Here is a 69,376-nt window from a genome sequence, read left to right as displayed (position 1 = left end):
AACCTTTGACTCCTCAGGCTCCTTGCAAATTGATTTCTGAAAACAGTAAAAAAAGAAATATAGAAAAGTTGTAAGAATATGTACCGCTCACGTTCATGACCACACATCAAGAAATAAAAGTTGATCATGGAAAACAAGCACAAAATAAGTCCGAGAAAAATAAGATGTCACTTGCAGAAAACACAACTTTAAAATAGCCATATATTCAATATTTTATTTACAAAAAAGACAAGAATCCTTTCAAATGACAAACATAATATAATTTAAGTTAAGCATCCCTATGCAATGCTGCAACTAAGACTGGTGAAAAAAATTTCATGAAATTATGTAGAAGAGGAATACATACACTGCAAATCAATTTACAACTCACGTATTAGATGGAAGCATTATCACATACTTGACACTCAGGTTGAAGCATTTGTATCTTATCACATAATGCATAGGCATCGACACATATCAAGTTATTTAATAAAACTTCAAATGATCTACTATACCAATGGATGCACAGGTTGCGGCTCTGAATGGTATTGGACTCAGAACATACATGCAGAACATAAATTAGCCTAAGACTGTTTGACATTGAATAAGTCAAAGTAAGGGATCAAAACCCCATACCAGCTCGGCAGCTCCAGCCAAACTGAGGAACTTTTGAATGCAAATAGGAATCTTCAAAAAAATGACTGCAAAACTCTCTTCCATATTTTCAGAACCTTAGATGAAGGATTTGGTTCTATACCTTCTTATGAACAAATGACAATAATGAAGTCAGCGTCTGTCGGTATCAACTCTCAACTTGTTTATTCATATTTAGTACATAAGACCTAATAACTAGTTTGCCCAAAGTTCTACCTTATGCCTCAGGGGTGGGTCCAAGCACATTCATCCCATCGGTAGGCAACCCAATAAACACACCAAGAAATAAATAAGGAAAAATGCATACATATCACATTTTATATAGCATCTTAATTTTTTAAGTTCTGTTTCTTTCTCTTATTTTGTTATATTTTTAACATATGTTTTCGCTAACCAAAAAAAAAAAAAAAAAGCATCAGTGCATGAACTATTTGTATCAATAATACCTACGCCATGAATACTAGAAAGTTATTCAAATGCAATTGCAGTCAAGATTTCTTTCCTTTCTTTTTTCTTTTTTTTTTTTCAAATTTTCCTACCGACTTTATAAGCACGAACATGTAACGAAACAAAAATCTAAAGGAAGGAGAAACCAAAGAGCGATTGAACCCAGAAACACAAAGCTCACAAGATGAATTGCTACAAAAACACAAAGCCAAAAGCAACAAAGTAGGAAGTAAACAAGAGAGAACATACCAAGCTGGACTTGACTTTCTCCACAAACTCATTGTTCTTAAACCCACCGAGAAATTCGCGCTTCTCGAACTCTTTCAATCTCGTCTTCAACGCCCGAATTGGCTCCCAGTCCCGACTAGACCGTCTTTCCTCGTCCTCAACCTCACCCTCTCCTTTCCACTCACCCCAAAACTCACTAATCTTCAGACTCCTCCCCCTCCGAACTCTATCAAACTCCGTCATACCCTCACCGTCCTCAACCTCCGCCACCAGAGCGTTTTTTATCGCCGACAAATCGATCCGAATCCTCGACCGCGGGGCCCACTTATCCAGCACCTTCTTGCTGAAATCCGGCGACGAGTACACCCGCCGGAACGCGGAGATCTTCGGCTGCAGCTTCTTCACGAAGTCTATCTCCGCCGGCGGCGCCGACGACCGGATTGCCGAGGACTTGAACAGGTTCTCGAGCTCGCGGTCGAACGACGTCGCGAGGTTCTTGAACGAGTTCGCTCGGTGCTTCATCAGCTGGAGATCCGCGTCCGCCGAGTCCTTCACTTCCCTCCACCCCTTAGATATGAACGAGAAGGCGGAGGTCGAAGCTTGACTTTCGCTGCCGGCCATGGCGGAGAAGCTAGGGTTTTGACTGAGTAACAATTTTTGCTTCCACGTGTGAATTAGGGTTCTCTGATTCGTGTATCTTCTTCCTACAGAATGGCGAGCGAAGCTAAAAGAGAAACAGAGAAAGAGGTGTGGGGGGCTCAGAATTTAACGGTTGGAAATTCGGGGATTTCTGTTTCTGGAACCCGCTAGTACACGTGGGATGCCACGTAGGACTTGCGCGTGATGATGGGATCTGCGGGTGATGACGTGGAGAGGTCGATGAGGTGGCGGGTTGCGATTCGCTGGGTTTGGTTCGCGATGAGGATATTCTGGAGGGAAGAATATGCTAGAGACTGGAGGCTGAGGGAGGACCGGAGCTCCAGGGCTGGGATTGCGTGCGAGGTGATTCGGCTACTAATGTGATTAGATCCACGTGGTAATAGGTGATTGGTCAAACTTGCTACGGTGGCCTAATCCCAGTTTTTTGGTCATTAGCAACCTAATTTGTTGTCCCGCCATGCAACTAGTGCCGATTGCCTATAAGGCTAAAATTATAAAGAAGTGTAGAAATATCTAAGCACAGGGGGCCAGGGGCGGATGTATGGTGGGTTCAATGGGGTCAATTGACCCCATAAACTCAGAAATATTTGGCTTGAGGAAAATTTTTGATTCCATGAAGTTTGGGTCTTAGTGGCAGGCGCAAAGGCAAGAATGCATTCAATGTGTTTGTGTAAATGTCTAAACAAGAAAATAAGAATTAGACTATAGAGACAGAGGAAGAAAGGCTGAAAGGGTGACTGACAGAGCAGAGCCAGACCAGACCCAAGGGTCAAGGCAGAAACGAAGGGCTGAAATGCTGAAGGCAACTCTCCCTGCTCAGTTGCACGCCTGCGCTCGCTTACGACGTCAGACCCAGAAACGTCATCGCCCCCTGCGCGGCTGCTCCCTCGCAACTGCCTGGGTTAATTTTACCCCCATAATAGTTGATTTCTGGATCCGCCACTGTCTAAGCACATACCTAAAATTATAAATGGAAACATAAAAACACCATTTTTGGTTGAAGCAAGGGAACCAAATTTTTGGATTCTTGATTAATTAAGAGTATAATTTTAGACACGACACAATAAAATGATTTAAATTTGGTACAAAATTATAATTCGGATAACAATTCAATTCAGATAATACTTGCTCCTTTTCCGTTAGAGGAACTCCTCCTTACCAATAAATGTAGTTCCTAGTTACATTAACACATTATTTTCATTGCATCGTTTCGTGTCACTTGAACTAAGAAGCCTAAAAAGAACAAGAACATAGAAGGAAAGAGAGAATTGTTCTATACAAAATAGGCGTGCAATCATCTAATATTGTGGCTTTTAAGTGGTTTACGAAATGTACAAGCTGCAATTTGATTGCTGTACGTCTAAAGCAACAGCAAACAGCAAACGAACAAACACCAGCCATTAAATAATTTCGTGTTGTTTTGGGTGCATGTGCCTTGACTCTTCCAAATATGGTAATTTTCAGACAAAATTTCTATGTACACAAGTTTGAGTCATCTGGGATTTAGTTAGGTATGGTAGTCCTCTTGCAATTTCGCTCGATCACCATGCAATTGCAAGTCATCATCTATACACGCGATCTTGTTTCATCGCTAGTGGACCTGATCAATATTGGTGGGCCTCAGGCCCAGCTTCAACTCATCTGCTCATTAGCTGCTAGTCCTACCTTTCTGAGAATACAGGAGAAAATTCTACAACGTACACATGGATTCGTGCACTTAATTTCATTTTCTGTTTTGGCTTGCTAGTTCGTGGAAAACTCTCCAATGCCGACATGGCATATTATGCGGACGATAATTTGATTTTTAAATATTGATGGATTAACATTTTTATTACTAGAGATATAAATTTTCTACTGTTAAATAGGTTTGTGATATATAGTATCGCACTTTAGATGCTTTCTTAATTTAGTAAAATTTAGAAATTCGGTTTTTAAAAAGAGTTAGGTTATTTGAACAGTCAAATTTACTCAATTAATCTAATAAATTTTTATTATTGATTAATTAAATTACCTTTTTTATTGTTAATTTTTTATCCTACATGCATGAACATTTTTAGTGATGAGGAACAGGTGGAACTACACCACAAAACTTCTCAATTGTCCGGAACCAGGACAAGAGAAACCTCCAAGAATTGCTTAAATAGTCATGACATTGACATTTGCTCTCACATCTTATTATTAAATAACTTTCTCATAAGTGGTGAAAAAAAAAAAGAACTTTCTCATAAGGTGCTAACAAATTTGGGAACAAAGGAATAGTCAAATCTTTCAATGATACTATTCTCACAATCCAATCCGAAAAATTTGCACCTATCTACTTGAATTTTTGGCCAGACAACTTAACTGTCTAGATCTCGACATAAGAAACGATTGGTCTTCTTCACCAGTTCAACTAATTCCAAAAGCGCGCCTCCATTCCTTTTGACCAACATTTAAAATACAAATTACTTGAGTTGAGTATATAGTAGTATAGTACAAGACTTGACCTTTCTTCTGAAACACTAGTCAAATCCATTCAAACTGTTTTGCATATCCCTTGCCCTTGGCCCAATCTAATGATCTACAAGAGTCTAATGATTTTGGGCTGGACATGAAAGCCCAAAAATCAGTAGCCCACCAAATGACCTTCCTAACCAACAAAGGCCTTTTTGTGGGCCTCAGTTGGGCCTTTAAGCTTAACCATCCATCCCTGTCTGCCACGTGGAAATCCTGCCACAGCTGTCCGAACTCTAGACGTTCCTTAAGGAGGAAGGTTTAGTGAGTAAAACAAAAACTTTCCCCATTTCGAAAGCATTTCGTCGTTTTATTCCTTCTCTCTATTTCCATTTTCCCGTTAACTGCCAAAGTGCCAATCGCTTCGAGGAACTTGCTTTTCCGAGAGAAGAGAAGAAAACAGGGATGGGGCTGCTCTCCAACAGGTATGGGATGTTCATTATCCATCGTTATTTTTTCAAGCAGAGATTTTGATCTTCTGGGTACTCAGAATTCGTGGGAAATGTAAGTGAGATGCTTCTTTCCTACGTTTTCTCGGGAGCCAAACGGCAAAAATGCATCTGGGTTTTTGTGGGTATTATGATTTGTAAAAGATATTGATGAAAGGAAATGAATGCAGAGTGGCTAAGGGGAGCCTGAAACCAGGGGATCACATCTACTCTTGGAGGACTGCTTACATCTATGCCCATCATGGTTATCTCTCTTTTTCTACTTTCCCATTTCCTTTATTTATTTTATGCTTCAATTTCATTTTTTTTGTTATGATAATTAATGTCTTTCCACTTGTAATGCTATGTTTGTGGATTGGTGGATTAAGATGATCCAAGATTTTTGCATTATTAAAAGGCAAAGGTAATTATGAAATGCTGGAATGGAAGATGTGGTGGTTAGGGCTAATGTAACTGAAGCATGGGAAAGATGGGAACTTTTAGCTCAATACCAGGGTTCTATAAGATTTTTGGAAAATAGATGGTTTGATAATGTGACTTTTGAGTTTAACCATATTGGTATTGTTTATTTTGCCAAGCAATCTCCTTCTTCTCTATTTTGAGCTATATAATATCTTTGAAGTTATTTGTTCAATAGGCTGCAGAGTTTATGACTTTATGGGGTAGTTTATTTGTTCAGCAATTGTTTAACAAGGGAGCTAGGAGCTTCTTAGTGACAAAGTTGAACTTAAGTCATCCACTAGCTGATGGTCATTGGGTCCAATGGCACCTCTTCATCTGTAAGATCAAGGGTGGCCGGTGAGGCTCCTGGTTCTTTCCTCGTGAATGACTAAGTGCATGTGTAATTTACCCAGGGGGAAAAACATTTATGAATAAGATCTTCACTAGAGACTAGAGCTGCAGTGCCTTAACAATATTTCTCTTACTATCTTTCACCTTGGACCTGATTGTTATCTCCGCTTCATCTTCTATTAGGACTGTTTATCCTACATTTAGATTTTGAGTGACGTTGTTGTCACCCGCAAACTACTCACCCCAGACACATGTTTTTCCATCCCCCAAACTTCTTTTTTTTTTTTTTTTCTGTATTTCCCTTCTTTGAATGGCTGCGGCTATGACCGCCGCCATGGGCACTTCCATGGGATTGCTTGCCCCCAACCAAAGGAAGTGCTCCTTGGCTACGGGGTGCTGCCCATGGAGACGACACCTAGTTAGGAGGATATCTCAGGATAAAATTATAAATTAAATTTATTAAGGGGCTGGGATGGGCAAGCATTTTGGGTGGTAATATACACATTCTAGATTTTCTCCTGATTGAGGGTGACCACCGCAATTTCTCCTGGTTGGACTGTATCTCTAGGTCATCATCATAAACATTGACTTGGGGACTAACAGGTTGGTTAATTAATTGAGTTCAAGAAACATCATGAATTGGTTTGTGCATGGAGGACTACTACTTTTATTTTGCGTTCTGCAACAATGATATATTTGCTCAGTATCTTCCTTGTGTGTGTTTAGAAGTAAAGTAACATTTTCAACCTATCCTAAAGAGGGCAGGCAAAACTCATTTGGAGCCAAATGCTTCTATTCATGAAATTGTTTATTACCTCTACTTTTTCTATATCACTCAGGTACAATAAGAACAACTTTGCTCAGTTTCTTGTTCTTCATATCTATTTGTTGATAAATATCCTTTCTGGTGCATGGACAACGAACAGGCATCTATGTTGGGGATGACAAAGTCATTCATTTTACCAGACATGGCCAAGAAGTTGGAACAGGAACAGTGCTAGATGTTCTCTTGGTTAGCTCAGGACCACATCGAGCTCAACAGCCCTGCGAAACTTGCACTCGAGGGGAAGAGGACAGTGGGGTTGTCTCCTCGTGCCTGAACTGCTTTCTTGCAGGTGGTGTCTTGTATCGTTTTGAATATGCTGTCAGCCCTGCTCTGTTTCTTGCAAAAGCACGAGGCGGAACTTGCACTCTTGCAGTCTCGGACCCAGATGACGTTGTGGTCCATCGAGCAAAATTCCTGCTTGAAAATGGCTTTGGTTGCTATAACGTATTTAAGAACAACTGTGAAGACTTCACTATTTACTGCAAAACGGGGCTGCTTGTGGTGGATCAAGGAACAATCGGGCAAAGTGGCCAAGCAGTATCTATAATAGGGGGACCTCTTGCAGCTGTTTTATCCACACCATTGCGGCTTGTTACCACCAACGTTTATGGGATGGCAGCGACAGCCATTGGAGTTTACTGTGCTAGTAGGTATGCTGCTGACATTGGCATGAGGAGGGATGTAATGAAGGTGTCTCCGGAGGATATGACAAGAAGACTGGCTGCTGGCTTGCTCCAGGTGGCCGATACCCAAATCTCTGTGGCCCCTGTAAGAGCGTCTTCCAACCTTGTCACTCACTAGTTGTTTTGCCAGAAGTTTTTATTGGATTGAGTTCTTATGTTGCAAATTATGTCATCTCCTATATTTATAAACTATGAACTAACTTGTTATTTGTGTGTCTGAATTCTGAAATCTTAAAACAGAGCATGTGTTTATTTTCTGTAAGAGCACTCGTGCCCACCAGTATTTATAGGTTTATGCTTGTTTGGTGGCATGTGCTTACTCTATCAAAACCCTGTTTCTCCATATGAATGTGAACAACTATTACGAACTTATAAAAATTCAGAAGAAAATAAAATGCTATGGGTGGGCTTAAAGCCTATGATAGACATTACTGATCCATTTATATGCAGCCCCCAATCCATAGAGTTAAGAAGATATTGTTCTCAAGGGCTTGGAAGTGGATGTAAACAGCGTTTTCTATGATAGTTGATGGCCTTTAACGGCCCGAAACACAGAATGTAAGGGCCCAAGGATCCCTGTTTTGTAAGCATGTTCTGTGTTTAAAACTTGAAAGCAATTGGAAAACAATCATCTCCCAAACAAATAAACTCAGCAAAGGAAGCTTATTATATAGTAAAATAGAATTATCAAATAGTCCCTTGTTTGAAATAACCATTGCTAAAACTGTTAGAGCTAGCTGAAATTTAAGTAGACATGAGGAGGAAAAAGACCAAACTGAGGTGCTGTATTAGGCAACTTGTTATTGGTAGGGGCATTAGCATTGGACCACTAAACCACCCAAGTGAGAATAGTATTTTGTGGCTGAAAAGGAACCTCAAAGAAATAAGTTTCATGTTTCATTAGTAAATATATGGGCAAAAAATGGTAGCATTAAAGGCTACCAGGTGGGCAGGTATGTATGTAGATGCTGTGCGTCCATGGTGATCGATGATTACTATGGTAGTAGTATTAGTAGCAATGGTGGTAGCAATTAAACATTCGCGGGAGTAGCTAGCATTGCTGTGTGCTGGTCCTAGCAATGGTGGTAGTAGATAGTAATTATGGTGATACTTATGACAGTGTTAATGTTGGTGATGTAGCTGTCTAACTCTATTGGTGGTGATGACATTATGTTGTATATCGATGTTAATTAAGATATGATGGTAGCAATAATGTGAAAAATTGTACGTTGTTGGAACCGATGATCAATATTCAACAAACGATCACTTATTTAATTGGGTTTCATCATACTTACTGTTTTGTTTTTTGTTTTTCACATAAATTATTAAACGTGCTAAAAAATCGAGTGCCAAATTTGAATGTTATCAAACACATTTAACTTTAGTTTGTCTTAGTATGAGAAACTTTTACTTTAAGCCTAAGACCGAGAGAAATGAGGAGATGATGAGAGTCAAAACTCTTATTATAGGTGAAGAGGTAAGTGTTTCATCATTAAAATTACACATTATGTGTGTATTCGTATAAGAAATTTACATGATCACTCTGAAAAAAATTATAAGTAATATATCTCATTATGTATGTTTTCCCGATATTTGGGGATTATGGGATTAGAATAGCCTCAAAGATTTTGAAGAAAGATGTCTATGATCATCTTATGACTCAAAAAATTAGAGAAACAGATAGAGTACTTGTCACAAAAAGTTGATGTTTTAGGCATGTGACTAAAAGACACATTTTAAGAATTAAATAGATAAAGTAATCACTGGAATAACAATAACAACAAAAATGACACAGGTATTTGTTGCATTGGTTTGATGAGCAAAACCAAGAAAGGACTAAAAATCATTTATATGGAGATGTCCATGCTTGACAGCCATATATGCATACAAACTCTGCTGGTAGCTAGCTAGTACCTTCTTCACAACAAAACAATGTTATCTGGATGACACGTATCTCTTAAATTATTGACCAAAGATTGGTGGTCTCTATTGGAGTTCTCAGAGAACTGTATTACTTGAGAATCGACATTTAACTAAAGGAAATATCTAACTCTCAGGCATTATTAATCATTTAAGTACATCGAATAGAATCAAACTCATGATTAATTATTAGCCCCAGGGACTTTCTATATCATTTAATTTTTATCTTCTGTGTAGTGGAGTGAACCTTGAGTAAGAGAGAGTTGCAGCTTTATCAGTGATATATATGGGAATTATTCTCTCTGGGAATAGTTTTATTATAACTCTATTCTACTTCTTTATATCCATGGTATTCTAACTATTCCATTCATTCGAAACCAAAAATTTAAGCCGTTAGAAAATAATGACACGCAGATAAAGAGAAATAAATAATGTCACATCTATTACACTTTATAACTTTACAAATTAACAAATAAGTGAGATTGGGAATTGGATACTTCAAATCCGAAAATTCAAGTACCTAGAATATCATGTCACGATACATACAATCACTTTATATATCAAACTAACATAGAAAATAAAAACTAATATGATATTCCATTAATTCTACTATATGAGTCATACGACATTGGAGATTCAATAATAAAACATATCTTATGATGAGGCTAATAAAAGTATACATTTTGAAGAATGGACATGATGAACATGAAAAAGGGGTGGGGGGGGTTAATCTTTTTGACTCTTTGGACCCAAGTTAATCTGCTTCTCTCACTATAATCAAGAAAGCATAAGATACCATATATTTTTGTCTCCGCTTTGTGGCTCACCTTTGCACCGCCAGGCTTCACCGAATTACAGATCGAATCATTGAATATGAATATTTTACCCCACAAATATTTTCTTAAAAGAAAATAGTATTTAAAATAAGAGATATTAACCCTTTAAATTAATTTTTTATAGAGCCTAACATCATTACTTTTTTTTAATAACTAAAGCCCATATTCAAAATCTAACGCTATATAAGATAACAATAATTCATTAGTTTCCTATTATTTACAACTTTTGCCTTTGTATAATTAATGTTGCTTTCAGATTTCTCTTTTTGAAAATCACTAAATTATAGGGAATTATTAAATTATTAGAATCATGGTTGTTCGTATTTATGTTGTAGGATTAATTTTTTTGTTGTCTCATGTTGCCAGTGTATTAGCTATTGTATTTTCATTAAAATGTAGGTTCCTTATTAAATAATTTAGAATGTAGGTTTCTTAATGTAGGATTTTGATGTAGGTTCTTCATAGTATTTTTATTAAATGTAAGTTCCTTATTAAATTATGGTAACATAAGTTCTTATTGAATAATTCATGTATGTTTCTTAGTTTTTTTTTTTTATATATGAATGTTTATTCCTTGTAGGTTTTTTATTTGTTTATAAGAATTGTATGTAGGTTCATTATATTTACTTGTTAGTGTAGGTCACTTAGTTATTGTGTAACCTTATTAATACACATTAATTCTTATAAAGACAAAGTATAGAAATCAAAGGATATGTGAGTAGTGAAATTTTATAGTGTAGGTGCGTAGAAGTATATTCCGTAGATTCCTACTTATTGCATAATTCTAATTTTATTCGTATAGGTTGTTTAGAAGTTTATGAAAATTCATATTTGAAATTCAAAAACAATAAAAGTCCAAATAATAAATTATGAGCATTAAAAGCACCAAAGATTTAGGAAGTAATAACATCAGTTACCAACAATAAAGAGCCAAATAATAAAAAAAATAAATCTGATATGAGGTTGAAGGCATAAAAGAGATTTACAATATCTGAATTTTAAAAAACGTATATATATATTGAAAATAGGTGAGTTGACAACTAATCAAAGAGGTTAATACATAAAAAGAGAAATATGTGGGTTTTAAATTTTAATCAAAGAAATATAAATTTGATGGAGATTTCCCTAATTTTCTAAAATAATTGAAAAAAAATATATGGTTAGAATGGATACATGGTTCCCACTTTTTGTCGGTATGTTTGTGGGAGGATAACGATTGATCCAAATCCAATAGCTAGGTTGCTGGATGCTGGTTGCATGCATAATATAGATACACATGCAAACTTCAAACAATTGTTTACCGAAGTTGTTGGGTCCATTAGGATTTAGGACCACTACCAATCTACCATGGCTCTGTGGATAAAACATCATCTATATAGTTTAATCAAAGTTTCAAGGTTCTGTTTGGATAGAGGAATATAAGTATATTTTCCTTTAGAATTATGGGTAAGCAAAAAGAGCAAGGACCACCATTTTTGAAGAATGAAATAAATTTTATGAGACAATTTGATACATTTATGTTGTTATGCTGCTATGTTATTTTAGAGTGTTGTTCAGATAAAATTATACATGAATATATAATGGAAATGTTTGTCATATATACGTCTTATGTCTTGAAAAAAAGTTTGTCGATCATACGTTTATTATGTGACATACAATTATTGTATGACATACAATTATTTTTGGACTCTTAAATGTTGATGGATTCATTTTTTCATTACTAAGATATTATTATACGACAGACATTTACTATATAATTAAAGACGAACTCATTTGGATATAACAATATAATGTTTATACCGTTATGTCTATAATTGTGGTTCTCACGATCATGAATTCATCCAAGGAAATTTTTGCTATACTGTATAGACAACCACTAATAAAATTTTAGATGTTAATGAGTTTACCTTTTTACTAATAAAATTTTGATTTCTACTATGTAATGTGATTATATATATATAGAGGAGTGCTCTAAAGCTAACCAGTTAGCAAGTTAATACGAAGCTAACCATGCTTTTGGGCCCACCACATCACTAATCTCATAATCCGAACCATCAATTATATAGGCTCCACTTCAAAGATCATCAATGCAAAAAATCAACTAAATCGAAAATCATGTAGTCATCTAATTGAGATCAAATAAATAGACGATCAGTATTTTCGATAAAAGTATAGAAATAATTGTTATTATAATCAAATGACTAAATGACTTTCGATTCTGAAGAATTTTTACAGGAATGATATTTGAAGTAGGACATAAAAAATAAACGGTTCAGATTTTAAAATTATATTTTGCAGTGGGCCCAACATGATGGTTAGTTTTGTATTAATTTACTAACTAGTTAGTTTTAGAGCATTTTTGTATATATATATATATATATATATGATACGTTCCTGTATCAAAGAGATCTCTCCATCCGAACTGAACCTTAATGTTTGAGTGTTGGACAGCCAAACTGAACTTACTCAGAGGAATATATATGTCTTTGACCATGATAGCCTTAGATTTCGATCTCAATTAATCAATCAATCGCAATTATTTATTGGAGGAACTAAAATAATGCAATACGATGAATTAGAAAGAGCCAAATTTCCCCACCGACAGAGAAACTCGAGCAAATTACTTATTTCCAAGCAATAGTAGTATAGTACAATTAGTTAAATTATTGAGAATTGAGAGTTTTTTCCCTTCTCTAATTAAGTTCCTTTTTTTTTTTTTGGTCAAAAATTAAGTTCCATTTAAAAGCAGTTTCAGCCTTCATTGCAAATGTTGCTGAGTGCTACATTATATGCATGTGTTGCCGATTGAAAATCTAATCAAACCCAAATTCTTATTCTCATTATGTGTTTTTTTTTTTTTCGTCAAAACATAATTTATTGAAATAAATAGGGTATTACATAATATGTAGAAGAGGTTTCCACCAAGGAGGAACTTCATTCTGCCATAAATGAAACTTACAATTCAAAGCAAAACTAGCAAACACATATACAACTTGATTACAGTTTCGAGAAATATAATCACATATAGAACTATCAAATAGATGTCAAACCCTTTGTCTCATAAGATGCCTGTCTGATGCAAGATCCTCCACTAGGCTTTTAAATCGATTAATGATAGCTTGAACATTCGACTCAAAAACCAGAACTTCAATACCTGCAAGCAAACAATTGTAGCCCGCAAAAGATTGCTCTGGGATGAAGAGATGCCGAAAAGATCGGATGTGCAATCACCACCACAACTTCTTTGTGACCATCTTGAAGAACAACACCAACACCTCTAGCTCTCGTCGCGGACACAAAATAACCGTTCACGCTTGCTTTCAAAACAACAATAAACTAACAAAAATTTCTCTCGTTAATAGCTAGATAAAACCCTAAGGGGGGTGTATTCAATTAAGATTTTAATAGACTTTTGTAGAGTTTTTAAAAGTCATTGACTTTGGTAGAGTTGATGGATTTTTAATGACTTTCATAAACTCCACATAGATTTTGACAGAATTCTATTAGAGTTTCCCTGACTTTTCTCATAGATTTTGAAAGATTTTTATAGACTTCTAATAACATTGATATAATTTTTTATTATTTATTTTAGGATTTCTCCAATATGTTTTTTATTTTTTTGTCCTCCGTGAGTGAGTAGAATGGGGATAAGCTTCAAGACCGAGATGCATGTGTTATAAATTGTCCTAATATTGCAAACAATATAAAAAGTTGGGGCTAGAATTGTAGGGACCAAAATTATTTTGTTCCATAATTTATTGTAAGTGTTCTGAATTTTGTGTTTTTATGTTGTTAGACTGTCAAATATTGTGTTTTAACTAGTTGTTAGAATTTGTCTAATTGAATTGACATATTGAGAACATTATCTGATGTGGTGGTAACATTATTTCTCAAATTATGAATATATATAATCTTGTGATTTTGTTGAGTACTTAAAGACTATGAAATGGTTGGTTTGAATATCTTGATGTTACATTGCATTGTGTCAACGCTATTGGTTCCAACACAGGATGAGAAGTCAATTAAATATAAGAGAAAAAGAAAATTAATATAAGAGGATATAGTAATTAGGAAAAAATAAATTAAGAGGTGGGTGAAAAAATAAGATTAGGGGGTTTAGCATCACTCTTTAAAAAATAAATAAATACCACTTTTTAAATAGTTTTTAATATTTGAAATCCTTTGAAATCTGCAGGGGGAACGTTGGAGAATTATTGACTTTGATATAACATAATTTACAATACAAAATCCATGAAAGTCTTTTAAAGTCTATCATTTAATAAAGTCAATGACTTTTTAAATACCATGTCACTTTTATAGACTCTCTAAAAGTCTTAATTGAATACCATAGACTTTTTAAAAGTATTGATTGAATACCACCAGACTTTTATAAACTCTTTAAAAATTTTGATTGAATACCACCAGATTTTTTAATTCCACCAAAGTCATTTAAAATCTTAATTGAATACACCCTCCTAAATCAATAGAGGGACTCAACAACCAAAACTAAACTAGAGTTTATGGTGGAACCCTAGTCAAATCCTCAATCAATAAAGTGACTCGACAAAGCTAAAACAACTAAATCATCTAAATCATAAGCTTGCAGCAACATAGAATTCCCATGTAACCTGTGATCATTTGGAATTGTCATAATTTTATTTTTATGATGTTAAAATAAAAAGTATTTATTTGGTTTCGATATAATTGGGTTTCATCCATGCACAAAGCCAACCCTCAAAAAGAATATATTTGCACCAATTACCTATTAGGGATAAACTAATGTTAATCTCACAGTACCTCCTCTGCCATTGGTTGGTATTTTATTCCTTGCATTCTCTTTAGCCTGAGTCTTCCATGAAACATGCCCCATGGAAGACTCACTATTCTCTCTATGTTTTTTATAAAATTGCATGATGTGACTCTCAACTTTTAATATGATTATGCTTGTGTGTGTATTGCTGGAACCCATTGTTAAGCAATTGAACAATAAATGAAGATTGACCTCTAGAGTCATCAACAACATTACTTGCAAGTTAAACCATGCTTACTTATTGACCAAAAAACAACCATGCTTATTCCACAGCACCGGCTTAAATTTTTTTCGAAATTAAGGGCTTGTTTGATATAGAATTTGGAAACATTTTTTCATTTTCAAAAATGAAAACAGATTGACAATTGCTAGAATGGTGTAATGGCTTCATAAAAAAAAGGAGAATGGTATAATGGCTTTGAAAGATAAGAATTTGAGTGAGGGTTTGTAACTTTAGTGATTAAGAATATTTATGGTTTTTACTCCTACAACTAATATCCCGAATTCAAATCCCTTCCCCCAACAACAAAAAAATCCAAAAATTGCTAAAAAACAACCCATTTAAAAAAGAAATATAATATATATGAAACTATCATTTTCAAAGGGGTCGTTAATTCATAACCCTTAAATATCTAAGAGTTTTTAACTACCCCCAACATGTTTTTCATTTTCTCCCACCCCTTCAATTTCTTTTTTGTCCCTGATGTCGATTAGACAATTACAGTTAAATTGTAATTGTGTGTCACCATTACATATGCAAATTGTGACATAGTAACACCTCAAGTGTTGCATTTTTACTTTATTTTTTCAGAAAATTAGAGTTTAGTCCTTATTACATTTCTTCTTTGAACTGAAACTTTATGGGTTTTTTTTTTTTTTTCTAAATGAAGTCCTTTGATCATTGTCATGTCAAAGAAATATGTCATGAATTTGTTTTTTAGGGTATAGGGTACGGGTTCACCATAGAATAGGGTTTGTGGAAACTGTATGTTAGATTTTAACTTTGAGATTTTTGATGGAGTCAAAAATTTCAGAGTTAAAACCTAACTTAAAGCCGATAAACCAGTACTAAGGGCTCGAGGAAGAAGCAAAAACGTACTACCGAACACTTGACCATGGCCGCCGAGCACTTGACGCCTAGTATGCATGAAAAAAATTAGAAATTAATGAACTAATATTATGTAACGTAGAATAGTTACAATATATATTATTAGAGTTTAGTTAGAATTTTAAAAGCCGTAAGGATTTAGTCTATAAAATGTAAAATTAAATGACCTACATGAAAGTTCCCATAATTTTTTTAAGAATCTCATTTATCTCATATGGTTTAGAAGTAATGAACCAACTACGTACATTGAATTTCATTAGATTTCATAAAAAAAATCCGTCATCCGATTCAATCATGTTAGTTTTTTTAATATAGAAATTCAATCTAATTTATCTAACCAAAATTATCAAAATTTGTTGAAGTATATTGGATTATATTGAATTACATTGGATCGATTGAGTGAATTGAATTGGGTTTTGAAACCCCACACAAAGTAAACCTAACATTTCCATTATGAATATATATTACATGGTTGCACACCTCTTGAAAGACAAAAGGCATGAAAAGAGCGTGCATGTATTATTGCATAAGGCATCTTTTTTTTTTTTTTTTCTTCTTTTACATACAGAATTTAATTATAAGCTAATTGGCTTCACGGGATTTACGCGGGAAGGTCAAAGGTTGAGGCAAGTAGTTGATCGTGGGCACCCAAAAATCGTGCCCAACACTAGTGCCTGGTGCACGCGTGCGCCACCGTCATCGATTATCTCCGCAATCGCCGCTTAACACGTGGCCACATCTTTCATATTTTCAGGATTACCACAATATTTATTGACTTATTAACTTTTTTTTTTTTTATTTGGTTTTGACTCGTTGAGCTTTTATTTTCTTCTCATATATATTTCTTCTTTTTTAATTGTCTTCTTTAGTTGTCGTGCATTATATTAGACTAAAATTGTAGGAACTTATAAACATTAAATGACACTTAAGTTATGTTAAAAGAGTTTTGAAAATTCGCATAGTAAAAATATAGTCCAAATAGTCAGCTTTGAGGGTAGGCGAAAGAGGCAATGAGCCCCCAATTGTTGAGGGCTTCCAAATTTATACACTCATTATATATATGTACGTGCTATGTTAGGCCTAGTAATATACATGAATGGTTGAAGACCACATTTTTATAATTTACTTTGAGCTCTCAAATTTTCAGGATCGGCCCTAATTTTATTAAGTTCAATCTAGCTAATCCAACATACAAAACAAGAATTATAGATGGTCGTGACCATCTAGGATTAATGCTTTCTGGTTGTTGCATTTTCAATTACTAAACTAGACCCAAAATTTAAAAAATTACCTTTAAAAGTTATAGGTCTATGAAGAGTGTTGCTCACCTAAAAGATAAATTTTGAGTACAAGTGAGCACTTATTGTATTCAACGGTTAAATTTACTACAACCGGTCAATGAGATATTAATTAATTTTAATACTTAAACATTGAGTTCAATATATGGTAATTATACATCATACCTTACGGTTACTAAAAATTTGTTTCTCATCATCTTGGATGAACTTACTTAATATAATAAGGGTTAATTACATATATATACATCAACTATATATCACTTATCAGTTGGGTACCTCTGGTTTAAAAACTTTCATTAGGGTACATCAACTTCAATTTTTCGTCAACGAAGTACCTCCGTTAGTCTGATCGTTATCTGCATACGTCGTGCTGACATGGCACACGTGGACCCCACCACTAAACGTTGACTTGTCTTTAAAAAAAAAGCCACATATACAAAAATTAATAAAAAAACCATTAAAATTATATAAAATTGAAAAAAAAAAAAAAAAAAGCCAACCCGACGCCGTCACCCTTCCATCCCTTCCTCCCCCACCCTTCCCCCACCCAGGCCACCCCCTCCACCTCCCTCGCCCCTCCCCCCCAAACCCAACCCCCCTGCCAGTCGCACCGCCCCTCCCACCTAACCCAACAACACCTCCAAAGCCATGAGTGAGCCAATTGAGCCCTCAACGTCGTCGTTTTCGTCTTCGCGGAAAGACAAAGACCCACCCACCTTGCTGATTCACCCGCGGTGCGAGCCCTTCGAGCATGGGCTGCTGCCCATCCCCAAGCTCATCTTCATCGACCCGACGCAAACCCTAATTTCGCTGAAGCAGAAGCTGATCGAGCAGTGCCCGAGTCACCGGGTCAGCTCGGTCGCGATCTCCGAGGCCTTCCAGATCTCCGCCCATCACGCCAAGCTCGTCACCCTGTCCTCGGTCATTCATTTCGAGTCCGACCCGCTCGTCCGGACCAAGCCCGATGCGTTCGATGAGGTCGGAGCCGATGTGCATGATATGGTTTTGTTCGATCTACATTCAGTCGTACAAGAAGTTGCTGCCCTGGACGCACAAGGACTCGGCTGCTGTCGCCGATGTTTGGCCTTCGACGTCTGCTTTCGATGGAGGAGAGTTTCTGGGTTCTAAGCTTCTTTCTGGCTGTGCAGGGGAGGCGGGGGGAGGCGGTGGGGATGCTGGGTTCTAACTTTCTGGGCTTTTTTTTTTTTTTTAAATTCAATTATTTTTTAATATTTTATATCATTTTCAAGTTTTATTAATTTTTTATTATTTTTGGTTTGCGTAGTTATTTTTTAATATTTAATGGTGGGGTCCGCGTGTGCCATGTCGCGCTGATGTAAGCAGATAACGATCAGACTAACGGTCAGACTAACGGAGGTACTTAGTTGACGAAAGATTGAAGTTGATGTACCCTAATGAAAGTTTTTAAACCAGAGGTACCCAACTGATAAGTGATGTATAATTGAGGTATATATATGTAATTAACCCATATAATAAATATATACATCATACCATCAAGAGGAGGACTGTCATCTGAAAAAATAAAATAAAAAACAAGCCACTTACATGCATCCATTATAATATGGCCCAGTAGAGCAAATCAAACTTAATTATGTAAAGCTTAGAAGTATTTCTTTTTGGTATGACAGCTTTGGAATTCTTCTGGTGTTTATTTGTCCTTGTAAAAATGGATCTTGATAAACTATATAAAATAACAAGATCAAGTATATCTTTTGAGTTTGGTAATGATTGATATCTTGCAACCTTCCTAATTTATATAAGAAAATTAATTTTAAAAATTATAAATGTTGATGCGCAAAATTCGTCACGCAATCAACCTGGCCTTTGGCCTCCACGTTAAGGTCTATGTCAATCACCATGCCACTCTCCTTCTACCCTGCACACTAAAACATAGAACACTAAGCGTAAGGGGGGCACCAGTGTGATACCAGCCAAGGGCCATTAGACGCTCAAGTCAATAATCACACATTTTCATAATATTCTAGAGAGCTAGGGTTGCATATCAGACTTGGGGGCTAGTGTGCCCTATTTATAGTGAGAGGGTCTCCTAGTCCTTGTCAAATTAGGGTTCCTGATAGTTTGTCACCTAAGTCCTAGCTTAGGATAGGCCGCGACTCCTTGTCCAAGTAGAACACGCCTTCTCTTAAGCTAACTTTTATGCAAGCTAGGCCTTCTAGCCAAGAAACTCATCCACTCCATCTTAGTCGCCTACGGACTTCACCACTTGGGACCCCATGGGTCCTCAAGTACAATCATGAGCCGACACCGGTACCGGGCCATCTCCAAAGCGCCTCCCTCCCTAGGGCGTTCCCTGGGTGTAGGCCTCTGAGACTCTCTTACAACGAAGCCATAAGCCTAAATCGTTGGAGCTTGGGTCTTCCATTAGTGTCAAGGCTAAGGGTACTTGCACATTCAATGCACCAATTAAGGCCCACTCAGGCCTCGCACCTTCATGATATCGAGCGTTAGTATTCATGAGTATCAACTCATGATCCATCACAGGCTACCACCTGTGTCTAAGTTGAGGCTAGACTAGCCTTGCTTCCCGGGGTCACCAAGCCTTACCGGCCGTGGCCCACTAGTCGCCAAGCCTGTCGCTGGGCCTTGGTCCTTTGGGTCTCGAGCCTATGTTTGGGCCTCGCCCCATCCACTAAATCTTTCGGGCATATAGACTCGTTTCTAGTCTCTTGGGCATTTTTCTTAGCCCATGTCTAGGCAAACAACGATCAGAAAAATCATTCGAGCCTCGTCATTTCCATTTCTATAACGCATAGTTTTGCTCGATCAATATGAGTATCAACAATATATAATCAAACTTTGTATTGCTACTTACACTGTTTTTTGGTACTTAGAAAATTAAAAACTTTTCATAAAAATATATAATATTTTTTGACTGCCTTCAACTACTTTTTTCAAACTTGTACATGTGATCCCATTGAAAAAAAAAAAAAAAAAAAACTAAAAACTTGTACATGTGATGTTTTGGATTTTTTCTTGGGTCATTGATTCGTCTATGAATTATGGGATGGCAGCTTAATAGAGTTTGGGGAATTAATTTGGTCAAGACAAATCTAGCAAAATGTATATAGAAATTATGAGTGTTCTCTTTATTATCGTGTGACAGAAAATCTATAAGAAAAAAAAAAAAGCAAAATAATTCCATTCGAAACTTGGATAATCTAGTTTTCAATTATTTGACCAAAAATTCAGACAAAGTTTGATATATTGATTAGGTGACCTGGAAGGACGCATGGAATCTTCCAAATATTTACAAGTTACATTTTTTACAATATAATCGATAATAATCAAATAGATTGATGCATGAAAGTGTTTTGTTTTGAGGAAGAATAGAATAACCATGCATATATATATGATTTCTGTAGCAGTTTGAGCATAAAATGGGGAGACATATTACTTAACATGTATAGTCCCCCTATTGCATTGCCATTTTTAGTTTTAGCTACAAGAGGAAGCAAGTTGTGTAGAAACTAGAAAGTCATTTTAATTGGCATGAGAAGCGTTTTATTTTTTCTTAAAAGGAGGTATGAACTATGAAGCATTTGTTATTTTATTATTAAAAATATACAGAGAAATTAAAATTAAGACCATCATCAATGTTGTCGTAATAAAATATTCCATTTAGTGCCGACATCATCACAAAGTAAATATCTTTATTGTCGAGAAAAATTTGTGTAATATTCTTCTTATTACAAGTTATCTTTTCATCAAACTATTCTCACGTGATAAGAATTATGAAGAACCCCAAACAAGTTTTTCTCTTTAGGAACATGTCTTGGCCTCTTCTAATGTGTTGATACTCTTATCACTCTTAGGGCCCGTTTGGCACTGCTTTTAAAATTGTCAAAAGCGCTTTCAAATTAGTAAAAGCGCTTTTGATAGCGTTTGGCAAAAATAATTAGAAGTGCTTTTGAGTTATAAAAGCACTTTTAAGGGGTTTTTTGAGAAGCACCTGACAGGTGCTTTCTCAAAAAGCACTTTCAAGTGCTTTTGCATAAACAACTTATAAGTTTTATAAAAATTTATATGTGCTTCTTAACATAAGCGCTTCTGATAAAAGCGCTACTAAATAAAAGTGCTTCTAAGAAGCAGTGCCAAACGGGCCTTTAATTAAAGCTCCATTATCATAGAGTTCTTGCGTATTATCATAGAATTCTTCCGTATTGTTATTTGGTGTTAAAATATATTTTATATTAAGAATATAAAACTCATTATATATATATATATATATTTCCAATTGGTGCAATTGAACTAACTTTGATCAACAATAGTTCTTATATATATAATAAAATTTCCAGTCATTGACTCTTATACAATTAACTTCTCCAACTTTCCAAACCACAAGTATAAGCTATAGTAAGATTTACTTACTTAGAAAATGTTACCCAATGAATGCAGACTATGCAGTGGCACCTTCTTCATCAATCAATGTGTACGGAGATAGTCTTCCTCGATCTTTCAAAATTTGACCTTTCCCTATTATATTGACTGTAGCTTATAGTTAAACATCTGAATTCGATCTATACGTGCACAAAGTAACCTAAAAACCGACAACTAATTGCCATTTGGAACGATAATTTTAATTTAATTTCTTACAACTCATGGCTTATCCATTTACCCTATCTATGCTGGCTTACGTGTTAACTTGACAATAACTCCACAATAATAATAACAAATAATGATAATTATGAAATGAAATTCAAATAAAAAAAGTTAAAAAGGTTGCTTCTAATTCAGACAGAGCAGAAGTTGAAGAGTAGCTTCTAATTCTAAGCAGACAAAAATCCAGGTCACGGGATCCAGAAGCAGCCATGGATCGGTCCAGTCCAAACCCACCAAAAAAATATTCGATACAAAATTAATTAAAAAATAAACAAATAAAAAGACCATTTATGAAGATTTTGTTTTTATAGGTTAGACTATTAATTCATATAATAAAGAGTAATTATACTCTCAATGTCTCAACCGTCCCATTCCTAATTCCCTTGATTAGTGATTACCTTCAGTCGGTCCAACAGCACACACTAAAAGTTAAAAGAAATAAAGTATGAGAAATTAGAATACATGAAAAAAATATTCTTTTGTTGAACAGGCAGACATGTCATTGCAGAGAAAAATATGAAAAAATTACACTTTTTTAGAAAGTTATTTTTGAAAGTATAAGACTTATTTTTTAAATTTTAGAAAGTTATTTTTGTTAGCACAAGTCTGCCAAATAAAAAAATCTCTTCAAAAGTTGTCATCTATAAGCCATATCAACTTTAGAGATGTCTATAAAAAAATAAAAAATCAATATTTAGAGGAAAAATGTTAACAAAACTAATTGATCAGAGCAACTTGACACACAAATTAAAATTTAAAGGAGAAAGTAACAAATAATGTTCTAATTCTTAAAATTTGGTATCAAATTATGGTATGTCTAGTATGACTCAGTGCCAATATATACTAAAAGACCAATCAATATAGGTGGATTATTAATATTATGGGTTTGTTTGGTTTAAATTTTGGAGGTCTGAATGAAAAATTAATTTTATTTTCACGTTTAGTAAGTACAGGGAAGAGAAATCATTCTTGATCTAAAGAAATCTGATGCCTTATTGGGGGGAAAATGAAATCCTTACTCCATCTTGAGTTTTGTTTTTGGAAAAACATTTATTGCTCCAATTAACCATTTTGGGAAAGCACACTACTAACAAAACTAACACTTAAATAAATAATAGATGAAGGTATAATTGAAAAACTGACACTTTTCATTTCAAATTCCAGCATAACCCCAAACATGAAAATGAACATAAAAATAAAAAGATAATTTTTGGTTTATTTTCTCAAAATTACCAAACACAGGAAAAAATAATTTCATATTCACTTTTCTTTGGAAAATGCAAAAGAATTGATTTCCCAATTTCATTAACCAAACAGGCATATGCGGCAGTATTACCATCACATTCAAAAATTTACTAGTGAAAGACAATAATACCCTTGCTAGCTGAAAAGGAAGGTGTGGTGTGTGGTAAACGACTTTCCGAAATATGGATGGGACAGTACATGCATCATAACGAGATATTAATTCCCAATTAGGATTTAGGCGCATACCACATATGTTCTCCAGACATGCATGATGCATTATGCATCCCACATTTTCTTTTCTTCCATCTGGGTGTTGAAATTTTCTAATAAAGATCCGGGTTTAATGGCCGTAACTTGGTCTTAAAGCTTATTTTGTTTTTGATCGAGAAAAAAAAGAGAAAAAAAGCTTAAAACTTTTTCGTTTTTTATTGGTTTTTTTGTTAGTACTATTCTCAATAACTACTGGGAGTCTGTGACAGTGTGTTTGTCACTTCTCTTATCACTGATCTTTTGCTGTGGTTCGTGGTCTTCAAGCAATCTGAATTCTTTTTTCGTTTCTCTCACTACCCACTATTTGGGTTCAAGATTTCAGCAGAAGGGTAGTCCAAGAAACTGCCATTGATGACCATATGAAGCTTTTTTGCCACAGCTTTTTGAGGTTTGTCAATGTTTCTTGTGAAAGCATGGGACAGCATCACAGATCTGCCATGGAAGACCATTGTGGAAAGCTTGTTGTGCTAGCAGCACTTCTCCTTTCACTTGTTTCAGTGGCTTTCAGTGCCACAGACCTGAATGACTTGGCTATTCTCAACCAGTTCAGAAAAAACTTGGAGAACCCAGAGCTCTTGAAGTGGCCTGAAAATGGTGATGACCCATGTGGCCCTACAAAGTGGAACCATGTGTTCTGTTCCGGTGAGAGGGTTTCTCAGATTCAGGTTCAAAATTTGGGCTTGAAGGGTCCTCTGCCTCAGAACTTCAACCAGCTCTCTGAGCTCACCAACATAGGCCTCCAGAGGAACCACTTTAGTGGGCCATTACCATCCCTCAAAGGGTTGTCAAAATTGCAGTATGCTTTTCTGGATTACAATGATTTCACTTCCATTCCTGATGATGTCTTTGAAGGGCTTGATGCGTTGGAGGTTTTGGCATTGGATGGAAACAATTTGAATGCTAGTACAGGGTGGACATTGCCTCCTCAGTTGGCAAACTCAGCACAATTGCAAAACATTACTTGCATGTCTTGCAATTTGGTTGGTCCTTTGCCAGATTTTCTTGGCAACTTGTCCTCTCTAACAGTGTTGGAACTTTCAGGCAATAGCTTAACTGGTGAAATTCCTGCGAGTTTTAATGGCCTGAATTTGCAGATTCTTTGGTTGAACAATCCAAAAGGTGGGGGCTTGACTGGTCCAATTGATCTGCTCACAACAATGGCACAGCTCAATAGCGCGTGGCTCCATGGGAATCAGTTCACAGGTACAATCCCAGAGAGCATTGGTAATTTAACTTCTTTGAAGGATCTTAATCTCAATCAAAACCAACTTGTTGGCCTAGTTCCTCATAGCTTGGCCAATTTGGAACTTGACAGTTTAAATTTGAACAATAACCATCTGATGGGTCCAATCCCAGTTTTTAAAGCTCAAAATGTGACTTATGCTTCAAATTCATTTTGTCAATCCACTCCCGGGCTTCCTTGCGCTGCGGAGGTTACGGCACTTATAGAGTTCCTTGATGGGTTGAATTACCCTTCAACACTTGCTTCTAAATGGTCTGGTAATGATCCTTGTCAAGGGTCATGGTTGGGAGTGAGTTGTGACAACAATGGAAAGGTCTCTGTTATAAATCTGCCCAAGTATAATCTGAATGGTACCTTGAGTCCTTCAGTTGCTAAGTTAGATTCTCTTGTTCAAATTAGGCTTCAGAATAACAATTTGAGGGGTCCAGTTCCTGCAAACTGGACTAGCTTGAAATCCCTGAAAGAGTTGGATCTAAGTGGGAACAATCTTTCCCCTCCATTGCCACAGTTCAGTAACACTGTCAAAATTGTCATTGATGGGAATCCTTCATTTAACGGTAAACCATCTGAGACACCAGAGAATAGCTCTTCATCACCGAATAGCCCATCTACTCCATCTACAGGCTCAGGCTCTAATGTCAATGGTACTTTCCAACCAAAAGGATCAAAAGGGTCCAACATAGTTTCAATTGTTGCCCCTGTCACAAGTGTTGCTGTTGTAGCTTTGCTTGTAATTCCATTATCCATCTACTGCTACAAGAAGAGAAGACATGCCTCCCAGGCTCCAAGTTCCTTTGTGATTCACCCAAGAGATCCATCTGATACCGATAATATGGTTAAGGTTGTTGTTGCCAGCAATACCAATGGAAGCACTTCTACGGTAACCGGGAGTGGTTCTGCAAGCAGAAACAGCAGTGGAATAGGTGAGTCTCATGTCATTGAAGCTGGAAATCTCATCATATCAGTTCAAGTTCTTCGGAATGTGACAAAGAATTTTGCCCCAGAAAATGAGCTTGGTCGTGGTGGCTTTGGGGTGGTTTATAAGGGAGAATTGGATGATGGGACAAAAATAGCAGTGAAAAGAATGGAGGCTGGTGTGATTACGAACAAAGCCTTGGATGAATTTCAGTCTGAAATTGCAGTTCTTTCAAAGGTCCGGCACCGTCATTTGGTATCACTTTTGGGTTATTCCATTGAAGGAAATGAGAGACTTCTTGTCTATGAGTATATGCCTCACGGGGCTCTAAGCAAGCATCTTTTTCATTGGAAGAACTTTCAAATAGAGCCTCTCTCTTGGAAGAGGAGGTTAAATATTGCCTTGGATGTGGCTAGGGGGATGGAGTATCTTCATAATCTGGCACACAAAAGCTTCATACACAGAGATCTTAAATCGTCAAATATCTTACTTGGCGATGATTTTAAAGCAAAAGTGTCAGATTTTGGATTGGTGAAACTGGCTCCTGATGGTGAAAAGTCTGTTGTGACCAGGCTTGCTGGGACTTTTGGTTACTTAGCACCAGAATATGCTGGTAAGCCTTCTAAGATCTTTCCAACTTATTACAGATGATTAAAATTTCATGTAGATAGTATATTTCTCCATTTTCATAATGATATAGGTGACCCCTTGTTAATGTACAACCATTGAGTTTAGCAGCATTAGACAAAGTATGTAACAGGAATTAATGTGGATTCAATCATGCTCTAGACCTATTAGTAAACCACCTCATATGCTGAACATATGTGATATGGAATATTGAAGTATCTTCCCTTTTTTATTTAATTGAGAGCCAGTATGGAAGTTGGCCAATCATATCAACTGCAAAGCCATTTGATAGATTGATAAAATTTCAGAGAGGGTTTTGAGAGGTTTAGTTCAATTGTATCCCCAAGATAAGAAGTTGCCAACCATTTGCCCAAATAAGGTTGTCAATGTGAAATTTCAGATAGTTTTCTTAATTCTGCAGTATGTACATGTTTAATTTCTTTTATCGTCCTTTGATTCTTGTAACAATCCTACAAACTCCAACATTCTCACACGGTGATTGATTCAGTGACAGGAAAAATTACAACCAAAGCAGATGTCTTCAGTTTTGGGGTTGTGCTAATGGAGCTATTAACCGGAATGATGGCGCTGGATGAGCATAGGCCCGAGGAAAGCCAGTACTTGGCTGCATGGTTCTGGCGCATAAAATCAAATAAGGAGAAACTCATGGCCGCTATTGACCCAGCCCTTGACATAAAGGACATAAAAGAAGAAACATTTGAGAGCATCTCCACAATTGCAGAACTAGCAGGGCACTGCACTGCAAGGGAACCTGGCCAAAGACCCGATATGGGCCATGCTGTGAATATATTGTCCCAACTTGTTGAAAAATGGAAACCAATGGATGATGACAATGAAGAATATTCTGGGATAGATTATAGCCTGCCACTTAACCAGATGGTGAAGGGTTGGCAAGAAGCAGAAGGAAAGGACTTCAGTTGTATAGACCTAGAAGACAGCAAGGGCAGTATACCAGCAAGGCCAACTGGGTTTGCTGAGTCCTTTACTTCTGCTGATGGTCGTTAAAGGAGGTACTTGGTTGCTTTTCTTTTTCATTTCATTTCATTTTCCTTTTTAGGGGTTGTTTTCCTACTTTTGGTAGGCGTGTAGATAGTATGTTTTGTTCTTTCTTTTTGAGAATTAAATGTCAATATATTTTGTGTTGTTGGTTTTGTGGTGGTTTGAGCTGGAGATTTCAGTAGAGGTCTCAAGTGTAAGCTAAATTTTCTGCTTCAAGAGATTATGTGCTACTGGTGTAGATAGAGAGCAATTATGAATGAGAACTGGTTCCCAGTTATTTCTTAATTTGTACTTTAAATTCCACATCTGAGTTTCATGAGAATGCTTGCTTTCTTTTTGTCATGGAGACTTGTATGTTACTTGTGTCAGGAAGCATGTGTGTTTCTAATTTTACTTGATGTCCAGAGCAAACACCCAAGCTAAGATTTGGAAACACACTTAGGCTTGAGAAGGTTAATTGTTTGCTTGCTCAGAAGCTACAACCTCTCTGAAAAATTCTCATCACCCTTTCACCATTGATTTATTCTTTTTTTGCTACCCTTTACCTTAAATTGAGTGATAAAGATACTTGTGTCTTGTAAAGGTACAAAATTTTATTTGGTTGTGTAATGGCAGAGGATGACACACATGTGGTTGCAATTGATTAATGGTGGCTTTGTACATTATAGGTTAGAATCCTCATTTATAGCCAAATTGATAAGCTTGAATCAAGATGTAAGGTGATACCTGGGGTAGTAAACATCTGGACCAGAGAATCTAGGACAATATCGACCATACACTAGAGTCTCCTCAAGTACAGTTGATGACATCAAATGTTGGCCTTTTGTCAAAGGCTGCATCAAAGTAACAGATTTTGGTACCAGGAATCAACCTAAAACCTAGCTGCTATCATGTTTAGGTTTGAATCTAGAATTATTTATGACTTATGCCTGTTTAAGGTTGATGAAAAGGGTGATTCTTGGAAGCCCATTTTTTAAACTATGACCTAGACCCATTAACCTACCTAAAGCTAGTTGACATAACCAACTTTGGAAATATAATACTGGTTTGATCAAATTTAATGGAAATGGTTAGGTACAAGCAATTAGGTTAGATTTTCCTCTAATTGAGTTTAAAAGGCAAACAACACATCGACATAGCTGAGTTAGGTTTCAAGAATGAATTAAATTGAGGGTCTATAGTCAGATTATAGATAACCAATAAATAGAGAGGTACCCTAGCTAGAACAAAATTAGGTTATTGAATTTGGTTTATGGAATCTTCTTTGTATTGGAATTGGACCATTCAAAACCTACTTATAATTTTATTGGTCCGACAAAACCTACTTATTTGGTTGGTAGTAATAATCATAAAAGAAAACAACTATTTGGTAAAGGTAATTGACCATCACCTGCATATTTGAGGAGATGATGGTCTAGAATCTATAGTCCGATGTGCAAGTTCTTAAAATCATGACATCAATGTTAGAGAATTATTAGGAGAATCCTATTATACAAATATCCTATGGCTTACAAATATATTTTTAAGTTTTTAACTTATCAATTTTGACGATTCACTTTTCTACTTTTGGAGTATAGATTTATCCGTCTTTAATTTTGTCATACAATGTGGTACCATAGACGAACTCGACAATCTGATAGCTGTGTGAACTTGTGACTCACCAACCAAAGTTCTTCTGCATTAGAATAGTAAATTCCATTCAAACACATCCAACCATCATTCTATACTAAGAGAAAAATATGAACTTCCAAAGTTTTAGAATTTTTCCAAATCAATCTTAAATTAACTCCTTGCATCTGCATGGACAGGAGCCCACAAAGCTGTTCATGTTTGTGGGCCCTTATGGCAATTATAGATTGCTCATGAAGATGTCAAGTGGGCAATGCAATTGGTTCAAATCTGTCAGTGTTGGAGCAATCAGCCCCTAACATTGAGGAAGATGATGACATGTCTTGGGTCCCCTCGTATAACGTGCAAGCCATTTTCAGTGGAAAGTGCCAAAGAGGTGGAGAGCATTATTAGTGCTATAAGCCTATAAGCAATCAACGCAGCTGAATACGTGACATGATTGCTGCTTCTGCATGACACCTGTTCACTCTTTCATCTCTCACAGGTGGCAATGTCTTGTTTGATTTGGTCTTATTGCCTTTATGCCCAATCAGATCATGCCTGCTGATGGCAAATAATTTGAGACCAGATTTAACAAGAGAATAGTATATATCCACTAACATGAATTATAGGACACATTTCTAATTGTTGCTTATTTAAAAACTTTTTTTCTTTCCTTCAACCAGTCTAACCCAAGTCTCACGTTCTTAAATTTTTGCACCAAATCTGGTTTCTCATCAAACCCCTATGATTTTACCTTTGTAAATACACAACAGAGCTTTCAATCTAAATTCAATGTCAAACTACAGTCATATCAAAATCGAGGGTGCTTCATACAAACCATTTGCAATCAAAATCATGATAGAACAGCATGTTCAATTCAACTGAGCAAAAGGTTTACATGATTTCTGCTAAACAAAGGATTTCTAAACTTACATATTCAATTTTCCTTTTTTTCCTAACATAGAATTACAACAGAGATTTTTCTCAAAAGTCAAGAATAAAGCACTTAGCATTGTTCTGGAATATGATCACATAAAGGAATTCCAATAATTTTGTGGACATTGTTGCACATCTTTTTCTACAAGCCATATCCAATTATCCATTTGCAACACCAGACATGCAATTTCCGGTGGCACAGCTGAGATTTATGCCAACAAAAGATAATACCTGAATCAAAGGAAGATGCACACTAGTGAATTTTAGCGAAAATGACAATATTTAATAAAACATAAAAGTCAAACAACAGCACCTATCATTCTCTATGAATAATAGAATCTAGATTGGTGAGTTTGGGAGGGGGTTGCAAAATATAATGGGTCGGTGACAAGCCCTTGCAAATTGCAATATCATTATTTTCCCATCTGTAGGGGATAAACAAAAAAATTGCAATTCAAAATATGAAAGGAAAAACTAAAGAAAGAAAGAAGTTCGAAAATAGTATATTTCTAACCAGTGACCAACATATTTCTTATTATAGTTTTCTTGCTTCAATAGACCAAAGATAATAACCAAAACTGTATCAGAAAAACAAAGAACGAGAATATGAGGGGGGTCTCAAAATTATTTCTACAGGGAGAAACCATATAATTAACATCCAAGGAATCAATAGAACCCTTAACTGTTAGTAGCGGTCCATATTCCCCAATACAGCTATTACATACAACTGATAGGACCACTGTGAAAAGAAATGACTGCAGATTTTGCTATAAGATGGACCAAATGATGATATTTGTATTTATTCTATGCATAGGCACATGACTTGAAATTAGGTTTGTTTTATTTAATAGTTCATCTTTATTTATTAAACTTAAAATTTAAGGAATTAATTTTTAGTTTTATAAAAGTTAAGAACCAAATGTTAGAGTTTAATTTAATTGTCATATTTTATTAGTTTCAGCATTAGATTATTCTGGGATTGCCTAAAGGGATTGGAATATTTTTTTATAATTGATTGACAGTATTAATTTCAGTTTGCCTAATTTTTCCTACTTCTAGTTCCTCTCCTTTCTATCCTCTTTTCCACTCTTCTACTTTTTCTGTCCTACAGAACCCATTTACCATGCTCTATTAGCTTTGGAATTGACAAAAACAGTTATGTATAGTCAATACAAAATTTATTTGAACGATTTCAGAGTTTGCAGATAAAACACAAAGAATTAAAGAATTAAAGAAAAGGCATAAATTAACTCATTTGCATTGTCCTTTAATTAATTTTTTTATACATACAAGAGAAAGCTCTTCGGGTGATATTATTTTTAATCTTCCCAATTCCTTATCTATGAGGATGGGCAGTTTTTACCTGTCAACAATGGAGATCATGTTTCCTCCGAAAAGCATCCTACGTGGTAAGCCCGGGAAAGATTCAAACTTGATGATATATTCAATGCGGAGAACTGCCGGTAAGGACGATAAACCGGAGGTAACAGTAAAGCTGATTGTCTGTCCATAGATAGCAGCCGGCCACACTTACTGCACCAAAACGTAACATTAATAACTCCAAAGCCAATAAAGAATTTCAGAGATGTAAATGCGATGGTTGTACCTGCAAACTTTTGTAAATAGAGTTTGATAGCTGCAGATCCAGTGCTATAGAATAAATGCAGAAAGTTAGAAATTGAATGGGTACAAGATGATAACTACGGATAATTTAATTAGTAAGAAGCATCAATTATTATCCCAACTGATGTGGAAATTTTTCATTTATTCACTTTTGGGCCCACTCTGGACCTCATTTATTTACAGCAACAGCAAGTACGGAAGCTGACATGTCATCTGTCACATCGGTTGGTAACTAAAAGTTGGGATAATGGTTGATGCCTCTAGTATTATTGTAATTTAATTAATCCAGTGAGTTCACATGAACATGAAAGAGTTGGTACCAAAAGAGAAAATAGAGCTGTTTCAGCTTGAACTCCAAGAAAATACTGCAAAGCCATAGCAGCATGTTCCTGTAATAAGAAATGATAAGTAATTGAACAGAAAGGCCCATTAATTGAACTAGAACAAACTTAAAATGAACAATTAAAGGTTTTACCGTGATATGTTTATACACATGATAAATTGAAAAACCTCTTGCATGTATGTAGCTGCCTCCCTGTTAAAGGATGAAATGAGGAATATAAACTGTAGCGTAGCACAATTCATGTTTGGGAATAAAGGTAAAAAAGAGTTAAACATAAAAATATGTTCCATGTGAGAGGAAAAAAGGAAAGAGAAATACATGTTTATATAATCTGAAAGGCAGTCAATCTAAAAGATTCATAACAGAACACAGGATAGATCACACTATCTAACATAGCATGAAATTTGGGTCTCTTTTTAGGGATAAACAAGCTATAATTACATCAAATGATCTAAGTTCATTAAACAGGATCAGAGTTTATGATTTATCATCTTCTTTTGATCTAAGTCCATTAAATGTTCAGCCCTATGGCTGTACGCCACTTTGAACGCACTTGTTTAGCTCCATTATTCCTACCACATCTAATAATTCAAGCTTCAACTAATATACAATTTGATAAAACTCACAAACTCTAATGTCAAATAACCTAAGTAGTCATCTGGAACAACTACTTCAGCATGAGACAACTTAGTAAAATGATCAAACAATATAAAATATGAAGCTTAAAATTAATGGACAATATGCATCCTAGTAATCCAGATTACCTCATCTGGAGAAAAGAAAGCTACTGCATCTGGGTCAATAGAACCAGCAGGATGCAATGATACTATAGCTCTGAAGACAGAAGGAAACAGCAACTCTATGACAGCAACCTTATCTGCTGCAACATCAGCCGGCGGACCTGATCGTAATTTACTTGAACTGTGAAAATTATGATCCTTTAATGTTTCAGTGGAGCTCTCATTTGCTGGCAGTGAAGATGCTCTTTTCAACCAATCCAATCGTTCATAGGTGAAAACTTTTAAATTAGGCACCTTTTCCAAATGCTGTAAGACCTCTGGTAGTGTTTTGCAATCTAGAATCTCTTCTTGATTATGTGCCGTAGGTACTTGGGAAATACACTGTTTCTTCGAAGCTGATTCATTACACTGACCATTTGATCCGTCATCAAGGTGAGGAAAAAATCGCCTTTTCTGATCAGTGAAGGCCTTGAGAGCTAACCTAAAACATGGGTGAATAGCATAATGGTTTCTTAGTTCAATACAATATAAATGACAATCATTGGCACAAGTAAGTTCGTCTGCTTACTGAAACCCATTAAGAAATACACAAAAACTGTATACGCATGCTTTAAAAATTTATAAAAGCTCCATTGCAATCAAGAACTGATAATATTAGCAAGAAAGAACGCTAATTTTACGAAATTTGAGACCAACCTAGTCCTGTCAACCGCGGACGCGCCGGCTTGGCCGGCAAGTTGCCGCTTCCAAGCGTAAGCAACGACGGCACCGTCGGGACAAACCAACGGCATGTGCAAACCCCACGAATTACTTCGCGACCGCAGAGAATCATTCAGAACTCCAGACTCTTCTAGCTGCCTTCCTAACAAAAATCAGTACCAAACTCTCAGAGCAGAAATTGTGCTTCTTTTTCAATGCTTGGCTTGTATTGAATTGAAACCCCAAAAAGAGAGAGAGAGATGGAAGGTACCAACGGAGCGGAGGTCCTGGAGGTGTTGGCGCATGGAGGCGTCTTCATTGAGGAAGAGGTGGAGAGGCTTGGAGCTCTGGTGAGGCTGAGCCGCCACGAATAGGGCTTCGAGGAAGCGGTCGGCGCCGAGCCTTATGTCGGCGATAAGGCGGCCCGCGTTGGCCAGCCGGTCCATCGCCAGCGCCACCTGCTTCGGCGGCGCCTCCGCCGTGGGGGACCCCACAGAGGAAGGCTGCTGCGGCGGTGGCGTAGGGTTTTGGATCGCCGTCGCCTGCGGTTGCTGCTGCTGTTGCATTGTCTGTGGTTGGTCAGTAGGCGTTTGGCTGCCCAGAAAATGTCAGACAAAAAGCGTAGAGCCAAGTAGAAGGGGTCTGTCAGGGCCGGGCAATCTACTTGACTCGTTTGTGAAATGTGACCCGGGACAACCGATCCGTATTCGAAACCCGTTGACCCTGTATTATTATTTATTTATTTATTTTTTGAATTACTATTAATTACTAGGTAGCGATTTTTATCGGGCTGGACCTCTCTCCCTTGGGGATTGGGCCTCTTCCTGCCATATACATACGAGTGACACCTTTCAACAATCAACGGCCTCTTGGAGTTTGGTCATTGTTTCACTTAGATTTCGATAGTTTTAATTTTTTTAATCAAGTCCCTTATTTATTTTTGGTTACAATTAAAATTTTGTCTAAATTTTAGACCTTAAACCAGTGTTTTTATCAACGCAATAGCGTAACTATTCAAATTTTACAACTATTTTGCCCCTAAACTCACAAAGACTAACGTTGCACTTGATTTTTACATAAAAATTCCTTCTAAAATTTGGACTAGATTTTAATTTTTGACACATATCTAATGGGGCATTAATTGGAACACAAGAGACAAGAGAGGGGCCACGCAGAAAAGGAGGCCCAAATAAGAAACACCGGGCTAAGAACATATTTGAGGAGCCCAATCCGTGTGGCAGAAATTGGAAGTTAAATAATCAGTAATGCTAAATCAGTAGTGCTAGACATCCCACATTTTTATACCATAATTTCATACCATCTTATGTGGCAACTTACATGGCATTCATGCATTGGATACTAAAAAATAAAAACAAAAATTCAAAAAGAAAAAGAAAAACTTTGTCCAGTAAAATAATGACACGTAAGATGGTATAAAAATATGGTATAAGAATGTGGTAAATATAGCATTATTCAATGCTAAATAATCAGTAATGCTATACTTATCATATTTTTATACCACAATTTCATACCATTTTACATGACATTTATATATTGGACACTAAAAATTAAAAATTAAAACCTCAAAAAGAAAAAGAAAATACCCTTACAGTAAAGTAATGACACATTAGTGAGATTGTGAGAAAAAAACTATGGGACAAGTGGGACAACTAACATTATTTTTAAATAATTAAGGCGCGAAAATTAACTTCACTCTACAGTCCCACCAAAATTTTTTGGCGCCAAAACAGCGACGATTAATGTGTAAGGTTCAAAATGCGCCGAGATCAATCCACAATCCCACTCAAATTCAACTCATTCATGCAATGCAATCAAGGATCAGTGCCTTCTTCAAACCCTCTTCTTCTTCTTTTTCACCCAAACCAGCAGACACACCTCCCATTTTTTACAGCGGAAGAAACGACGACGAATTGACCATCTGGGAAGAGAAGCAACACCTATACTTTAACTCCTACAAGCGAAGAACACCAGACCCACATCGGTAAAGATTTCTTTTCTATGGTCTCAGATAGTTGTTTGTTTACTTTGGCTTGGTGTTGTTTGGGTGCTGAGAAAAGTGAGGAAGGTAGAGGCCCTATATGGGTTTTTCGATTTTTTATTTTTTTTTCTAATTTTGTTTCTGGGTTCTTAAATTCTACAAAGACAAACAAAAAGAAGTTAAGACGTTTGGGAAATTGGGTTTACTGGTGGTTTAATTTCTGAGCATTTTCTTCCATTAAAGTCTTAAGATTTGTTAGGAGACATAGTGGTTTACTGACCTTTTTTTATTTGTTTGTATATGAAAGGGGTGGAAGTGACAAAGATTCAGTTAACCAATTGTCGAAGAGACCTATTTCAGACAAGAATTCATTGAAGCCGGAATCGACCATATTGGGAAGAACAGTGATCAAGAACAAGAAGAGAAGTTATGCTCAGTTCCATTTAGAGTTGGGTCAGTCTGATTTTCTTCTGCACACATGTTCCACATGTGGGGTCAAGTATGCTGCCGGAGACGAAGAGGATGAGAAGGCTCACAAGACATTTCACAGGGACTATACCCGTGGAATTCAATTCAAGGTGCCAATGCTACAAATTTTTGTGTCTGCATGAGTTCGATCATTAGGTTCATTTGAGTGATTGTTTTGCCAAATTGCTGACTAAATTTTGCAGAGTTGGTGCAACGAAAGGGTTGTTCATGCGCCTTCTGTTGAGGGAGGTCGGATTGTTTTGGTGTTGGATGGTGACCCTCCTGCTCAGAGAAACAAGGTTCAAATTCAAAAATCTGTTTTCTTCAATCTGATGTGTAGTGTAGAATGCTTTACAATTGTTATTACTTTATATAAGTGGGACTGTATAAAGGATACTCAGACATTAGCTTAACTGGGCTACTATATTGTACTGGCAGGTTGTGGAAGTTGTGAACGTGATGGAGATTGAGCTTGGAACTGGATGGATTTTGCACAAGTTCTGTAAGGTGACTGACAATAACTTTATAAATTAGAAAAATGCCACTAGAATTTTATTGCATCAAATGTCTTGAGAATTCTTGAACTATTAATTTCTGCTTAATTTAATGGTAGTTCTATTCAAGACCTGGGCTTGAACGTTTACAGTACAATGGCGCCTTGTATGCCATGGCTTCCTTTATGCTGATGTTTTCCCCAGCCTGATCATTGTTGAAGCTGCCTGGTTTATGTATCAAAATTTTTACTTTTTTTTTTTCATAACAATTTATGGATTGTAAAACCATCTGTCTTTTGACAGTTTTAGAAGTACAATAATGCTTTTGTATCTCTTTTTCTCTCTATGCTCTCATTTAGATATTAGCTCCATTTTCAGCATTGTATCTCACCCTTATGTTTGCAGGTGTATCTGTTTATTTTGTGGCAAAGGATCATTGGCTGTCTAGTTGTCGAACCAATAAAAGAAGCACAGAAAGTCCTCTCATGTGCAGTTGATGGAAGTTCTGATAGTACTACTACAAATGAAGCAAAATTAACTACTCTCCAATTTGGGGAAATCAGATTTCAAAGGGAAGTCATGAGAAAAGCCCCTTCAGTTTCTGAAGCATTGAATAAGAATCTCCAAGGTGCTATCTTTTGTGAAAAGGAAGCAGTGCCTGCTGTCTGTGGCATTAGAGCCATTTGGGTCACTCCAGCCAACAAAAGAAAACACATAGCCACCCAGTTACTGGATGCCCTGAGGTAACTTCAAGTCCTTGATTTTAGTTCCTCTGCCTTGTTCTTTTGATTCCATCAAATTGCAATCAAATGTATGATATGGTATTGTTGATGCGCAAAATTTGTAACGCAGTCAACTTTGCCTCTGGCCTCCACGTTAAGGCCTAAGTCGATCACCATGTCACTCTCCTTCTATCCTACACACTAAAACAGAGAGCACTAAGCGTAAGGGGGGCACCGGTGTGGTACTGGCCAACAGAGGTGGATCTTCAATGGGGTCAATTGACCCCATGAACCCAGAAATGCTGGGCTTGAGAGAAATTTTTGACCCCATGAAGATTGGGTGTTACTGGCAAGCGCAGGGGCAAGAGAAGCAAGCATGGTGTTTATGAAAATGGCTAAGAGAAAAATGAAGAACAGATATCTGAGGAAGAGGAAGGTGGTCACGTGAAATGCTTTTTTTTTTTTTTTTTTGAATTCTAAACTTGCCAAAACAACGTCGTTTTGGCAAGTTAATTAAAACAAAGCCTGAGTACCAAACAGCCACACAGAATGACAGAAAACAAGTGAACTGAAACCTGAACATTTGAACAAAGCAATGTCGCCCTTGCCCAGCCGCCCCTGCTCCCTTACCACGTGTTGATGCCTGCTTGGCTGCTTCTCCCTCGTGACGCGCAAACGTGACGTCGGCCCCTTGCTGGCATGCTCGCTGCCTCGCTCTGTCATTCGTGACTGCCGCTGCGTGGCTGCCCCTACGCTTGCTCCTTAATCTTGCCCCTATAACAGAAGGTTTCTGGATCCACCACTGCTAGCCAAGGACCCTCCGACGCTCATGTCAATAATCACACCTTCTTTTAGAGTATTTTAGAGAGGTAGGGTTGCATATCTTACATGAGGGCTAGCGTGTCCTATAATTATGGCTGAGGGTCTCCTAGTCCTTATCCAATTAAGGTTCTTGACAACTTGCAGCCTAAGTCTTAAGTTAGAATAGGCCGTGACTCCATGTTCAAGTAGAACACGCCTTCTCCTCGGCTAACTCTCTCGCAAGCTGGGCCTTTTAGTCAAAAAGCCTATCCACTTCACTTTAAGCTTGGAGTATCATGTGAGCAATATGGGTATCAACAGGTATGATTTGGATCCCAAACTTCAAGCTAATCATGTGAGCTAACTTTAAGTAGATTTTAGTATAATAATTTGTCCAGTTTCTTGATCAGAAATGCAAGCTCCTTTTGCTCAGTCTTTATCGTTCATTGTGATTGTAGTTGCTTATGAACTAGGAAATTATATTGAACCTTTGATCATCTGAAATTACTTAAGTACGTTGCTCTCTGACATTTAACAATTCTAAACTGGACCCTTGTAGTCTCATTTGCAGCTATGAAGTGGAGGACTGAATTAATTGCTTTTTCTTGATAATCTGTTTGAACTCTTTCAAACTTTCATTAACATTTGGCTGTTTTCTGATTCTTTTTCCATCACAGGAAAAGTTTCTGCATGGGATTTGTCCTTGAACGCTCTCAATTGGCATTCTCTCAACCAACATCGGCTGGAAAGGCTTTGGCATCCAATTATATTGGTGGTGGATATTTTTTGGTGTACAAAACCAACAGTATGGTCCCATAAAACGTAGATACTTGTAGTTTTGTAGGCTGAATTTGATTTCTTTAAAGGATGATAATTTTTTTTTTATTATTTTTCAAAATATTTTATAAATGGCTTTAAAATTACAAAAGTGCGAAATAAAACTTGTTCCCCATGTCAATCTCACTTTTTGAAGTGATTCTCATGTTTTCCTGGTCTGTCTCTGCACTAGGTGAGTTTCATCTCATCTCATCTCTTAATTTGTTTTTTTTTTTTCTTTTATTAAGTAATTTTCACTCTTCCCAACTTCTTAATTCCAACCTTTTTAGTTTGGCCTAAATTCTACTTAATGAGCTCTAATTTAGACCCCTAGATCTTAAATCTTAAGTTTCCTACTTCAAAATTGTCAACCTATAATTATTGAATTATGTTTTAGAATCCAACTTCTTTCTCAGTGTTTTCACAACCCTTTCATAGGTGGAATTTTATGATTTAGTGTAGGGTTAAATGCATCATTGGTCCACTTACTTTTACGTTTTTCTCAAGTTGGTCCACAATTTTTTTTTTAATTAAAAACCAAGTTGGTCCGTTTTCTTTTCGACGTTTATCTACTTGGTCCATTCCGTCAATTTTGTTATAAATTATGTTAAAATGAAGGACAAAATTGTTTTTTCATATTCAATAAATTTTTAATTCTATTTCTAATTTTAAAAATATTAGAACTAAAAAAATAATAATAAAAACCTAATAATTAAATTTAAAAAACCAAAAAACAAAGAAACCAAACCCATCGTAAATCCCCGGCCAAACCCCAACCACCCTTCTTCCCTCTTTCAACCTCATTTTATCATCTCCAATGGCGGAAGTAGAAGCTCCTAGTGTCGTCGCCCGAGGCTCCAATGGCGAAAGCAGAGGCAAATCGAGATGGGGTGAAGTCGACGATTGACAAAAAGGGCATATCGAAAATGGATTTGGCTGCAAATGAAGAAGACGAAGCTGGATTTGCACATTCAGAGAGAGGGGAAAATAGAGAGAGAGAGAGAGAGAGAGAGAGAGAGAGAGAAAAAAAAAAAAAAATAGGAGAGGGGGAAGAGGGGGTCATTGGCTAGGTGTGGTGGTAGGGTCGGGCAGAAGGTCAGTGAGAGGGAGGAGAGGGTGGAGGGTGGGTGGGTGAGTTGCCGATGGTGGATAGAGGGTTGTGGGTGGTGGGTATGGGCTGGGCACAAGTTGGAGAGGGGAGGTGATGGTGGGTTCGATTTTTTCTGTTCTTTTTTTCCTGTTCTTTTTTTCCTTTTTTTTTTTTGTTTTCTGCAGGTGAGGGTGGAGATGGTGGGGAGGGAGGAGGGGCTACGGGTTGTGGGTGGAACCTGGGCTTCTTGTTCTTTTCTTTTTTTTTTTTTTAATTATTTTTATAGCTGGGCATGAGTGAAGATCATGGGAAGTTGCAGAATAAGAAAGAAAGTGAAAAAAAAAAAAGTAATGGCTATAGGTGTGATCAGGGAAGAAGAAGAAGAAGAAAAAGGGAAAAGAAATGGCTATGGGTGTGATCAAACAACAAGAAGAATTTGGGTTTACTACAAATGGATTTTAGGTTTATGCAACTTTTGTTTACTGCAGTTAAATGGATTTTGGGTTTATTGCATAATTTTGGATTTTGTGTGTGAATTGCAAGCCAAATGTATGAAGAAGAAAAAGAAGAACAAGAAGAAAGAAAAAGAACAAGAAGAAGAACAAGAAGAAGAAAGAAAAAAATTTGTGGGGCTGTTATTTTTCTTTGTTGATGGATCTAAGGGTGTGGATGTTTTTTTTCTTTGTTTTTTGTTTTTTAAATTTAATTATTGGGTTTTTTTTTTAGTTCTAATATTTTTAAAATTAGAAATAGAATTAAAAATTTATTTAATATGAAAAGACAATTTTGTCTTTCATTTTAACAGAATTTATAACAAAATTGACGGAATGGACCAAATAAGTAAACGTCAAAAAGAAAGTGGACAAACTTGGTTATAAAAAAAAATCTTAAACCAACTTGGGAAAAACGTGAAAGTAAGTGGACCAATGGTGTATTTAACTCTTTAGTGTAAGAGTTGAAAAATGAGTTATGTCCAAGTACGACAAATTTGAGTTATTGTGTTGCAAGAGATTTTAATAGGTGTTTTGTAACTGAGGATTGAGAAATTACACTATTATTAGATGCAGTGCAATGTACAGATATGGAATGATAGAAGGAATTTCGTTTCAAAGATAGTCAAAGCACTCTGATTTTTGTTTGACTGTATTCTGTGATTGTCCACTCATGAACTGCCAGCTGGTCACTCTTCAATCTCAGGCGAATTGTATGAGGCCGTAGATAAAGAGACAAACATTCCTCCCTCCTTTGAACATTTCAAAACACAAAATTCTATAAACATAAACCAATTGTAAATTTAATATTATATGATAAATTGATAACTAATTAAATAAAACCCAAAGAAGTAAATTTACCTAAGGCATTTGCCAGATGCTAGGGACCCCATGCCTGGAGGCTGCAACTTTGGGCATTTATGTAATTAAATATAGAGTGAGTCGAGAGAAAGAGACCAAGGAAAGCTATTAATTAGAACTTTCCAGATTGTAGAGGGATTAAAAAGGAGACAAAATGCCACATTGCTTTTGTACTCATTAGGAGGAGCAGCCTCCATGGATATGAGGACTCAAAAGAGATGTTTAAGTTCTAACAACCATTTTAAAAACATCTCAGATTGAACACAAGTAGCATCGCTATTGGTTTTTAATGCATGGCTTCTTTAATTTGTTACGTCCAAATAGCGAAAATGTCAAAATTTGGCAAATAATTAATGGGGATGGGATAAATTTTGACATACCAATTATTTTATTCTATTTTTCAATAATAATAGCCAGTTGGTCAAGCAGTTGTGCTGCCCCTACCTCACCGGGTTTGGATCCCCCCTCCTCCCTCTAGGCCTCTTTCCTTGGCCACTTTTTGTAACAAAAAATAAATAAATAAATAAAATTGTAAAATGATATAAAAATAAATAAATAAAATCTTGTTACATGGGCTAAAACTTAAAATGTTAAAATTTGTTTTGGTTTTTTCGATGCAAAATTGGTAGACCCACTTACTTTTTTCATTTTTTTGGATGAAATATCGATGAACCTTACTAATGAAACCACAAAATCCAATTTGTGCTTAAAAGCGGGAGGGTAGTTCATTTGTATTGAAATTTTACTCTATTGTAACGTGTGAGCAAAATAGTAATAGATTTATAACATTCTTTCACAAAATAAGGGAAAAGTACGTGAATTATAATCTTTGTATCAGCATTTTTTCACAAAATTATGCTTTTTCTGATCTCTCTCCAAGTCTCCAGTGAAGTGAAATATCATTACTCTAATAGGTAGTTAGTTGCATTAAGTTACTCTAATAAACAAATAAGTAGTTAGTTGCATTAAATTTCTCTAATAAACAACCCTCTTACTTCATTCACATAAAGGATAAATGCGTGTACTTTTTTCACATTAGGAGGGCATTTTTTTTTTTTTTAAGTTAAGCAATAAATCACGTTCAGCACACCAAGGCCAGCATCTGTGGTCGACAAAATGGGAAAATAGCAAACTCAACATCGCTGGTCTAGAAAGGCCAGCTAAGGTGCTATTACCAATGGCGATGACAATGGAAAAAAAAAAAAAAACAAAAGTTACTATTTATCTTAAGGGTGTGTTGATATTTCATATTTACGTTGAAAGGGATGGCTATTTATGTCATTTTATTCTTTTAATGTTGAAGGGGATGGTTACTCCACGTTTAGGGAAAATGGAGCAGTTACACCCGTCATTCCGTCAAGTGCTACATTCAGCGTTGATGTACAGTAAGTGGTGGTTACGCAATACTCATGTTCCTCTGCTGCAATTCACAAAAATTAAAAACCAATATATATATAGGTCATTTTCATCGAGGGATTTTTCAAATAATTCTATTTAAGCGATTTCTTATGGGGCACATTTCATATAGTACTTTAATAATCCGAACTGTCTATGTTTTAGGTTTATATTCAAAAATCATCTTTGAAAAAAAAATTAGACAAATTGTAAACCATTAAATTATCAAACTTTGATTAAATAAATAGACAAACAAAATATTTTCAATAAATACTTGAAATAACCACTATTTAATCAACGGTTAAATGATTTATAATTAACCTAATTTTTGCAAAGACAATTCTTCAATGAAAACTAAAAAAATAGATTGTTCAAATCATCAAAATACAATATGAAATGAATCTCAATAAAAGAGGCATATATATATATGATTTCTCAATTGACGTCGTTTAACCCATGCTGGTGATCGAGTGTTGTTCAATATAGGATTGCTGTTAAAGTTAGGTCATTGGTTGGTTTTTGTGAAAATGTCATTGGCACCTTTGGGATTGTTGTTCTATATAAACTAGCAGGCATAGGCAGAACAAAAACGTGGTTTGATGGAGAGATAGAGGCACATGTGAAACTGTGGAAGGGTATATATAGAAATGGCATGAATTGGTTTAACAAAGGGGTGTGGAAGGGATAGAAGGGTGAGCATTTAATCAATACGACCAAATCAAACTGAATAGGATTATTTATTATATACATTGCATAATATTACTTACACCCTCTCCTTTCAATCTCAACAGCCTTTTAGCTGATACTTCCATCTCTTTTCTCTCTTCACAACTTCTCTCTGTCTCATTTTCTTCATCTCTCCATCTTATATTATTTAGTTCTTTGTCTTCTCTCCCCAAATCTCTCAAACCAACATGGTTCTGTTAAGCTTATAGTTTCATCAGTTTTGGTTTCACAAAAGTCCAAACTCCAAACCTATTAAATTAGTTTGGCTTGGGGTTTTGGGAAAAAATCAAACCAATTTGTACCATGCCCACCCCAAATAGAAGGAGTCGATTGGGTTAGGATTTGGGAACTCAGACAAGGAGTCACGTGATATTTATTATGTTACTTGCATATGATCAAGGCTAGTGTGCACTTTTTGAACTTTTAAAACTTAGTGATAGAATCGTCGAAATGTAAAATAATATTAAATACAAAATAACGGTCTATCGTATGTCATCAGTTAAATTTTTTAAGCATAAGTGGATTGTGACCAACTCGTACACCTACAATTCAAGGTCCATGGTGTAAAATAGATTTCAAGGTTGAGCAACCAAAATGGACACAAGTGCAAATTTAGGTGCATTAATAAAAATTTTCCAAAATTTTGAAATGTATATGTTGGGTGTGAAAAGAAATCGAATGTGGTGATTAGTTTTTTGGGCAAATAGAATTTTCCGATTTTATTTGATCTTCAAAATTTATTTTGGGAGCTTTTATTTACACTCTATTTTCCTCAACAAATTACCCTCTCTCTCTCTATCTCTCTAAGAACAGATCCTCTGTTAAAGATTCTCTTTATTTTTCTATTTTACTCTCATATATTTTAATATTTAAAAATATATATACACTAGATTGACCAACAATGGCTATTAGGTCCATGAATTATGTTATAGTTGGCCGGGTAGAGGTAGGAGCCTAGGAGGAGGAGAAAGGTGATGAGTAGAAAATGCGGGAATTAAGGGTAATATTATTATATTATAATTTCCAAAAGGTGTATAAGCAAGATAATGAGTGTGATGAAATTTACCCATTTTTTCTTGGTCGGGATGAAAGTTACCCATTTGACGTGGACACAAATTTATTTTTGAGACAATTGTTATCAGGCTCAGCCGTTTTTTCATTTAATTTTAAGTTTTTCAGTTTTTACAAAAGCTAAAATAAAGATGCAAGTTTCACGAAAAGAGAAAAATAAATAATTGTTTAGAGTAAACTTTAAATACAAAGGTAAAAAAACTCTTGACTCTGTGGCAGTTTGGTCAAAGAAAAGCCAGTACGTGTCGTTTGGCGTTGCTTGGGCCCCAAGTCATCAGTCATCACATAAAAGGTATGCACTCTGGAAGATACGATCAGCTTGCCTCCCTCATAAAGCTTAAAAACTTTTATTCCGAAAATAGCCCCCACCGCCTTACCATATTTACCGTTCCAGTCCTAAACCCCACACCACCTATATATAAACCCCTTTCCTCTGTTCACCACCCCCACCAAAAAAAGACCCAAACGTTTTCTCTAATTTTTATTTCTCACTTTCCACTTTGACGAATTCAGGCTTCGGAATCTTGACGTCATCTCGCCGGATATCGTGGGCAAAGATGGTGGAGGCCACCGGAGGTGTCTCCTTTCCGGTCGTCTTTTCCGATGGCGAGACCGAGAGCGAAATCGGAAACGTCGTCGTTTACCCGACCCTGGAGTTCAAGCGGTTCCAGTCGGTTCTGAGCCACAAGATCGGAATCTCGCCACACCAGTTCTCGGTCTTCCTCTCCTCGCCGGAGTCCTGCCTGCGCATCCCCGTCAACGGCAAGGTCAACTTCGGCGCGATTTCTCGTGAGAAGAACTGCTTCTTTCTCGTGGCGCTAAAACGGTCGAGACGCGAGAGGCGGCGAAAAAATCAATACCACGACCGAGAATTTCAAGACAACGGCGACTACGACGCGACGTCGTTTAAAGGCCACAACCCAATGAAGAAGAACCATCTGGAGAATGTTATGCTGCTGAGGCGCGGAACGGTGATTGGAAACGGGGACGAAGCGCTTTCGGGTTTGGTTTTGCCGTTTTCGGGTCGGGTCGAGTACGAGAACCGGGTGAGGGAGTTGCAGGTTGAGAAGGAGAGGTATATGATGAACATGGGCCTGGGGGGAAGGGCCGATGGGCTTGGACTGGGCCAGAGAGGCGGCGGCGTGGCGGTGTGCGAGGAGTGTTCGAGAGCTAAAGCGATGGGCAGAGATGTCGGGTTTCACTGGTGCGCTTACGATGCTGTGACTGTCGGGTTCAGGTCGCCTGCGGGTCCGATTTCCCGACCCGTTAAAGGGTCCGAATAAGAAAATTAAAAGTTCGGAGCTCTTTTGTTTATTATTTTGATATTCTGGGTATAGTGAGAGATGATAGCATGTGGTTTGGTATACGATAAGGAATGTATACCTTACTCTATGACATAAGTTAGGATATGATGATATACAACATTTTGTTACCCTTGTGGCCTTGTGGAGGGGTATAGAAGAAACGATGCCGTTTAGTAGTGACCTTTGTGAAGGACATTTTTTGGGGGCATGGGGTTGTGGCTTGGTTCCCATTACAGTCCTTTTTGTCTGAAGCTTACAATTGAAGGTTGGGAGCATGCAATTTGAGAATTTTGTAGGGCCTTGAATTGGCCTATTTTTTTATTTTTGTGTATTTTGAAATTGGCCTGAGAGATTGCGTAGAAGGGTTACTTGTGTGTGTTTCCAAGCTGGAATTGAAACTGTCTAGCTGCCCGAATAGGAAGAGATTTCCCTTTTTGCCCTTTTCTTGATATGTTGCCATCCATTCAGAATTAATGAAATTAATGTTAAAGGAGGTGGCTCCACAGTACCTACCTAGATGACTTTATGTGAAAAATTCTTTCTTTCTTTTTGCAATTGTGCCTGTGTTTCTTGGTTTTTGTTTTGTTCTGTATTTTACCATTTTGTTCTTTTCTTGAAAGTTTTTTTATTTTGACCCTATTAAGTTCAAGATATTAATACTCGTACCGATTTGACTAATTGAAGAATTCCTGGAAAGCCCAACGTCAATTTTTATTGTGTGAGTGATGTTTGATCATCATTACGCTTTAAGAACACCATACCTTGAATTAGTTTTACCAATTTTCATATAAAGAGAACTTCCGGAACATAGTTGTTTTAGTCATTTCATACACATTTTTTACCAAATGATTATGGAATAACAAAATAAAAATTTACATGAAAAAAAGTACAATATAAAATCAGTTTTTTCATACATACTTGATAAGTAAGGCGTGCCAAAATTGTGTTATTTATGTTTTTTTTGGAAATGAGTTTTTTATAATACTTATTCATTTGCTTATCTTTCGTTTTAGAAAGTTGTGTGATTAAGTAATGGTTGATCCAAATTGCTAATGTTGTATTATGTTCTTGTCATACTCACAGTTGTTAAAAATTGACACTTCTAATTAAACATGTAGAATTATCTTTCCAAACGCAATATTGGTGATTTTAATTCCTAAATTATTCTATTATTACATTCCTTAATCCTGAAATTCGGCGTATAAAAAAACAAGATCGTGTAGCAAAGTTAAGGTCTAGTCTGGAGGCCAAAAAATAAAGGTCTGGTCTGATTTGGTCTTATTTTTGTGTGTCATGGACTTATGGCATGCAATGAGGGATGGTTGAGCATGGTTGAGGCTAGCTTGACCAGATTTTTGGCATAAACATGATATTTTTTTTTTTGGGTACTTTTTCATGACGATGTATTAACATGACACGATTTTGCATGAAATATTTAGTGATATGGGATGAGCCTTATCGTGTCGGGTTGAAATTGTGTAAATTCATTAGCAACCTCTTAAGCTAATGGGTTGTTTTTGTGTCAACCCGCAAAACTTGTTGGATCTGTTAAAAATAAAGGTATTTTTTTTGTAATTTAGTAGTTTGTTGATATATTCAATTATTTTTTGGTTGAAAAATTATAATTTTTTGTCACATGAGATGGTTGTTGATGTGTAAAATAAGTATGATACGAGTTAACCAACATCCAATATTTGAATATGAATAATGATCTTAATGGGTGAAATGGGTCGTATCGTGTTTACTTGTTATTTTTTATTTTGTGTTCAAATTCGGCCAATTTTACACGGACACACAACACTAACACAACATGACACATATCCACAGAAACATGACCTCTCTACTAGTGACCTCGGAATCATGATGCTTTAAATTATCCATTTTATATTTGATGAGTTAATATTTTTTGTTAAGTTTGATAATGTAGAGGAGTTAATTACACTTATACCCCATAAGGTTTATCATTTTTTCACATACACCCCCTAAGGTTTTAACAATTACACATACACCCCCTGAGGTTTCAAAACTGTTGCATATAATCCCCTATAGTGAGACGAAAAATAATGAGAAATTGTGCAAAAAGACATATTAAGGGGTGAAATGGCCTAATAAGATTACTCAAAGTGTAATGTCCAACCTCAATACAAATAATTTTTTTTGTTTATTTATTTTTTTTCTATTGTAGGAGGTTATATGTAATATTTTTGAAACCTCAGGGGGTATATGTGTAATTTTTGAAACCTCAGGGGATGTATGTGAAAAGACGATAAACTTCAAAAAATGTAAGTGTAATTAACTCTAATGTAGAGTGACCATTTGTTGAGGGGTATTTTTGTCAAACTAAATTTTTTTTTTTTCTCTCAACTGTCTCTTCTCTATCCAACTCTCTTATCCTTTTTCTCTCCTTCTCCCTTCTCTCCTTCCTCCACTCTCTTCACCGTCTGAAAGTTGTTAAACCATATATAGTTAGAATAACTATGCAATCGATAAACACTCACATATTTATTGTTATTAATGTAGAATTTATTGTGGTATTTTTACCATTATAAAGTCATAAGAAGGGTTTTGTGTTACCGACTTTACTAAAAATTGGATTGCCTAAAATACCATTTATCAATAAAACAATCACATAAAAAACCTAATAAATGAAGGTATAATTGTAAAATAAAACTATTAAAATAAAATTTAAAAAATAAAAAAAGACACCCACTACCTTAAAATATAAAGAGAATGGTGAAATATTATAAAATAATGAGAATTAAAAAAAAACAACAATGAAAATGCCAATTGACACGTGCAAGAGCGCGTGCCAAGAGACTAATTTATATTAAATAAGAATTAATATATCATTCACACTTGCATAAACGATTATTGCTAGTAGACTCTTTAGGATTTTTTTAACATAAGAATGGGTATAACAGGATTGTTATTTTGTTACATGGCATTCATACATTGGATACTAAAAAATAAAAATAAAAACCCAAAAAGAAAAAGAAAAACTTTGTCCAATAAAGTAATGACACGTGAGATGGTATAAGAATGTGGTATAAAAAATGTGGTAAGAATAGCATTATTCTTTATGTAACTGACCTCAAACACAATACCAGGTGTCGGACCCAGAGGAGCGAATACTCTCTCGCTTCCTACGCGCGCGGATACGAATGAAAGAGGCTTTGCGTTGAGGGGTGAGGAGCAAAACGTCTGACTAGTGGAGCGCCACGAGCCGACTAATACGGCCCAAATGGGATGTTGGCGTGTGCAGAGTGGTACGGGCCTTGGAGCGAAGAGCCCAAACGATCTGTAAGGGCTTGTTTAGTCGTAAAACGATTTTCGTAAAATTTTCAAGGAAAAACTCGTTTAATTACTTTTCCCAAAACTCGTTTTCATTAGAAACCAAACAGACCGTAACATATCTGTTTCTTCTTTAGAGAATAGAGAGAGAGAGAGAGAGAGAGAGAGAGAGAGAGAGAGTTGGAACGTTATTTTGTAAGCAGATGGCCACCCCACTTTCAGTCCCTTGAAATACTCTCTCTCTCTCTCTCTCTCTCTCTCTCTCTCTCACAGTCCTTCTCTGTTTCTCTGTGGTGGTTTTTCATTAATTATTAAGCAAATATGGCTGAGTTTCCTCCAAATCTTGATGATGGTGAGCTATGGCTTCCCTCTGATATCTTCCGTAACGAAGTACCATTACCCTCCACCTCCAAACTTAACCCCCACCACCATTTTCCCAATTCCATGAACCACTTCGCTCAGCACTTCGCTGCTCTTCCTTTGCTCAAACAACGTCCAACTCAGAGCCTCCCAAAACCTCCGCTACATACACCCATTGAGGTCCTTCTCTCTCTCTCTCTCTCTCTCTCTCTCTCTCTCTCTCTCTCTCTCTCTCTCTCTCTCTACACACAGATAGCTTGTTTTCTATTAGACCCTTCTAACATGGTTTATTCGTGATTGTTTTTTTTTTTTCTGGGTTTAGTTGCAGCGGTTCAGACCGCCGGTCCGGTTCGCTCAGCTTGATTCTCTGTCTCATAGGCATCTCAACCTCAGCAATGGTCTCCAAGATGGTCCAACCTTTTATGGGCCTGAACTCTGTCACCACTGCCACCTTCTGAAACCGGCTCAACTTCAGGTATAACAAATTTTTTAAAAAAAACGGAAAACTCGAACCGGGTTTGCCATTTTTCCTCTTTTTCTCTCTTGGGGTCTGTCTTTTCAGAGCTTTTCGCTTTTCAGCTTTAATAAATGAAAAGGGTTACAGGGTTTTAAGAGTAGTTCATGGGGTGCCATTTTTGGGCAGGTCGGTAGCTTTCAGCTGGAACCTAGGGCTAGGGCTTTGAACAGACGAGAGCAAAAGCGCCATATCCTATTTCAGGGAAGTGGGAATGGACTATTGGGCGGTTTTGGGAGGATCTCTGGAGGCACAGGCGTGTTTCATCCCCTGGTTTTGAATACCACCACCACTGCTGCTCATGAGGTACAAAAGAAACAGGGTGAGTTGTCTAATAATTTCCCAGTCCTGTGCAAGTTTTGTTTTTGTTCATTTTTGGTAAATTTTGAGACTGTCATTTATATGGGTGTGTCTATTTTATGCATTCACTCACTTCTTGTAATTATTTTTGTTTAGAGACTTGGGATGAGTGAAGATTTTAATTATAGTTGAAAATTTAACATTTGGGTTGAGTATGGTATTTCATATGCTCTCGATTTTTGACAAAAATAGCCAAAAGTTAGTTACCATAATAAAGAGTAGCTATTTTTAAAGAAAAAAATATCAAGTCATTGTTGTATGTAGGATAAGAAATTTACAAGACTTGAATAAACTTTGAGCTTCAGTGGAAGAGAGAGTAGTGAGACAATGAGTTAAAATTGGGAATATCAAGTGTTCGATCCATTTTAATATAACTAATGGTGCGTTTGGATGAAGTAGTTTGAAATTATTAAGGAATTCACAAATGACGAAATTTAAAATTTTAGAATTTGTAAATTCTCTTGTTTTGATAAATATAATCATAATAGAATTTAAATATAGAATTTATAGTAGTTTTATAAAAGAGTGATAGTGATGGTGATGCATGGTGTCAACAATAAAAATGATGCTTGTGGTCAGTTGACGATGGTAGTAGGGGTGATGGCCCACGGGCGGTGGAATAAATGGTGGCAGTGAAAATTGGGGGATTGGCGGTGGTGGCTGCGGTGTCAGTATCGGTGGTGGTGATGGTGATGGTGGTGGTGGTGGTGGCGGTGGCGGTGGCGATGTCAGTGGTGGCGGCGGCGATGATGGTTCGTAGTGGTGTCGGTGGTTGTGGTGGTAGCGGTAGCGACGGTGGTGGTGGTGGTTGTGGTGGTGGCGACAATGGCGGTGGTAGTGGAGGCGACAATGGTGTTGGCGGCGGAGGTGGTGGTGGTGGCCAATTGTTGAGGTGATGGTGGCGGCGGCAACGACGTTGGCGGTGGCAATGGTGGTGATGGTGGCGGCATGGTGGTAGTGGTATTGTGATTATTTGGCAATGTGATGGGTGGACACGACTTTTTCTTTTTTATAAAAATTGAAATTTTGAAAATAACACCAATGTAGGTGGAATTTAAACTTGGAATTTACAGTCTTCAAATTCCAAGTTTTTTTCCATATAGAATTTACAAAATTCTGTGTTTATGGACCCAAATAAGGAAATTAGAACATGTAATTTATTAAATGTTGAGTTTTGTTTAAATTCTAAATTTTTTTCTCTATCCAAATGCACCATAAAAGAATTGGCTCCAAACTCCTTTAGAGGACAGATTTGGCAATCCGGTAAAGTTGATTTCTTTTTTTCTTTTTTAAAAGGAAAAATAGTTATTTTAAAATTAGAAACTAAATTTGGGTGACTTTGATGTCAATATTTCTTCCATTGATGGTTTCCCCTTTTGGGTTTTATATTGAATGGCAGGGTTGAGAAATAGGCAAGAGATTAAAGGCATCCAACAAAGGAACCTTATCGAAAGAGTTGGTTTGATGGGCAATGGGGAGAACTATCACCACCTTCATTCTGATGTTGGTTTACCTCAAGACTGGACTTATTGAGCTTGGCACCTTTCTTTGCTATAAAGTGGTCTTGTTTCTTAAAATGATAGAATAAAACCTCCATTGTAGGATAAGAGGTCAGTTACCTTTTACGTACTGTGCAGTAGGCCTAAAGAAATATGTGTCTAGAAAGTAGGTCTTTCTTTGCTCTCCCTAGCCTTTGTAGAAATAAATAAAGTATTTAGAAAATCCATATTAGGAATGAAAAGCTTGTTCTTATAGACTGATATATATGCATAATTTTCTTTTTACTATTCTGAATCTCTGATTATTATTTGGACTAAAGAAAAAAAAAATCTTACCAAACGATATAAACCTTTCTCATTTTCCATTTTCTAACTGGGCTCTTGATTTAAATGAATTTCCACTTTCTCTTTCTCTCTTTTTCTAAATCACAATGTTGCTCGACTTGACATATATATTTTTATTTCAAATTCTTGCTTAATAGATTGCATACGTTAGTCAACCAATTAATACGTTACTTGCTAAGTTCGAGAAAAGATTCAATCTCGTTGTAACGTAAATGAGTTTGATTCTTTTCTCAAGCTTAGCAAGTAACGTATTGGTTGACAATCGTATGCATCGATATACTACACAATAATTTGAATTTTTTTTTAGCTGTCAATCGATCGACTACATTGTCGGGGCTAGTTAACCTTTTTCCAGTAGATCTCTCTATTTCCCTAGTGGTCGATCCCTCAGGTGGACTGAAATTTTTTTTTTTAATTGTCGACCGACCGACAACTCAAAGGTGGACTGAGATGCAATAGCTTTTAGAGTATGAGTTGTTTTTATCAATTGGGCTATGATTTGGCATTTTCTAGAGTAATTTTTTTTGTTTAATAACATCATAATTAATTAGAGGTGTACAACATGAGCCCAGTCGTACTTGGTGTTGTGCTTGAACATGTTCATTTAATAATTAGGTTGGTTGGCCTGTCTAGCCCAATTATCTTAATTAAACCTAAAAAGTAGTCTGGTGTATTAAATTGTTTTTACGAGTGAGCTAGCCTATCAGTTTATTTTTTAAATTGGGCCTTAAATCTACTAACTCAATTTTTATTTTTAAAGATGTTGGCCTAGGTTGGGATGGTAATGAGAGCGAGTTGGTACGGGCCTTGGTTAATGGTTGACATGGATCGGGGCAAATTCAATTATTTTCTTAGCTTGAATCTCGTTCAATTCATAAACACGTGTAATTTTATCTCCAACTGATACTACTCGACGGATCTCATCCACTTCAAAATTCGTGTAAAAGTTTGTAATAATTAACTAATGACTTGTTTTGCTCCCTATCACTTCATGAAAAAGGCAAAAAGTGAAAAACCTCCCTACTTTTAAATTATATATATTTAACTAAAGCCTTTTACAAAGCCTTATAATTTAGTTGGTATTAAATAGTATTGATAAGAGGTTTAAGGTTCAAAACTCAACAATAGTAATATAATTTCTAATTGAAGATGGGTCAGGCTTAACTCCAGGCTCATCACGAGCTTGGGTCGACACCTCGAGTTTAACTAATTTGCCCCGATTTATGGTAAGCCGCACCAAATAAATTGATGGACACTATATACAACTATATAATGATGTTTTAGTAAAGAATAAACATCATGTATCGTCAGTCAATCATCGTATAGTATTCAAATTTGAAACTAATCTTCATTACTCCAGTGCTTATGAGAGAAGGCCCATGACTATAAATTCACAAGTATATGTATAATTTGCGTATAAGGTAAAGTAAAAGTTGTTAAAGTGTAACGAAAGGGAGAGCAAAAATTATGATGCTAGCAACGTATAGAGGAACGAGATTGGGCCCCACATGTTGTGCACATGGAGAATCCGTCCACAGACACGATCCTTCTTATAACTAACCACCTTCGTCCCTCGCGTCGCCACTTCGACTACGGACGAAAATGAACGAGTTACGCAAACTCGTCAAATTTCTCCGCACAACATCAAACCCCAGTTTTTAATCACGCATTTCGCATTTTTCATTTTCTCTCCGGCCAAACACACAGACAGAGAGAGAAAATCCGGCGAGAAACTTTGATTAAACCGTGGGGGTTCCACAGGCAATGGAGGCCTTGGGAGCGAGAGCAGCGTCTATAAGAGAGGCGCTACAGAAGAGCCAGACCATCACCGACAACATGGTCGCCATTCTCGGCTCCTTCGACCACCGCCTCTCCGCCCTCGAGACCGCCATGCGTCCCACTCAGGTCACCCCTCCCTCTCTCTCTCTCTCTGTTTTTTTTTCTCTGCTTGTTTGGTTGAGTCTTCATCACCTTTCGAAAATGTAATACTTTTCCTACGTATATCTCACAATCGTACGGTGCGTTTCGTTTCGTTCCATGTCGTGTCGTGTCGTGTTTCGGTGCTTACGTCTCTTTCGGTGAATCTCTGCTTTTTTCACATTTATGCAAATGGAGCTAGCTAGAGCTGTCGAGCTGATGAGATCTGCTTCACGGTTTTGATTTAATTTAGCGAATTTTGGGATTCTGATTTGCTTCAATTTTCTTTGTGTGTTTTCGGGATTGATTGGTGGTTGGTGTGGTAGATAAGAACGCATTCGATTCGGAAGGCGCATGAGAACATTGATAAGACATTGAAGGCTGCAGAGGTTATATTGGGGCAATTCGACCTCTCGCGCAAGGTTAGCTTAGCTCTCTTTCACTTTCAGCAATGCAGAGCAATTTTGAACTTGTTTGTTATAGGAAGAATTTGATTGGCAACTGTAGCTGGTATTCGTTTAGGCAGAGGCTAAAATACTGAGAGGGCCACACGAGGACCTCGAAAGCTATTTGGAAGCAATTGATCAGTTGAGAAGCACTATCAACTTCTTCAGCGGCAAAAAAAGTTTGAAGATTGGTGATGGCCACCCGGTGCTTAATCATGCCAATAACTTGCTACTAAAAGCCATCTCAAAGCTTGAAGATGAGTTTAGGCAGTTGCTTACGAATTACAGGTTCGGTTTTGCTGCTAACAACTTGTCTGTTAACTTAGTACTCTGTCTCTACATGGTACTTAATCTGGAAATTCAAAACTTTAAATTGGTTTCTTTTTTGTCGAATTCAATCTCATAGATTATAGCCCCTCAAGTAAGTTTTTCTATTTTGTATTTCAGCAAGCCTGTGGAACCTGATCGTTTATTTGATTGTCTTCCCGACTCTCTTCGGCCATCATCCGACCCAGCTGGGAAGAAAAATGATGGTAGTGGAAAGGAACACCACGGAAAAAGCTTGCAGCCTGTCGTTTACACACCACTAACTCTTATTCCCCCAAGGGTTCTGCCGTTGCTGCATGATCTAGCTCAGCAAATGGTTCTAGCTGGTCATCAGCAACAGCTATTTAGAATCTACAGGTGATTTTCTTTTTCTTTTTCTGCTGCCGGGTTAATCTTATGTTGCACCCTTTGCTTAACATTGTTGTTCATTTGTGATCAAATTTTATGTTCTTCATTGAAGTAGAATATACTAGAATTTTTCTTCATGCAGTTTCTCTCACCTCTCTCCCTTATGATTGGGATGAGTTAGCAAATACTTGCCAATTTTATCTTCTGTCTCTGAACACCTGATGCTGACTGAGATTGAGTCGATTTTCTTCTCAATAATATATAGGTCAAAATGATAAACATAATAACTTCCTATCATGTATGTGCAGACATAAATTACATCTAAGCCATGAATATATTCTATACCTAGTCATGTTTTGACCTTGATTTGATGGAAATAGTCCATTGAACTTTTTAGCAACACAACTGATTCACTGGTTTTTCATTTAAGGATTTATCATATAAATCACCTTCTCTCAGTAAAGAACACTATTAAAAGAAGAAACAAGATGGAGGAGAGTTTACGCGTTTTTACTATTATTCTTTGAATACATATACGAACGATTTCGTTTGGTCTTTTTCTTTGTTACATGACTATCAAAGATGTAATGGAGGATACGACCCTATATAGTGAAAACTGGAGAAAAAGTATTCCTGTAGCCAACCCCACTTTTTTGCATTTAAGACTTGGTTGAGTTTGGTATAGTGCATGCGATTTAAACTTTGTAATCTTCGCTATCACGTATAATTCATAAACTGATAACAATGCTCTTTATCTCTCAGGGACACACGTGCTGGAGTTTTGGAGCAGAGTCTGAGGAAACTAGGTGTGGAGAGACTTAGTAAAGATGATGTCCAGAAAATGCAGTGGGAGGTTTTAGAGGCTAAGATTGGGAATTGGATACATTATATGCGGATAGCTGTAAGGATTTATTTTATTTTTCGCCTCAATTGATTCTAAATCTTTTTGTTTTTTGGTTGTCGTTTTTTTAGTTTTTATTTCACACATTATTATTATTTTCTAAACAATGCTACACTGCTTCAAACAGGTAAAACTGCTGTTTACTGGAGAAAAGAAAATATGTGATCAAATATTTGAAAGTGCTGAATCGCTTAGAGATCCATGTTTTGCTGAAGTTACTGCTAACAGTGTTTCTGTGCTCCTTAGTTTTGGGGAGGCTATTGCCAGAAGCAAGAGGTCACCTGAAAAACTATTTGTGCTATTAGACATGTATGAGATAATGCGAGAACTTCAGTCAGAGGTTTGCAAAATTTTAGTAGTTGCATAAAACTAGACCATCCATGATTACAAATTTGTTTGGAACATTGTTGGTTGTTTACATAGCTGAAATTCTTGAGAGTTGCTTGAGATATATCCTGGGAGATCATATAGGGATTGATGACAAGTATTTAAATCCTGTTGGATATAAACATATGGGCAATTAATTTTTTGAATTGATAATGGACACACAAACGCGGTTACTAGCTTGATGCACCAGCTCTTTTTGTTGAATGCACTTCAACAAGTTGGAGAAAACGTTTTTAAAGTTGTGTAATTTGGGGCAAAACATATAACTTTACCAAATGCATTATTTCCATCTTTCAAAAGCTCTGGTTTTATGCTCAGTGAAGAGTCTTTAAACCCTTTCTCACTCTTCATCTTGCAAAAGCTCTGGTTATGTTCTGTTGTGTTTACTGTGGTGTTGGCTTCAATATCAATGTGAAAATGATGCTATTATAATGATATAAATTCTTGTTAGAACCTTAATAATGGTTTCTTAAAATCATGGTTGAATTGTGTAACTTTGGAAGAGGTCTGAAACTACTTGAAACTCTTCAAGAACTAGCATTTAGATTAACAAAGTCATGTGTATGATCTATAAGGTGATCAGTGGAGTAAATTGAAGGCCAAAATATAGAAAAGTGGTAACATGGTGGTAAGTGTAATAGTGGCAAACAGAATCCATATGGAAATTAATCTTGCAAGGGAACTAAAACTCTTAAAGAAATTTAGGAGCTCATGATATTTGTTTGGTTCCATGAATTGATGGTGTCATAGAATGCTAGTTTTTATCTTTATATGTTGATCAAATGTTTGTTTAGTTCTTTGAAAAAAAAAGAAAAAAGAATTGATGGTTTAATTAAAAGTTCATAGATATTATTTTTCAGATTGAAATACATTTTGCAAGTAAAGCTTGCTTGGAAATGAAGGAATCTGCATTGAGTTTGACAAAGCGTCTAGCTCAGACAGCCCAAGAAACCTTTGGTGATTTTGAAGAAGCTGTTGAAAAAGATGCCACGAAAACCGCTGTTCTTGATGGAACTGTCCATCCTTTGACAAGCTATGTGATCAACTATGTAAAGTTTCTCTTTGAGTAAGTAGTGATTCCTCTGCTTTCTGCTCCTTGCTCTTGGGTTCCCTGTTTGAGTAGCTTGTATATATGTGTGTGTGTGTGTGCGTGTGTGTGTGTGAGAAACTTCAAATATAACTTTGGAATTCTCATGATTACTGATGTCTCTGTGGATGATCTGATAAACCCTATCAGTTGTTTGACCACATAGCCTTTGGTAAAGTCTTCTGCTTTATTGTATTGTTAGTTACGTGGATGGTTTGTCTCCATTCTGACGTTATGAGGGTAGTATTTAACTTTTCAAGTTCATCAATACAATAATATCCATTTCATCTAAAATTTCTATTAGCTAAGTTATTGCCTTTTTATATTTCATCCTTTACCCCCAGTTGCAAATTTGTTTTTATTTCTTGTCTCCTGGCCTTTTTTGACAATAACTGTGCAAACACTACACATCTGACTCTTTTATATGTTCGCAGTTATCAGTCTACATTGAATCAACTTTTTCAAGAGTTTGATGGTGGTGATTCGGATTCTCAGTTAGCAACTGTAACTACAAGGATTATGCAGGCTCTTCAGAATAACCTGGATGGCAAATCAAAGCAGTATAAAGATCCTGCACTGACTCAGTTATTTCTCATGAACAACATTCACTATATAGTGAGATCTGTGCGGAGGTTTGTGCTATATTTATCTTGCTCTTTAAAAGATACTGTTCCTATCTGCATGCTAGTATGTGATTTGCAGTAATTATACGTAGGTCAGAAGCAAAGGATTTGTTGGGGGATGACTGGGTGCAGATACACCGAAGGATTGTGCAGCAGCATGCAAATCAGTATAAGAGGATTTCTTGGGCAAAGGTTTTGTTTCTTTGATCAAACTTGTTCTTCCCTCTACTGGGGATGATAGTTGAAAATCATTCTCAGCTGCTGTGCTAATTATTATTTTTATTTCATATGCAGATTCTGCAGTGTCTTACCGTCCAGGGCTTAAATTCATCAGGTGGTGGTGGTGTAGTTGCACCTGATACTGGCAGCAGTGGACTTTCAAGAGCAATGGTGAAAGATCGGTTCAAGACCTTCAACGCCCAATTTGAGGAGCTTCATCAAAGGCAATCTCAGTGGACAATTCCTGACAGCGAGTTGCGAGAGTCTCTGAGGCTGGCTGTTGCTGAAGTTCTTTTGCCTGCTTACAGATCATTCGTCAAACGTTTCGGGCATGTTATCTCATATTTGTGCATGTAAAGTTTATAATTTCTTGTGTTTTATTTTTCAGCATTAATATGGATGTGGTTTTTGTGTGGCAGGCCTATGATCGAGAGTGGTAAAAACCCTCAGAAGTATATCAAGTTCAGTGCTGAGAATATTGAGTTGATGCTGAATGAATTTTTTGAGAGTAAGACCTGGGGTGAACAGAAGCGGTAGATAGATCATAGTTGTCAGGCCTGTTTTGAAACGAGGCACTAGCTTTCATTTGGTATTCTTTGTACAATTAATGATGTTTTTAACTAATAATAGGCCATTTCATTTCATGTCCCATGTAAAGCTTTGCATTATTTCCTACAAGTTCTTTTTACTATTTGTTTTCCAACTACCAAATGAGAAAAATGTGTCTTTTGGAGTGTTATTTTTGTACAATAGTCTATCACATTTTCAACAAACAATATTACCGTATTGTATAGAGATAGTGACGTGACATCACAAGCATGAGAAGAGAGATTCATGTTTATTATACATAGAAGTTCTTCTCCAAGGCTTGAATGGTAAGCAGCTTGCAAAATGATCCCTTCTGTTTTCTTATGATGAATACATGGATTTACAAGGTCTAAGAAGAGCATAGGCCCTATTATTGTGTACAGAGGATTTTTTTTCCGCCTAAAGATTGATTAATTCCCACCTCCTATCATCCTATGTTTCAAAAAAAAGAAAAGAAAAAAAAAAAAGAATATTATGAGGGAACTTTATACTTTTCCTTGAAACATCGATCACAGCTTGAACAGGAGCATCTTGCGAAGAAACCTTCTCTATTGTAATGAAGAATACTTGGATGATACTTCATGAATTTCTTGTAACGGGGTCAAAGAACAATAGTTTGGGCCTTTCCATTGTGTATATATATAGGCATTAAAATAATCAGTTCGCTACACAGATTGTCGAAAGGGCTGCCTGGAAATATTATCTAACGAAGATGGATTCATCTAGTCATGAACCAAATCCTTACCTTCCGGTAAGCTTCATGTCTTTTACACGTATGATACAAAATTTCTGTATATATTTAGCAATTATTGTTGAAAAATTTTATCGATTGTCTTGTTCATCTCTTTCCACATGCACTCAAAGTTTGCCTATCACTACATCTTTCACAATCATAAGACTCATCTTCCAACATCTATATTTGAGAATTTTCATAAACTGACCCCTTTTTATGAACGTTAAAGAATTTTAATTAGTAAATCAAAATCATTACGTTTATGATTTTTTGGAACGAAATAATTCTCATACCAATTACAATCTCAAATATCTATTAGACTTTTAACATTTTTCAGATCTATTCGACTATATATAATCTCAACTTATTTGATTATAATATTGACTGTAATATCAACTCAATGTATTTGGCCATTTCATAAAAAAAATAGATTATAAAAGTGTGTTTTTTTTTTGTTTAAACCTGGCCCTATGGACAAAACGTATATTCGGCCCACAGGGAGATACAAGTTGGTCCACTTTTAATGATTTGAGCTATCATAGTCTTTTTTCTTTTTTAATTACTAAGTGTTGAATAGTTTCAGTACAACTCAGTGAAACTGTTGAACAATCAATCCTAAAAACGTATAAAATGATATTTTTATTACAAATATCTTTTGTTTTATTGTTACATGTGAATAATGAATAAACCAACGCCCAAATACAAAAGTATAATCATTTGAAATTACATTTACCTCCATATATAGTTAGGGGGAAAATCACAAAAAGAATTGTTTAGGAGTATTTTTAAGATTGTTAGTGTGCCATGCACAATTTATAGAGATGTCGTGAGGTCTAATTTGAGGATGTATGCTTCATATATACAGTTTGTCGTTCAGTTTGGAACCTATGTCATCAATAGGTTTGCATAAATACAATTTTGTTTATATTGAAAAAAATTGTGCAGTTATCATTAAGTCCTTGAGGTTAGTTTAATTATGTAGTAAATGAGGGTGAAGACATAATTTAGAATTTTCATTAAAATCCCGGACTTTAGAAAGTCGTTTTTTGAGAAAGATTTTGTTTGCCTGCTTCGTTTCATCCCCGTTTTCATTGTTTTGTACACAGCTAAAAGGTCTTTCGCATATATCGCTAGATGCAGAACCTGATAGAAATATTGAATGTGTTGGTGTAACACCAAGCCAATCATCTAGACGTCAACCAAATCTCCAACGGGTAATCTTGATGTCTTTTACTCGTATGATACAAATTTCTGTATATATTAGCAATTATTGTTGAAACATTTCATCGATGGTCTTGTTGATCTAGCTTTTCTTTCCACATGTACTCAAAGTTTGCCTCGTATTAGTTAGTATCACTACATCTTTCACAATCATAAGACTCATCCTCCAATATCTATATTTGGGAATTTTCATAAAATGACCCATTTTTATGAACGTTAGAGAATTTTAATTAGTTAATCGAAACCATTACCTTTATGATTTTTGGAACAGAATAATTCTCATACCAATTACAATCTCAAATATCTATTAGACTTTAACATTTTTCAGATCAATCTATTAATTCGACTATATATAATCTCAACTTATTTGATTATAATATGAGTCCTTTAGATATACCTCAATTTTCAATACTCTATTTTAGAGTACGCCCAATAGGTAAATAAATGTTTGTGATGATTTTTTTTTTCACGTCAGATAATGATTTAGGTATGAATTTGTAGATATTTACAAAAAATGTCATTGTTTCAATTTGAGCAATATTTAAAGATCCATGATTTGAGGCATTTATTACTCATAATTTTGAATGTTTTTATTGATGAAATTTCATGATTCATGTATCCAATTCAAAAAACATTAATTTGTTACGAATTCATATCAACATATAAACACTTCAATACAAAAAAATTATACACCGAATATACATATAATATAGATTTTTTGAATCGACCAGTCATCATGATCATCTGTCCTTTGCAAACCTTACGCACAAATTCTTCAAACATCTCGTGAGAATCGACCAGTTTCCCCATCATGTTTCCTTTTATGAAGTGAAACATTTTGTTGATTTTATGAGATGCTACTACTTGCCTTCAAATGAGGGGTGGCAAAACCAGAACAATACAAATAATAGCCTCAATGAAATCCCACCAAGTGTGACAGCACTGGAGGAGGCTGGAGTTAAGTTCGAGACAATGATGTGGACAACAAGCAGTGCTACCTCCTTACTTGACATAGAATTCAACAATGGGTGTCTGCGGATTCCGAATTTTGTAGTAGATGATTGGACAGAAACTTTGTTCAGGAACATGATTGCCTTCGAGCAATGCCATGACACCGAAAAGTATATCTCTCAATTTGTGTTCCTCATGGTGTCCATGATCAGGACTTCAAAGGACGCAGATTTGCTCATTGACCATGGAATCATATCTACCATGTTAGGCAGCGGCAAAGATGTGTCAGTTCTATTTAGCAAAATTAACAAAGACGTTGGCTTTGGGCCGCCATATTATTACGTGAGTATCTGTAAAAGGCTGAATGCATACTGCAAGATCCCTTGGAACAGTTGGAAAGCGACACTGAAGCGCGACTATTTCAACACTCCATGGAAGGTTGCTTCTACTATTGCTGCATTTATACTCCTTGTGCTCACCTTCATACAAACCCTGTGCTCTATTTTAGGGCTTTAGGCCCATGTCCGGGAGTAAATTTGGTATGATTCTGTCGTATATATATGGATTTTCATTCACTTGTATGTGAGTCCAATCACTTAATAACAATCATTTGTACAATTAATGATGTGGTTAAAGCCATAATTTCATTTCATAAGTCCCATGTAAAGCTATCATTTGTACATGGTATGAGTACTACTTGCGATCTCTATGACGAAAACAACCCATCCAACTGCCAGTTTCTTCACCATCCTGGGGGGTAAATTGAGATTTGTTGTACAGTTATTTATTTATTTATTTTTTTTGGTAATTCAATGGAAAAACACTTTGGATATTGATATATTGGATGTTAGGATTCTGTGACCCACATGGATATTGCAATTTTCAAGTGAAAGTAGACTAGCCCAAATGTGAATGCATGACAAAACCGTACTGCAATTTTCTTGTTCGATCTGTTTCTCATGCATTGATCCTTTCCTTTTTTTCTTTTCATTTAATTAAAAACAAAAATAAAAATTTTCCATACGGTCCCTTAATAGTGACTAATCTCATATGAAAACATGGTTGAAAGAAGTTGGCCAATATTGAACCAAGAGAGTCTAAAATGTCATGAACCTGTCCATCCAGTCGACCAAGTTTATGCCTTAAGCTAGGCTGAAGCTGGTCATTAGGCTGCATCAAATGAAATCCATGACATGAAATTTCACTTCCTTCCATAAAAAATTGCAATAAAAAAAAAAAAAAAAAAAGAGAATAAGAGGTTACTTTACTTTTTTCTTTTTGGGCAAATGTGGAAACTTCAGTTCTATACTTCAATGGGAAGCAGAAATTGAAATGAAGAATATCTGTTAATTTCTTGTAACAAGGGCAAAGAACCATGTGGGTACCGTTTTCACTCCCTGGCTATATATATAAAGGCATTAACATAATCCAGTACTGATTAACCCACGGGCTTCTTGATAATTAATTACATCTTAAATAAATTAATGACATCATCTGATCAGCCAAATCTTCGACGTAATGAGGTAAGTTTGATGTTTACTTATATACTAACTCTTGAGACACATTTCTGTGCATGTCAAAAGGTTGTTCTACGCCTAAACTACTAGTATATATATCTATGATACTTAAGTTAATTAATATAATATTTTTGAAAGAGATACCGGTAAAGATCTGGCGTAGAAGAATCTCAATATTCCCTTTGGAAGTATGATTGTTGAGGGAAGTGCACAAGAAGAATGGTTAAGGGGAATATATTTTAGGATTGTTAGTGTAAAGACCAAATGGGAATAATACTAGTCCCAAATTTAAAGCTTCGCATTATTTGGTACAAGTTCCTTTTACTATTTTGTTTTTCAGCTATCAAATGAGAAAAATGTGTCTTTTGGAGTGTGTTACTGTTGTATGATGGTCTATCACATTCTCAACAAACAACATTACGTATTGTACTGTACAAATATAGTAACGTGACATCACAATCATGAGAAGAGGGGATTTATATTTATTATACATAGAAGTTCTTCTCCATGGCTTGAATGGTAAACAGCTTGCAAAATGATCCCTTCTCTTTTCTTATACGTACTGAATACATGGATTTACAAGGTCTAAGAAGAACATAGGCCCTATTATTGTGTACAGAGGATTTTTTTCCCCTAAATATGGATTAATTACGACCTCCTATGTTTCAAAAAAAGAATACTATGAGGGAACTTTATCCTTTTACTTTGAACATCATGGCTTGAACAGGAGCAGCTTACGAATTGAAGATTACTTTTGTAATGAAGAATACTTGGATGATACTTTATGAATTTCTTGTAACAGGGTCAAAGAACAATAGTATGGGCCTTTCCATTGTGTATATATATAGGCATTAAATAATCAGTTAGCTACACAGATTGTCGAAAGGGCTGCCTGGAAATATTATCTAACGACGATGGATTCATCGACGTCGACGGATTCATCTAGTGATGAACCAAATCCTCACCATCGGGTAAGCTCCATGTCTTTTACTCGTATGATACAAAATTTCTGTATATATTTAGCAATTATTGTTGAAACATTTCATCGATGGTCTTGTTGATCTAGCTTTTCTTTCCACATGTACTCAAAGTTTGCCTCGTATTAGCTAGTATCACTACATCTTTCACAATCATAAGATTCATCCTTCAATATCTATATTCGGGAATTTTCTTAAAATGACCCATTTTTATGAACGTTAGAGAATTTTAATTAGTTTATCGAAACCATTACCTTTATGATTTTTGGAACAGAATAATTCTCATACCAATTACAATCTCAAATATCTATTAGACTTTAACATTTTTCAGATCAATCTATTCGACTATATATAATCTCAACTTATTTGATTATAATATGAGTCCTTTAGATATATCTCAATTTTCAATACTCTATTTTAGAGTACGCCCAATAGGTAAATAATGTTTGTGATGATTTTTTTTTTTCACGTCAGATAATGATTTAGGCATGAATTTGTAGATATTTACAAAAAATGTCATTGTTCTAATTTGAGCAATATTTAAATATCCATGATTTGAGGCATTTATTACTTCTAATTTTGAATGTTTTTATTGATGAAATTTCATGATTCATGTATCCAATTCAAAAAATATTAATTTGTTACGAATTCATATCGACATATAAACACTTCAATACAAAAAAATTATACACCGAATATACATATAATATAGATTTTTTTTTTAAAAAAAAAGAATACACTAAGCCTCCACTTTGGGTTAAAAATAAAAAATAAAAAATCTAACAAAATATAACAAGTCCATCACAATACTAATATAACACTAAGATATATAAATACAAATATCAATAAAGGTTTTGGTCCACAATCTTTTTTAAGTTCGGTTTTAGTCCACTAATTGTTCTACTTATTCAATAAAGGTTCAAATTTGTTTTCTCAAATTTATCTCATCTTTTACCTTATTAAATCTCAACCAAATTCAGTAAACATATATTTGTTTTAAAACTATGCATCTCCTCTTTTCAACCATAAAAAAATCATTCAAATCGGAATTCTAAAACTCAAGATAATTGGTCTTAAAGTAGTGTACTTGAAACTAACAATTTTTCCTAAAAAATTTTCAAATATTTCAAACTTCACAAGACTTCAATTCTTTTTTATTATAATATTTCAAATTGGTTCTCAAAACTAAGAAATGATGAAATATAACTTATACTTCAATTATAATTAAAGAAAACACAACTAAAAGAATTTAAAATAATAATTTTAAAAAAATCGTTGATCAAAATTAAACTAAGTATAAAATAAGTGAACCAAAGTTGATTTAGATATAAAATAATTAATAAAAGAGGGTGGAAAAATAATTTAGAATTTACATTAAAATCCCGGAGTTTAGAAAGTCGTTTTTTTGAGAGAGATTTTGTTTGCCTGCTTCTTTTCAACTCCGTTTTCATTGTTTTGCACAAAGTCAATGTTGGATCCATAAGTACTATCCTGTTTTAAGGAAAAAACTATACTATCCGAAATCTGAATTGCCAATTTGCCATACACACGATGATAGGTGGTAGAATGCGCGCATATATTGCCAGGGGTGCATATATTGCCAGGTGCAACATCAACCCAATCAAGCAACGCTGGACGCATAAGTACTGATCAAGATTCGCGCGATCTGGTGGCGATTATCATAGAGGCACTGGTCCAAGGCACACCTGCGCTGCAGTCTGAGTACTGCTGCATCTACAAAGTCCCAGACAGATTTCGCAAAGGGAATGAAGAGTTCTACAAACCTCGGGTGGTCGCAATCGGACCTTTCCACCAAAAAGACCAAAGTTTGTTTTACATGCAAAAGTACAAGCCCAGCTACGTGGAGGCCTTTTTGGGTCGAAGCAGGCTCAACTTAGACCATTGTGTTGGAGTTGTGAGAGGGTGGGAAGCAAAAGCCAGGAGTTATTATGTTCAACCCATTGAGCTAAGCAGTGATTTCTTTGTGTTCATGATGCTGGTGGATGCAATTTTTGTTTTGGAGCTGATGCTTAGGCATCACTTTCCGGAATACATCGACACTTGTGATCCGATATACCGCAAGCCCAAGTTGATTGAAGACGTTTGGCATGACATGATGTTGATCGAAAATCAGCTCCCCTTCTTCCTGCTCAAGGGATTGTATGAGCAAATGACCAGTCATCATGATCATCTGTCCTTTGCAAACCTTACGCACAAATTCTTCAAACATCTCGTGAGAATCGACCAGTTTCCCCATCATGTTTCCTTTTATGAAGTGAAACATTTTGTTGATTTTATGAGATGGTACTACTTGCCTTCAAATGCGGGGTGGCAAAACCAGAACAATACAAATAATAGCCTCAATGAAATCCCACCAAGTGTGACAGCACTGGAGGAGGCTGGAGTTAAGTTCGAGACAATGATGTGGACAACAAGCAGTGCTACCTCCTTACTTGACATAGAATTCAACAATGGGTGTCTGCGGATTCCGAATTTTGTAGTAGATGATTGGACAGAAACTTTGTTCAGGAACATGATTGCCTTCGAGCAATGCCATGACACCGAAAAGTATATCTCTCAATTTGTGTTCCTCATGGTGTCCATGATCAGGACTTCAAAGGACGCAGATTTGCTCATTGACCATGGAATCATATCTACCATGTTAGGCAGTGGCAAAGATGTGTCAGTTCTATTTAGCAAAATTAACAAAGACGTTGGCTTTGGGCCGCCATATTATTACTTGAGTATCTGTAAAAGGCTGAATGCATACAGCAAGATCCCTTGGAACAGTTGGAAAGCGACACTGAAGCGCGACTATTTCAACACTCCATGGAAGGTTGCTTCTACTATTGCTGCATTTATACTCCTTGTGCTCACCTTCATACAAACCCTGTGCTCTATTTTAGGGCTTTAGGCCCATGTCCGGGAGTAAATTTGGTATGATTCTGTCGTATATATATGGATTTTCATTCACTTGTATGTGAGTCCAATCACTTAATAACAATCATATATTAATTTGTAAAATTAATGATGTGGTTAATTAAATAATAATAGCCCATTTCATTTCATAAGTCCCATGTAAAGCTTTGCATTATTCGACCAACTTCTCTTTACTATTAATTTTCCAGCTACCAAAAAAGGAAATGTGTGTTTTGAAATGGTGTGTTACCCCTACATAATAGTATAAATTAGTATCACCTCCTTAACAAACAGCGCATTACCATTACTTCTTGGCGCAGTATGAGTACTACTCGCGATCTCTATGACGAAACAACCCATCCAACTGCCAGTTTTTTCACCATCCTGGGAGGTAAATTGAGATTTGTTGTACAGTTATTTATTATAACGGGATCATAATTAACAAATGAAACTTAAATCAAATTCATTGAACACCAAAAATGTCACACACTACAAATTCCAGCAACCATACAATCACAATGGATTGTTTATTCATTACAAAATATAAGAGAAATCACTCTATAGCTAGCTAAGCGATCACCACTTAGGCGCACTTGATGATCAGAGAAAGGAGTATGGCCAGGAGCACCACCGGAATTATCACCAACACAAGAAATGGAGGTGCACGCACATCGCCCATAACATTCGGAACATAAAGCATCACAAAAAAGGATGCCATGAAGAAAAAAATTAAAATAACATTGCAATAACTTTTTCCAGCCATTTTTCTTCTTCCTCGTTCCTCAATTGGGGTATGCAACTCTGTGTGTATAAAAGTGTATGTGGTGATGATGAAATTTTGAGGAATGGTGGGTGTATATAGTGTGCGTGGTGTCTGTTTGGGTTGGGGTACAAACCATTGCCAAACGATGCATGCAATTGCAAACTCATCATCATGTGTAGATAAAATTGATAGTAGAAATTTTATTAAAAGGGGTTTCTAATTTTTTATGAACCAAAGAATAAAAAAACTGCTTAAAACAAATTTTTTATAGAATAAATCGTAAAAATTAAAAAATATAATTTGTGGAAGGGCATCGCATCGCTTCACCAAATTAAAAAAACTTTCCAACCGCCTTATGCAACTTGTTTTAAGTTTTAACCGCTGCCATATATCTTTCCTCCATCATTTCCTTCCCTCCTTTTCTCGATCTGTTCTCATGATCGATCTCCACCTTTCTGAAACACACTGAAACAATTATACCACCACTACCATCCATTCCATACGCAGACGTACATTCTATTGGATTCACTAACTTATAACTAGCCCCCACTATATATATCTATATATAGTGCAAAACCAAGAAATCAATTTGCATCACAAGGTATGACTTAATTTCTAACTTTCTCTTTAGTGCAGTGACCTGCTGGCATTTACCCTTTTTTTTTTTTTTTTAATTTTGCGCCCTTTAATAAGAGTCAGATTAATTCCATGAGATGATCAGAAATAGTAGTAGCAAATTATTTATCACTTGTAACAAGTAAGAACTGATATCCTCTTGAAGCTTTTTCTTGATTTGATTTAAATACCAAGTGAGTTTGTTTTTGAATTCTATTATTACAAGTGTGTAACAAAACAAGTAGTATATATCGTGTGTATGACACATCAGGTTAAGTACATGTAGGGAAAACTACATATTATCCTGCAGTACTGCCAATTGATTGTTTTACAGATAAAAAGGCATCATTTCTTGTCCTATACTCGTATATATACCTGACTTAGTTGTTATGTTTTTAAATTGTAAATTAGAACTTTAAATTTAAAAATTATAGATTAAGACCGTACATTTAAACATGATTTCACTTAATCATATGCATCTGATTCAGTTTAAGAGGAGAAAATTTCCGTGTACATTAGTAATTCATCCTTACATTTTGAGCATTTTATTCTCTGTTTCAGAAGAAATTATATATGGCTTCTTTGTGGTGCAAAAACCAGTCTCCAAATTTCATTAACAAAGTTCGCGGATACATTGTGCTTATTGTGATAGTGGTGAGTCTAGCCACATCCATCGCATTTTCTCTTTGGTTCTTAGGCAACTACGTGGATGCAAAGTCGGGTCCAAAAACAGAACCCCTTGTGCTTCGCCTGGAAGCATTTTCCATGTCAAATTTCGAGGTTTCGAATTCATCATTCTCAGCCGAATGGGATGCTAAACTGACTTTTGGGAACCAAAACGGTGGCCTAACTGTGACCATCTACCCTTGTGAGAGTTACGTGTATTACAAGGAGCATGATGAGGCTCTATCATGTGCTTCAGTGGATGCAATGCTGCATATCCCTCCAAGGAAACAGAGGACGGTGGAGATCAAATTCGATTCAACGGGTTGTGGTGGCCAACAGCCGTACATCGAGGATCGAGTGCTGAAGGAGTTAAGTCATGAAGTTCATCATCAAAAGAGGGGTTACATGAGTTTTAGCTTGGGAATGCGTATAGATGCTACATATAGTATGAAGGAGCTACTGGGAAT

General features: G+C 36.1%; 11 protein-coding genes across 12 annotated transcripts in view; 9 read left to right on the top strand and 2 right to left on the bottom strand.

Moving 5' to 3' along the window:
- The window catches only part of DGD1 (UDP-Glycosyltransferase superfamily protein), a 5,345-nt gene extending 3,219 nt beyond the window's left edge, over positions 1-2,126 (bottom strand). The window contains exons 1-2 of the mRNA XM_086246193.1: positions 1,330-2,126; positions 4-36 (exon numbers count right to left, since the gene is read on the bottom strand). Of these exons, the coding sequence (XP_086102319.1) occupies positions 4-36; positions 1,330-1,929 (633 nt within the window). The 5' untranslated portion in view covers positions 1,930-2,126. The remainder of the gene's footprint in view (positions 1-3; positions 37-1,329) is intronic.
- Positions 2,127-4,782: 2,656 nt separating this feature from the next.
- On the top strand, positions 4,783-7,579 carry LOC147282173 (protein LEAD-SENSITIVE 1-like). Its single transcript, XM_086246194.1, has 3 exons — positions 4,783-4,886; positions 5,081-5,154; positions 6,629-7,579. Exons 1-3 carry the CDS (start codon positions 4,867-4,869, stop codon positions 7,327-7,329), a joined length of 795 nt encoding a protein of 264 aa, XP_086102320.1. The 5' UTR covers positions 4,783-4,866; the 3' UTR covers positions 7,330-7,579.
- Positions 7,580-23,309: 15,730 nt separating this feature from the next.
- Positions 23,310-27,448, top strand: LOC147282172 (receptor protein kinase TMK1-like). Its single transcript, XM_086247410.1, has 2 exons — positions 23,310-26,111; positions 26,634-27,448. Exons 1-2 carry the CDS (start codon positions 23,699-23,701, stop codon positions 27,149-27,151), a joined length of 2,931 nt encoding a protein of 976 aa, XP_086103536.1. The 5' UTR covers positions 23,310-23,698; the 3' UTR covers positions 27,152-27,448.
- A 2,117-nt stretch (positions 27,449-29,565) lies between these two features.
- Positions 29,566-33,747, bottom strand: LOC147282171 (mediator of RNA polymerase II transcription subunit). 2 transcript variants are annotated; one of them, XM_086247350.1, is made up of 8 exons: positions 33,369-33,747; positions 33,095-33,260; positions 32,423-32,879; positions 31,791-31,850; positions 31,636-31,704; positions 31,299-31,342; positions 31,056-31,225; positions 29,566-29,923 (listed from the first exon to the last, which is right to left on the bottom strand). In XM_086247350.1, the coding sequence occupies exons 1-7, from the start codon at positions 33,661-33,663 to the stop codon at positions 31,072-31,074; spliced, it is 1,245 nt and encodes a 414-aa protein (XP_086103476.1). In that variant the 5' UTR covers positions 33,664-33,747; the 3' UTR covers positions 29,566-29,923; positions 31,056-31,071. The 2 variants fall into 2 exon arrangements, with proteins under 2 accessions (XP_086103476.1, XP_086103477.1); XM_086247351.1 differs by lacking the exon at positions 29,566-29,923 and adding an exon at positions 30,095-30,117.
- A 1,176-nt stretch (positions 33,748-34,923) lies between these two features.
- On the top strand, positions 34,924-38,400 carry LOC147282170 (protein CHROMOSOME TRANSMISSION FIDELITY 7-like). Its single transcript, XM_086249123.1, has 6 exons — positions 34,924-35,099; positions 35,404-35,674; positions 35,768-35,863; positions 36,003-36,071; positions 36,464-36,801; positions 38,259-38,400. The coding sequence occupies exons 1-6, from the start codon at positions 34,924-34,926 to the stop codon at positions 38,398-38,400; spliced, it is 1,092 nt and encodes a 363-aa protein (XP_086105249.1).
- Positions 38,401-44,416: 6,016 nt separating this feature from the next.
- On the top strand, positions 44,417-45,853 carry LOC147282169 (uncharacterized). The gene has a single exon (XM_086248740.1). The coding sequence runs from the start codon at positions 44,589-44,591 to the stop codon at positions 45,312-45,314; it is 726 nt and encodes a 241-aa protein (XP_086104866.1). The 5' UTR covers positions 44,417-44,588; the 3' UTR covers positions 45,315-45,853.
- Positions 45,854-48,947: 3,094 nt separating this feature from the next.
- EDA12 (embryo sac development arrest 12) lies at positions 48,948-51,393 on the top strand. The gene is made up of 4 exons (XM_086249322.1): positions 48,948-49,166; positions 49,315-49,461; positions 49,630-49,822; positions 51,260-51,393. Exons 1-4 carry the CDS (start codon positions 48,948-48,950, stop codon positions 51,391-51,393), a joined length of 693 nt encoding a protein of 230 aa, XP_086105448.1.
- A 2,063-nt stretch (positions 51,394-53,456) lies between these two features.
- On the top strand, positions 53,457-58,496 carry EXO70A2 (exocyst subunit exo70 family protein A2). The gene is made up of 11 exons (XM_086247885.1): positions 53,457-53,609; positions 53,948-54,043; positions 54,144-54,355; positions 54,515-54,751; positions 55,505-55,643; positions 55,771-55,983; positions 56,891-57,096; positions 57,552-57,749; positions 57,833-57,932; positions 58,035-58,288; positions 58,379-58,496. Exons 1-11 carry the CDS (start codon positions 53,469-53,471, stop codon positions 58,494-58,496), a joined length of 1,914 nt encoding a protein of 637 aa, XP_086104011.1. The 5' UTR covers positions 53,457-53,468.
- A 763-nt stretch (positions 58,497-59,259) lies between these two features.
- Positions 59,260-61,977, top strand: LOC147282166 (UPF0481 protein At3g47200-like). The gene is made up of 3 exons (XM_086248182.1): positions 59,260-59,298; positions 60,387-60,494; positions 61,210-61,977. The coding sequence occupies exons 1-3, from the start codon at positions 59,260-59,262 to the stop codon at positions 61,966-61,968; spliced, it is 906 nt and encodes a 301-aa protein (XP_086104308.1). The 3' UTR covers positions 61,969-61,977.
- A 1,878-nt stretch (positions 61,978-63,855) lies between these two features.
- Positions 63,856-66,860, top strand: LOC147282165 (UPF0481 protein At3g47200-like). The gene is made up of 2 exons (XM_086249104.1): positions 63,856-63,940; positions 65,505-66,860. Exons 1-2 carry the CDS (start codon positions 63,884-63,886, stop codon positions 66,858-66,860), a joined length of 1,413 nt encoding a protein of 470 aa, XP_086105230.1. The 5' UTR covers positions 63,856-63,883.
- A 1,956-nt stretch (positions 66,861-68,816) lies between these two features.
- The window catches only part of LOC147282164 (uncharacterized), a 678-nt gene continuing 118 nt past the window's right edge, over positions 68,817-69,376 (top strand). The window contains exon 1 of the mRNA XM_086248181.1: positions 68,817-69,376. This exon is cut by the window's right edge and continues 118 nt beyond it. Within this exon, the coding sequence (XP_086104307.1) occupies positions 68,817-69,376 (560 nt within the window).

Source organism: Dryas octopetala, chromosome 6 (assembly GCF_963921425.1).
Source record: "Dryas octopetala chromosome 6, drDryOcto1.1, whole genome shotgun sequence".
Taxonomy (NCBI): Eukaryota; Viridiplantae; Streptophyta; class Magnoliopsida; order Rosales; family Rosaceae; genus Dryas; species Dryas octopetala.
Note: the sequence above shows the minus strand (reverse complement) of the source record. Positions and strands in the feature narration are given on the sequence as shown.

What these genes read in the sequence shown, in the direction of transcription:
- LOC147282173 (XM_086246194.1), top strand. Translation starts at nt 4,867, where the DNA reads ATGGGGCTGCTCTCCAACAG. An exon ending in ATGGGGCTGCTCTCCAACAG is followed by an intron (nt 4,887 to 5,080) that starts GTATGGGATGTT and finishes AAATGAATGCAG; the next exon opens with AGTGGCTAAGGGGAGCCTGA. An exon ending in TTACATCTATGCCCATCATG is followed by an intron (nt 5,155 to 6,628) that starts GTTATCTCTCTT and finishes GACAACGAACAG; the next exon opens with GCATCTATGTTGGGGATGAC.
- LOC147282172 (XM_086247410.1), top strand. Translation starts at nt 23,699, where the DNA reads ATGAAGCTTTTTTGCCACAGCTTTTTGAGGTTTGTCAATGTTTCTTGT. An exon ending in CTTAGCACCAGAATATGCTG is followed by an intron (nt 26,112 to 26,633) that starts GTAAGCCTTCTA and finishes TGATTGATTCAG; the next exon opens with TGACAGGAAAAATTACAACC.
- LOC147282171 (XM_086247350.1), bottom strand. Translation starts at nt 33,663, where the DNA reads ATGCAACAGCAGCAGCAACCGCAGGCGACGGCGATCCAAAACCCTACG. An exon ending in ATGTGTATAAACATATCACG is followed by an intron (nt 31,705 to 31,790) that starts GTAAAACCTTTA and finishes TTCTTATTACAG; the next exon opens with GAACATGCTGCTATGGCTTT. An exon ending in CAGCTCTATTTTCTCTTTTG is followed by an intron (nt 31,343 to 31,635) that starts GTACCAACTCTT and finishes TTTATTCTATAG; the next exon opens with CACTGGATCTGCAGCTATCA.
- LOC147282170 (XM_086249123.1), top strand. Translation starts at nt 34,924, where the DNA reads ATGCAATCAAGGATCAGTGCCTTCTTCAAACCCTCTTCTTCTTCTTTT. An exon ending in AGAACACCAGACCCACATCG is followed by an intron (nt 35,100 to 35,403) that starts GTAAAGATTTCT and finishes TGTATATGAAAG; the next exon opens with GGGTGGAAGTGACAAAGATT. An exon ending in CCCGTGGAATTCAATTCAAG is followed by an intron (nt 35,675 to 35,767) that starts GTGCCAATGCTA and finishes TAAATTTTGCAG; the next exon opens with AGTTGGTGCAACGAAAGGGT.
- LOC147282169 (XM_086248740.1), top strand. Translation starts at nt 44,589, where the DNA reads ATGGTGGAGGCCACCGGAGGTGTCTCCTTTCCGGTCGTCTTTTCCGAT.
- EDA12 (XM_086249322.1), top strand. Translation starts at nt 48,948, where the DNA reads ATGGCTGAGTTTCCTCCAAATCTTGATGATGGTGAGCTATGGCTTCCC. An exon ending in CGCTACATACACCCATTGAG is followed by an intron (nt 49,167 to 49,314) that starts GTCCTTCTCTCT and finishes GTTTAGTTGCAG; the next exon opens with CGGTTCAGACCGCCGGTCCG. An exon ending in TGAAACCGGCTCAACTTCAG is followed by an intron (nt 49,462 to 49,629) that starts GTATAACAAATT and finishes ATTTTTGGGCAG; the next exon opens with GTCGGTAGCTTTCAGCTGGA.
- EXO70A2 (XM_086247885.1), top strand. Translation starts at nt 53,469, where the DNA reads ATGGAGGCCTTGGGAGCGAGAGCAGCGTCTATAAGAGAGGCGCTACAG. An exon ending in CAGCTATTTAGAATCTACAG is followed by an intron (nt 54,752 to 55,504) that starts GTGATTTTCTTT and finishes TTTATCTCTCAG; the next exon opens with GGACACACGTGCTGGAGTTT. An exon ending in TATGTAAAGTTTCTCTTTGA is followed by an intron (nt 57,097 to 57,551) that starts GTAAGTAGTGAT and finishes ATATGTTCGCAG; the next exon opens with TTATCAGTCTACATTGAATC.
- LOC147282166 (XM_086248182.1), top strand. Translation starts at nt 59,260, where the DNA reads ATGGATTCATCTAGTCATGAACCAAATCCTTACCTTCCG. An exon ending in AACCAAATCCTTACCTTCCG is followed by an intron (nt 59,299 to 60,386) that starts GTAAGCTTCATG and finishes TTTTGTACACAG; the next exon opens with CTAAAAGGTCTTTCGCATAT. An exon ending in GTCAACCAAATCTCCAACGG is followed by an intron (nt 60,495 to 61,209) that starts GTAATCTTGATG and finishes ATATACATATAA; the next exon opens with TATAGATTTTTTGAATCGAC.
- LOC147282165 (XM_086249104.1), top strand. Translation starts at nt 63,884, where the DNA reads ATGGATTCATCGACGTCGACGGATTCATCTAGTGATGAACCAAATCCT. An exon ending in AACCAAATCCTCACCATCGG is followed by an intron (nt 63,941 to 65,504) that starts GTAAGCTCCATG and finishes ACACGATGATAG; the next exon opens with GTGGTAGAATGCGCGCATAT.